Source organism: Pinus tabuliformis, chromosome 1_2, assembly GCF_031772625.1.
Source record: "Pinus tabuliformis cultivar Carrire ecotype Pingquan chromosome 1_2, CPIR1, whole genome shotgun sequence".
Taxonomy (NCBI): domain Eukaryota; kingdom Viridiplantae; phylum Streptophyta; class Pinopsida; order Pinales; family Pinaceae; genus Pinus; species Pinus tabuliformis.
In genome coordinates this window covers 991,183,831-991,255,919 of record NC_142298.1, presented here as the reverse complement: position 1 = coordinate 991,255,919, position 72,089 = coordinate 991,183,831, and positions in this window count along the sequence as shown.

The window sequence follows — 72,089 nt, the reverse complement described above, 5'->3', positions numbered from 1 at the left end:
AGAAAGATTCCAAAGTAAAGTGGACAGTAGAAGCCAAGCAAGCCTTTGAAGAAATCAAAATAGCTTTAACCAAGACACCAATCCTTACAAGCCCAAAATTTGACAGAAACTTCATAATCTTTTCCTTTGCATCTGAACATACTATTGTTGTTATTTTGCTATAGAAAGATGACCAAGGATGTGAAAAACCCATAGCTTTTTTCAACAAAGCACTTAGAGATGCACCACTTAAATATCAAATCATGGAAAAATAGGCTTATGCCCTGGTAAAAGCTATTAAGGACTTCAGAGTTTACATAATATACTCTCATGTGATAGCTTATGTACCAAATACTGTGGTCAAGGATATTCTAACTCAGGAAGGAATTGAAGGCAAAAGAGGCAAATGGATAGCTAGAATTTTGGAATATGACATTGAAATTAAACCGACAAAGCTGATAAAAGGACAAGGATTAGCTAAACTTATGACTGAAACCAACTTTCAAGCCCTTGATATCAATGAACTGGATAACGAACAGGAGATGGCGACTCCACAGATCAATCAAGCCTTCTTACAATCACCTTGGTATGTTGATATAATTTATGTATTGTTAAACCTGCAGGCTCCTCCAGGGTTATCCAGAACTAAAAAGAGATTTCTGAAAATGAAAGCTTCAAAATTCTGTATTATAGATAATGTTTTATTTTCGAAAAATCATGAAGTCATTTTACTGAATTGCTTAACAAAGGATGACACTGACAAAGTGTTGAAAGAATTTCATGCAGGAGACTGTGGTGGACATTTGTACTGGAAATCAACTGCTGATAAAATCCTAAGGGCTGGATTTTATTGGCCTACCCTGTTTGCTGATGTAAAGAAATTTGTAATTTCTTTCCATAAATGTCAAATCTTTGAAGGCAAGAGAAAGCTTTTATCTCTACCCCTCAAGCCAATTTCCACTGAAAGACCATTTCAACAATGGGGTTTAGATTTCATTGGGGTAATTCACCCTCCCTCTTCTGGCTAGCATAAATGGATTTTGACTGCCATAGACTACTTCACCAAGTGGATAGAAGCCATTCCTTGTAGACAAGCTAATGATTCAGTAATCATGCAATTCCTAGAGACCAATATCCTGTCCAGGTTTGGTTGTCCTGAAAAGATTATAACTGACAATGCCGCTGCTTTTAAGTCCAAAAGAATGATCAATTTTTCTCACAAATACCATATTACCTTAGGCCACTCCACAGCCTATTACCCTGAAGGTAATGGTCTAGCTGAATCATCCAATAAAAACCTGATCAATATCATTAAGAAAGTATTGGAGGGAAACAAGAAAAACTGGCATAAAAAGCTTATCAATGCACTTTGGGCAGAAAGATTGACTACAAAGAGATCCATTGGAACAAGCCCCTATGAATTGGTTTATGGCATGGAGGCTATATTCCCTTCATCTTTGGGAGTCCCTGTGATAAAGTTGCCGCAAGAAGTACAGGCAGAACCCAATGACATTCAGAGAAGGATAAATCAGACTATTCATTTACAACAGACTAGAGAAGAGGTGTATGAAAGATCTCAAGTTCTACATGAAAAACTTAAGAAGATATTTGACAAGAGGACAAAGGGAGAGGATTTTTTCATAGGAGACAAAGTACTGAAATGGGATTCCAAAAGGGAAGATAGAGGAAAACATGGGAAGTTTGACTTCCTGTGGAAGGGACCTTTTATTATTTAGGCTTCACAAGGAAACAACACCTACTTTTTGAAAATATTGAATGGCACAGAAGCAGAAGATTGGCCAGTCAATGATCGGATGCTGAAGCATTATTTTGATCCACTTTGTTGATATGTCAGGACTATAACTTGTACATAAAAATGTTTATTTTCTGCAGTTTACTACATCAATAGGATATGAAAGAAAGATGTAGAAAATTTTGAGAAAAAGTCAAGGAACTGTGCCACCTTTTTGTATTACCTTTTAGTTCATCAGAAGAATTGAAGAAGAAGACTTGGGAGCTGTAAATATGATGGAAAACACTCAGACAAACTATCAAAAACAAGGCTGCTATTGTTTGAATGAGCTTATGAGAAATGTATATGTGTTGCAGAGGTACAGTTTTGTTTACTTACAACAAAGGAGAGATTTCAGAATACAGCAAGAATTGAATATAAGGAAATCTGACCTGCTGTTCTTGGCTTTTCAACAGGAAAGGCCATCCCCAAGTGGAGCCAATGTTATGCTCCTATACCAATAGGTATCATATTTCATGATTGACTGGTAAAATGCCAAATATGTTCATCCTTTCCACGCTGCGAAGGTTACATATTTTGGAAAAACCAAAAAATTAAAAAATGAAAAGAGGGTATGCCCTGAAAAAAAAAAAATGGCGAAAATAATGAAATGGTCAAAAAGAAAGAAAATGAACCCCAAATGAAGAAGACCAGGAAAGTGTGCTAGTCCAAAATGCCACTACTATTCTATTTTTGCAACAACAAAAAAAATGTTTATTGTGTGCAATCGATTGGCTCTTGCCACACTGGTTGGATGGCCAAACAGCTTAATCTTGGCCAGTCCATGTTTAAATTTCCTTCTTTAGAGGTAGAGAATAAAATTTGTCGAAACAGTTCAAGCTTGGCAGATAAGTAATTAGGTAGAGAAGCAAAGGTGCTCAACAGTTAAATCTGAGCCCCTGGAGGAAATAAGCACAGACTTAGATAGGATGGCAGTTAAAAGAAAAAAGAGAGTAAGGGTTTGCTAGTTTAAATGCACCCAAGGAAAAAAGAAGAAAAAATGTTAGGTGTAATAGGCTAGGTAGGCAGTTTTGATGTTGCAGAAGCAGGTTTATGAGCAGTTTCGTCTATTGAAGATAATTCATCTCATGGATATCATAAGTATCATGGCAACTATGTGGTCACAAAACGGATGAATCATGACTAACTTCCCTCCACATTTCTCCAAAAAACACTTACTAACCTCCCTCCAAGGATATTGGGATCTGCTCAATACTCCTAGTTCACTTCATTTCATGAAAAGGACTAAGTGAAACTCTGTTTTTACTTAGGATAATAAAGCCACATTTCTTGTGTAAAAATGCTTTTCTTCCATTATGCTAAGTTTTCCAAATTCATAGCTTGGATCCCTTTCATTTCCCTAAGCCTAAGTTTTTCACTTTTCAACTTAGTGCTTTTGTTTGAATATATCTCTCATTTTAACATATTAACTTTATTTTATAATTCCTATATAATATTTCCCCCCGTATTATATAACTATATGAAAACTCCAAAAAAGATTTTAAATATCCCGACCCCCGGCTAGTTATAGCCATATATCAATGTTTTAAGGGATTAATGGTTCATCTGGGGCCATTAACAACCCTGCGCACACAACCATGGGATTTGTTTAAACTCTGGTTAAACAAATAGCCAAACCCACAAACTTAACCAATGAATAAACCCGAAACCATTGAAAAAACATTAAAATAATGGTGGACCCCGCGTCGTAGCCCTCCGCCGTTTCCTATTGACCGCCAATCGTCCAATCATGGCCCACAGATCAGACGACCCACAGCAATATTGCTAGCCCTCCGTTGCGTGTACTTTAGCACCCGGGGAATGGTGGTATTGCCGCCGTATCTTGGGACAGGTGGCGACCTCCCGCATTGCTCGCTGCCCTCCCCTCCGATACCACCTTTGCCCAAAAGCGGTGCGGGGCCCAAAACCACCTACCACCCCCCGCTGCCTCCCTGCTGACATCATCCTCGCATCATCAGTTGACGTCACAACCACGTCAGTGCTGCGTCACACCACATCATCCGGCTACATGACAAATTACTCCACCATGCTGACGTCATCCGACAGAAATGCACCAAAAGCCTGCCAAAGTGAACTTTTTGTTAAAAAGGATGTGAAAACGTCATTTTCACTCATTTTCGCTTATTTTCTCTGCGCGACCTATGCATGCCGTTTACGTCCAAAGCAACGTTCAACCATACAGTCCGCCACCAAGTTGAAAAGAGACCACAGTCTGGTCTTCCAGCTCGTCCCGCAACTTGCAATTCACACAGTGCACTGACAAAAACAGGTATTTACCTCAATTTTATCTCCAAACCCTGTTTTTTTTAGCTCTCCTCTGCAAAATTCTGCAAAGCACCCAAAAATTTAGTTAAATTCACCATATTGCCTTCAACAAGCGCACCAGAACCACTGTTTTTGCCTATTTTTGCCAAAAAACCCCACAGACTTCGTTTTCCTCTGCAAATTTCACCCAGTGAGTTAAATTCGAATCGACTTCGGTCTGCAATTCTCGGAGAAAAGCCCCAGAGTTGTCATTTTGCCTATTTTTCTACACAGACCCAAATTTCAATTGAAAAATCATAGAGAATTAAGCAATGGAAGCTCCAGTGGCCCTGAACATTACTCCCCTCAATGCACCTCATAAGGACTTGGAGTGGTTGCCCTTGGCTGATAGGGATTTTCAAATAAAAGACTTAACTAGTTACAAAAACCACCTCCAAGCTTTCTGTGAAATTAGGAACAGTCACCTAAGCAAAATTGATCTCTATGGGATATGTTAATCCAATCTGCCCAGATACTATCTCCCCTCACTAAATGTGTTCCCAGATGTAATCCGCCTGTGCTGTGCCAATTATGAACCTATCAAAAGAGTAGTTATGACTCCAACTGGAACTGTCCTTTTTCATATAACTCCTGAGTCCATAAACGAGATGTTGCACTTCAAACCTACTCAGCCTCTGGCTCCTCTTTCCATGGAATATTTGCTGGAGGAAGGCTCTAAACTATCCACTGCAAAAATAGGTCGGATTACCAAGTTATTTATGAGAACAGATTGCCAGCCCAGAGAGCCACCTCTTTTTCACCATGTGTGGTTCAATGAAGCTGGAGGATTCATTATTGATATGATATCTTATGTCCTGGGATTTAAGACAAGTGAATATGTTGATGAGACCATTTTAGCTTTGATGTCCATGTTTATTCCATGACATCCTTCTGTTGTCAAATTTGACTTTGCTACGTTCATTACCAACAAGATCCATGACCAATTCATAAATCTAGACAGAGAAGGAGTCTTCAAGTACACATCATATATATATATCATCTGTTCTTGTACTATCAAACAGACAGTTTTCAGTTTCCCATCAGAAAATTGGATTCTAAAGGGGAAAGGAGGTTTGTGACCTTTTGGACCTGAGTCTTCCATGAAGTCCATAACTGTCCTTACACTTACTGTGAATTCATTGATTTGTTTATACATCCGGTCTCCTCTCTGCTGATGAGAACTCCTCCTCCTAGACTCTCTGGTGACATGCAGAAAATTTTACAGCTCTCCAAAAGCTACAAAATAGGTGACTGGTATTTCTACCAGAGTCACACTGAGATCAGGATATATGGCTGTGAGCTGTGCCCTTACAAATTGCCAAAATATGTGCCTATGAGATTGTTTGCTCTTGAATATTTCAGGAAATTTATCAATTCAGATTTGACACATTTTTATGGTGCCAAGAAGAAAGCTCAGCTGAAATTAAGAAACCAGTTAGGCCCCTTTATTATTAACAAAAAGGAAGCATGGCAAGATGCTGACAAGATATTGTGTGAACAACTCAAATTAAAAAGGAGCTTTTGGTGGCTACCCTATGACCCAATGGATTCATCTATGAAAGAAAAGTAAAAAATAGGTTATCAGCCTATAATCATTGTAGGATCCCTGAAATAAAGCAGTTTGCTAATAAAGATGAGTGGGTAGAGGGCACATTGATAGAAGAGATTACTGAGGAAGAGAAAATGGAACAAGATATGAAAAATCTTGAAAAGACTCTTGACCTGGACTCTTTTGGACAGGTGTCTTTCAAGCTGCCTCAGCAAATGGAAGTGGGCACATCATCTGCTGGAACTTCACAGCAACCTGCCCAAGAAAGAACTACACCAGCTGCAAGGACATCTAAGGGCAAAGAAGTGTTGGATTCACAGCAGCACATGATGACAGATTAGCCAGCATCATCAAAGAAACAATGCCAAGGGAAAATTCTTCCTATCCATACCAGAGCGCCAGAGGTACCAGCATTACAGACTCCCCTAAATGAGGAAAAGGGAAAGAAAAGGGACAGAGAAGAGACCACACCTGTAAGTGGACGAGAAAAGCAACCAGGGGAAAAAAGCAAAGAATAAATCCTCTACCTGAAAAGGAAATTATTGAAGAAATCATAGAAAGTCCAAGAGGCGAGAGGGCAACCAACCCACAATCATCCCCACTGGTAGAAACATTCACCGGCTCTCATACGCAGGAATTGGAGAAACATCATAGTGTGGAAGTTTCCTCTACAAGGCCACAAAGCAAGCAAGGTTCTGATATCAAAAGAACATTCATAGACTTCAAGGCCCAGAATGAGCCAATAAGACTGCAACTTTATGATCAGTTTCTCAAGATGACCCCCGCCAAATAGCAAAGGTTAGTGTCTACATATGACATTAAAGAAGGAAAAATGATCTTGAGCCACTTTGGGCCTAAAGTGCAGCAGCCACAGTCAGCAGCTGACTACATTAGAACAAATCTGGAGCTCCTTACCAAAGACATTCACCCTATGGACCAGATTGAGCTACATAAACAAACTAAGGAGATGGTCTACTCTACATTGGTAGATAAGGCAATGTTAGCTCAGAAATTGTAGAACTCATTGAACAACACATCTGCCCAGCTAGATTTGGAAAAGGCATCTTCTCTAGCCAAGGACAACAGGATAAAGTCCTTGGAAGAGATTATAATTGAGCTAGGACATGATCCCAAGGATGCCAAGGGAATAAAAGCATTGATGAAGAAAAAGGAAGAGGACATTGCTGCCCTCACGAAACAAGCTGCCTATTACTATGCATCCAAAAACTATAAAGGTTGTGCAGGAAAAAGCAGAGGAGGACATGATGGACATGCTGATGAAAATGAATCAAAGACTAAATGAGACAGAGCAGGAATTGGAGAAAGAATTACAGGAAAAGTAGGGAGTGTCGACCTCCCAGCCATCTGAAGTAACTCCAACAATTACAACTACTCCTCCCACTGTCCCAGCATCAGCAGCAGGTACTTCAGCAACAACAACAGCAGTAGGCAGCAGCACTACCATGACCACAGAGGAGTTAATAAAAGCTATTGAGGATTTAAAACTCCAAGTATCAGAATTAAAAGAAGCCAAAGAGAAGTTGGCAAAATTAGAAGTAATTTATGACAAATCCAAAATGAATGTGGCAGAAAAGACAAGAGAGGTGAAGGCATTAGAGAACAAAGTGAAAGCATTGGAAAAGGACCTCTGTTTAGATAATCCTCTCGGAGAAATCAAGAGCATTTTGTGGGCTAACATCAGTGAATCCGTTAGTAATGTCTGGAGATCTATTCAAATTGTATATGAGCAGATTGACTTGATAGCAGCAGCCCAGGTAGAAATTCAAAGGGCCAGAAATTTATTGGGACATATGCTCGAACAGGCCAACAGGTTAATACAATTTTTGAACACTAACACCAGTGAAGAACTAGCAGCACTGGACATCAAAGACAGGACATGCACCATTGTTATGAAACCAGCTCAAGAAAAGATAGAAAAGATAGATCAATGCCTTAGAATTCAGCCTCTTCGGGGGGGAAACCTCCTTTACATTACATAAATGAACAATTCTTGGATGATACAAATGACAAAACCCCCTTTCTATATATAGGAGTCTAAGGAGTCACAATATAATCCAGCCGACCTAACAATAATAATATAAAGCCACAAAAATAACAATAGAGGGATTCTATGGGGCACAGAAATAACAATATGGGGGTAATAGGGGCACAACAATATAAATAAGGGGTATAACTACAATAGTAATGGGGTAATCACTAGTATTATAGGGACCCAACATGCCCCTCTCCTTCAAAAAAGTGTTGTCCTCAACGCTTGAGTAGTTTTGGATACTTCTGCATAAATTTCACATCCTCCCATGTGGAATCTTCAGCGGATAAGTTCTTCCACTTGATAAGATACTCTGAAATTGATCGATTTCGTAGTTGTCGAGTTCTTGTTTCTATGACTGCTTCCGGTTCCAATATAATTTTTCCTTCCTCGTCAAGTTGTGGCAATATTGTTTGAACTGGGCGGTTGTCACCTATAACCTTCTTTAAACATGAAACATGGAAAACTGGGTGCAATCGAGAAGTTGCAGGAAGCTCCAATTTGTATGCCATAGTACCAATCTTTTGCAACACCTTGTACGGACCATAATACTTTGGTGATAATTTATTATCCTTCTTAGCTTGCTTTAGGGACATTTGCTTATATGGTTGTAGTCGTAGGAATACCCAATCACCTACATCAAAACTTCTTTCACTGCGATGTTGATCTGCCTGTTGTTTCATTCTATTTTGTGCCAACAGGAGGTTATCCTTTAAGAGTTGGAGGACTTGTTGTTGATGTTCGATGTGATGTTCCACTGCCTGAACCTTAGAATTTTCTCTCAAATATGATGTGATGGATGGTGGTTGATACCCATAAAGTGCCATAAATGGGGTCATTTTTGTTGCTGTATGGAAGGAAGTGTTATACCACCATTCAGCCAAAGGCAACCATTTGACCCATTGTGTCTGTTTATCAGATACAAAGCAACAAAGATATCCTCCCAAACATTTGTTTACTATCTCAGTTTTCCCATCAGATTGAGGATGATAAGATGAGCTATGAGCTAATTGAGTACCAAGACAAGAAAATAATTCTGTCCAAAAATTTCTAGTGAAAATGGGATCTCTGTCACTTACAATAATCTTTGGGTTTCCATTTAGCTTTTGAATTGTTTCCATAAATGCAGTAGAAACTGTACTGGCTTTAAATGGATGTGATAATGCACAAAAGTGTGCATACTTGGTAAGTCTGTCAACTACCACCATGATGACACTCTTTCCCTCAGACTTGGGTAAACCTGTGATAAAATCCATTGAAACCTCCTCCCAACGTTGGCTTGGAATGGATAAAGGTTGTAATAGACCCGGTGTCTTAATTGTTTCAACTTTATTTTGCTGGCAAACCAAACATTCTGCCACAAACTTTTGAATATCTGATTTAAGGCCATCCCAAAAAAATTCCTTCTTAACCCTGTGGTAAGTTTTTAAAAATCCTAAGTGCCCTCCTAAGGGAGAAGTGTGCAATTCCATAAGAATCTTTTGTTTTAGCTGGGAATTCTTACAGAGGTATAAGTGATCTTTGTACCATAACGAATCATTTTGCCAGCTAAATGTATCAGAAGTACTGGAATCTTGTTGTAGCTTTCGAATAAGTGCCCACACTTCTTCTTCATTCTTCCATTCCTCCCTTGCTTCGTTTATCCAATCTGGTTGCATAATAGAAATGGCACACAACAATGCTTCCACATCCTCATCCTTTCTTGAGAGTGCATCTGCCACCACATTTTGCTTCCCTTTTTTGTAGGTGATTTCAAAGTCATAACCCAACATCTTTGTGACCCACTTTTGTTGCTCTTCAGAGGATAATCTTTGTTCTAAAAAGTATTTAAGGCTATCATGATCCGTTTTTTCCTTGAAGTGTCTTCCTATTAGGTAGGGTCGCCATTTCTAAAGTGCATGGAGTATTGCCAACATTTCCTTCTCATAAATAGCTTTGCTTAAAAACTTTCCCTTGATTAGACGACTTTCAAAAGCAATGGGTCTTTCATCTTGCATTAGAACAGCACCAATTCCATTTCCTGAAGCATCACATTCCACAATAAAGGTTTTTGTGAAGTCCGGTGTAGCTAAGATCGGTGCTTGGCACATTGCCTCTTTAAGATGTTCAAAGGCCTTTGTTGCTTCCGGAGTCCATGAAAATGAATCTTTCTTCAATAATGTTGTTAGAGGTGCTACTATTCTCCCATAATTCTTAACAAACTTGCGATAATACCCTGTCAACCCAAGAAATCCTCGCAGATGCTTTATGGATGTGGGAATTTTCCATTCCTTAATGGCTTTAATTTTGCTAGGGTCTACCTTAACTCCTTCATGAGATACAATATGACCCAAATATTCCACCTCCTGGACTCCAAAGAAACATTTGGATCTTTTTGCATATAATTGTTTTTGCTCCAATAGTTGTAGCACCCTGTCAACATGTTCAACATGATCCTTCCATGACTTGTTGTAGATTAGTATATCATCAAAAAATACTAACACAAATTTTCTAAGGAATGGTTTGAAAATTGAATTCATCAAACCTTGAAATGTTGAAGGTTCATTGGTAAGACCAAAAGGCATGACCAAAAATTCATAATGACCCTCATGAGTTCTAAATGCCGTTTTCGGAATGTCTTCAATCTTCATTTTGATTTGATGATATCCTGAACGAAGATCCAACTTGGTGAAGTAAATTGATCCATGCAATTCATCCAGTAATTCATCAATAACAGGAATGTGGAACTTATCTTTAATAGTGAGCTTGTTGAGCTCCCTATAATCCGGACACATGCGCCATGATCCATCCTTCTTGTGCACCAATACTACTGGAGCTGAGAAAGAACTTTGACTCAGTTGAATTATACCAGCCTCTAGCATTTCTGCAACCATACGTTCAATTTCACTTTTTTTGACATAGGGATATCTGTACGGCCTGATGTTTGGAGGAACACTTCCTGGAATCAGATGAATAGCATGATCATGATCACGCATAGGTGGGAGACCTTTTGGAGTCTCAAATACCTTGGAATGATTGTCCAGGACTTTTTGGAGATCTGGAGAAATAGATGATTCCAATGTGGAAACATCTAGCGAACATAATTGTGCAATTACACCTCTTTGCTCCTTTTTTAGAAGCTTTGTCATGCCATTAGAGCTAAATATCTTTCCTGGTTTCCCTACAATACCCCTTAATTCAACTTCCTTTCCTTCCGTAGAAAATTTGATGAAAAGTTCTTGAAAATTAAAAGTTATTGTACCCAAGGATTGTAGCCATTGGACTCCTAGTACAACGTCAGCACCTCCCATTGGAATGGAAAGCATTGGGCTAGTCAATACATATTCTCCCATGGATAGCTTGATATTATGGCACTTTCCAGAGCAATTTATTGTTCCTCCACTTGCAATCATCACTTGACACTCTGGTGCTGGATATAGGAAGAAATTCAATTCTTTTGCTACCCTACAATGAATAAAATTGTGGGTGCTTCCTGAATCAATCAACACTATTACCTTTTTCTTCTTGATTTGTCCTTCTATCTTGATGGTTTGAGGAGTGGTAATTCCCGCCAATGCATTACAAGATATGGTCTGATTTATTTGTTCTTCATCTAGGCTTTTTTCCTGGAGTATATCTTCTTCTTTTTACCTTTCTTGCTCCTTTTCTTCTTCCTCTTCACAATCTATGTAGAATAATTTCTTCTTAGCACACTTATGACCTTTAGTGTATTTGCTATCTCAACTGTAACAAAGCCCTTTTGCTCTTTTTTCTTCCAATTGTTGTGGTGTCAACCTTATACGTTGTGGAATACTAGGGGCAACAACACTTTCGTCTTTATAGTTGTGAGTGGTATGCTTCCTGGTTGCCATAATTTTGCTTTCCATTTTTCTTGCTAACCTGAATGCCTTCTCTAATGAATCAGGTTCCCAAAGGTGAACATCATGTTGGATATTATCCTTTAAAGACCCTATGAACACATCAATCCTATGCTCCTCTGGAATATCTTTTACCCTTATGTTCAATTTTTGGAACTCCTCAATGTGCTCCATTACTGAACCCTTTTGTTTGAGACTTATCAATTGGCTAAAAAAAGTGTTTCTTTTTGTATCTTCATATTGTGCTATCAATTCTTCCGTAAAAATTTCCCAAGTGATAAATTGTTTATGAGAGCAAAGCCATTGATACCATACAAACTGATTTGGTTCCAAATATACAGTTGCCATACTTACCTTTTGTGCATTTTGCACATTATTGAGATCGAAGAATTGCTCCATCTATAATATCCATGTGGCGGGATCCTTGCCATCAAACTTCCTCATATCGATTTTTGGAATATGGTGATTCTTCGATCCAACATTAGCATCTATGGAATCATGATTAACATTTCTTTTGTTCTCATCATGAGTTTCCTTTACTACCTTTTCACCATTAGTGACCCTTTCTTGTAGCAACTTCTTCAATTCTTCCATGTCTGTCTTCAAATCTATCTTCAAATCTGCCATGTCTCTCTTCAAATCTATCTTCGAATCATCCATCTTAGCTTCCATGCCCTTTATCTTAGATTCCACGCCACTTATCTTAGCTTCTGTTAGCTTTTGTGAGCGTGACATTTGTTGCACTTGTTCTTGTAATTTTGATATATCATGTAGCATTTCTTCCTCTTCTTCATGACTCATGCTAGAGATTTCAGGTTCCTTACTAGGTGTTTGCATTTTCTTTCCTCGGCGCATCAGTTACCGATAATAATGCTTTAATATGCCATTTGAATTTCGTTAAACCAAGCTTACACAAAAATTAAAAAAAAAAAACTACACACCTTTTTTCACTTTATAGAAGCCTGATATTGAATCTGATTTATCTCTGTAATTTCGGATCATCCAGTTCTAAAATTTCTACCTGTAGTAGCCTTCTGTGTCCTCTTTCCAATGCCACAAGTCTGAGCCAAATTGGATTCTCCAAGGAAGAGTTATGTGAAATCTCCCACAGTGACTTGCTTTTAGACTACTTCAGTAGAGGGAACTTGTACGATGTACCACGAGTCACTGTTTCAACCTTTGAATCTGAAACACACACACATGAAAATACAGTCTGTCCTCTTTCTGTACCTTCTTACAAAATTTGAATCCGATCCCCAGAGAGAAAGTTATGACGATTTTCCCCAAGTCACATGTTTTGAATGTAATTCAGGAGTCTGCAAAAAGACCAACTTCCTTAGATCATATTTCCGCAAATATCACACAAAAAGCTCTGAAATTCAGACCCAAGGTTCAGCGCGATTTCTTCTCAAATGTGTTTTTTTTGCGACTTCTGAAACATCACAGAAAAAAAGTTATAGCGAAAATTCCACGATGACCTGTTTGGAGCAGCGAAACCCTAGAATCCAAAGCTCTGATACCAAATGTTATGAAACCAGCTCAAGAAAAGATAGAAAAGATAGATCAACGCCTTAGAATTCAGCCTCTTCGAGGGGGCAACCTCCTTTACTTTACATAAATGAACAATTCTTGGATGATACAAATGACAAAACCTCCTTTCTATATATAGGAGTCTAAGGAATCACAATATAATCCAGCCGACCTAACAATAATAATATAAAGCCACAAAAATAACAATAGAGGGATTCTATGGGGCACAGAAGTAACAATATGGGGGTAATAGGGGCACAAAAATATAAATAAGGGGTATAACTACAATAGTAATTGGGTAATCACTAGTATTATAGGGACCCAACAACCATTCTAACAATCAAAAGAGTTCTGGCCATGAGAACCCTAATGCATAATTTGGAAAGGAAAAGCCAGGATATGCAGGTGGAGATAGACTCTTTTATGGAAATATTTGCAGTTTTGCAAGAAAGGGGCTTGCCAAGTCTGGTGGGAAACAATGAACCCCTGTTGAGACAAGCTCAGTACCAGCTCAGGTTGAATAAACATGCTGCTGATCAACTAAAAGCATCATCAAGTACTCCAGCAGGGAAGACCCTTCCATCTGGCCAAACTCTTTACAGAAACTTGGAAAATCTATTTTATATAGCGCATGAAGTGAAACATCTTTTTTCGGTCCAGCCTAACTTCTACAGTTACACAGACGCAGATGAGACTTTGTGAAAGCTGCGAAGACATCAGTTACTAGAAGAGAAGTGGTGGAAAAGCATGTTGGAAATCCTGTAGGTGTGTTTCAAACTTTTGTTTTATCCCAGAATACAACAGATATCATAAAGCAGAGAAAAAGAACGGGTGAGGGTCTCGTGGGGCTGCAGTCTATAAAATCAAAATTAAATACGCCCGAGGAAGTTGTGCCAGCAGAACGGAATATCAACAAAAACAACCACCGGCCTGGTCGCTGAGCTTACAGTCAACGCATCTCACCAACTGAGTGGCCAGCACAGCAGCATTTACTTCTGCATTCATTTCTCCCTATTTTCAAGATCATTTATTTTTCCTTTTGAGTAGGTAGAAGAAGTTATTACTAGACATTATCTCTTTGAGATATTTTGTAAACATTTTTCTACAAATACCTCCCCAAGCGAAGTATTAGGGGTTGGTGATACATCTCTTAGACTGCGCTGTAACTCTGAAAATCTTCTGAATAAAAAGCTGTTGGAATGCATTGTTGATGAAATCTTTGGATGTGGAATTGATGGCAAAGGACTATGTTACAGAATTCTCGAATTATTTCATGGATCAATAAGTCTTTTTAACTCATGTTTCATAGTTTCTGCGTTTTTATATATCATATATGTTTCATGATCTGAATAATAAAGAAAAAGAATAACCCAGAACTTGCTTGACTGCACTCTGTGTTCAATCTTTGTTATTGTTTATGTTTTCTTCGGAATCAGCATAAGCAGGAATTCTTAATTGCTCATGTTTCCCCTGGTTCTTACATATTGAATATAGCTAAGGAATTTTTAACTACTCCCTGGCAATATTCATCCACTTTCCCTCTGTCAACATGATGAAGGATTCTTAATTTCCCTTCACCCCCTGACTCCATCCCACCTGATTCCAGCTAACAAATTGTTCCATGGTTGATTACCTTGCTCTGTAGTACCACCCTCTGTCAAACAAACCACATCCAGCAGCTCATCCTCATAGACTCCATTACCACAATGGACTGAATTTCTCAGATTTACACCCCTATTCTATTGAATGCCACCATCCAAAAATCAAAGAAACCCTTGTGCTTCATAAGTAGCCTAATATACCTCAAAAAAAAGCTAAATCATAAAGAGAGAGCCCTCTCTAGATGCAGATTGGCTAGAATCCGCATCTAAAAGATTGGTCTATGGTTATCTCGGCCGTATTCCCTTTTCTTACAACTTTTGGGGAACAACCTGAGCGATAACAGAATCCATGCCTGATTTACATCTCATGATTGCCTTTTTTTATCAGCTAATTTATGCTAGATGAGCCTTGGTTATTTCATTCCATCGCCACCATATCTTTGGCTGATCATCTGCTTTCACTTGGTTTCTTTTCCTTTCCTACGGAACCTCAGTGATGAGTAGTTTTATTAGTGAGCCTCTTAACCATTACATGTTTTTGGCAGTTCCACCATTGCCAGAACTAGTTGCTACCCTTTATACCACTCATTCCTCTAGGACGAGTCACTTTTAAGATGTTTTCTGACTCGTAAAAGGTGAAAATATTTCCGAGTATTTTTCCCTTTTTTGACTCATTAAGGAGGATAAAAATGGGGGGGGGGGGGGGTTTGTTTTCATCTCTTTTTGGACCCTTTAAACATGAAAATATTGCCGAGCTCTTGTCGTTTTGAACTCGATAAAGGCTGTGAAACGTTGTGTGCCCAGTATAAGTTTACCCCTTTTTTGCACTGGGATGTACTATTTAAGAAAAAGGTACTCCTTGACTGAAATGGTCAAGCGGTTCTCTCAAGTATCATTTTCTACCTGTTCGGGCTCGAGAGACACAAATGTAGAAAAAGGGACCATGTGGATTTTTCTTTTCCATGTATTTTTCAAGTTCCCTAAACATGAAAAAGATATTGGGTTACACCTTTGTCAAACTCGTTCAAATATCAAATGACCTTGGATTCGTCACCATGACGAACATGAGCTTCTCCTTCCTAGGTCTCGTTGAACTTACTAGGTCGGATTCATCCGAAGGATGGACTTATAATGCAAGCACATGCTATCCCTTTCAAGCTTGTGATTAAAAAATAATTGGGGTACCTTCCAGGAATGATGGGGGGGATTTCGAAATCTAATCAGTTATGTTGGCAGCTTACTCTTGAACATGACACTTTCTACTTCGTGTCAGGTTGGGACATCCTCCTTTGTATCATTGACCATCCTAGGTTGGGCCATTCATTTTTGCCTTCCATTTTATCTCTGCCACATCCTCATGACCACCGATCCTATGGACCCAAAAGCTACCAAACTTCCAGTAGTGTCGCTGATATGTTCAAGAGTTGTCCTTCTGCAGTTACATTTACCTCTGATTCTCTATATCATCCAAAATCATTCTGTATCTTTTTGTCTCACGTCGATGATGTGGGATACATTATGGCCCTCCTTCAACACGGTCGCTTCCCGTCAACTTCAACTCATTAACTGGAAAGTTGACCGAGAGACTCTCGTCTAGTACCTTAGAGCTTGCATTCCCTAATGGCAAGTTCTTCGCACTCGATGACAAGTTCACATCATTGGCTTTCGATCGAGTGATTTCATGGGTGTTCGACTTTAGTTCCTTTATTCACATTCCATGGATTGTCCTTATAGTACCTTGAAGACCATTGTCATTATTGGTGGTTTCTCTCACGCTTGTTAATAGTTTATGTCATTTATTGGTAATCAAGCGACTTTCTAGCATGTTCGACATCAACACATCTATTCACATTTTAGAATTTGTACTTTGATCGGGTAATGTTGGAGTGCAAGACCCTAGGCTAATATCACAAAAGTTTAGGTTGCAAAGTGATGTGACATGGTTATGTTGATATACATGGCTCTTTTAGATGGATGGCTACGACCATACCTTGGTTTCATTATGATCATGTTTGACGGATGGGTGTGACCATGCTTGGATCCATTCACATGATCATTCTCTAGATGGCTATGTCCATACCACGATTCATGTATCATTTGACATAGTTCTCAATTATGTATATGTATCTCTACTTGCTTCCATGTTTTTCGATAGTAAACTATGGTTCCCCGCACTGATTCATAAAGCATTTCATCCCTCACTCTAGTTTGGCCTTCACGCTTTAGGGGACATCTCTTACACAACACTTTATCACTGTCCGTGTACTCCCCATTCCTTAATCCTGGAGGACCTCTACAGTGAATTCTACATGTTTTTCCTTCATGAGGAAACTCCCACTGTGTCCCTCTTCATGAGCAGAACAATTCCCTTTTGCACCATTTTCCCAAAATATTTTGTTTTTCCCAGTTTACAAGACTGGCGCTAATGGCCCTTGTCCTCCTCGTGCTGATATGTAGGGATTAACATTGTCCCTAGCACCAACTGTAGTGACCTATCATTGTTCCAATCATTCTGCTACTCTTATGGAAAGTTTTTTAAATAAAGAGTTGAAGCTTCTAGCTCTAGAAGTGTCGTAACGGAAGTCTACTAAATGGTTTGGCCGGATGGGGTCGAGCATGTCAATTTGGGCTCCTTTCCCCTATAATGATGGAACTACCTCAAGATATAATACCTTCTCCCATGAGAAGAGGATGTATCTCCCATCCATTCATGCTATATAAACCTCCATTTTTCCCAAGAACAAGCTAGTGTTAGAGTTAGAATGTTAATGTTGGTGTGCTAGTGCTAATTAAGTTTGGAGCAAACAACAAGGTATTCATAGTTGTATCTCTCTAGTTGTGTGAGCAAGAAGTTTGAATTTGGTTTACTGTGAAGCCTAAAGGGAAGAGCCTTAAAACTATCACCATTGAGGCCATCATGGAATGCTAGCAGAAGTGTGTGGGAACCTGGTTTTGTCGGAGGAGAACGGCAATGTGAAGACAATAGTTGCAATCTCTTCTTGATTCAATATGTATGCAACCATCGATTGATTTCCTACATGATATGTCATCTTACATGTTCATGTCTTAATGTTTCCTATCTTGTTAAGTAGGTTGAATTACAATTTGTCTATTATCAGGGTTGTTGTTTGCTGGTGTTTACTTGCTTCAGGTGTTTGAAGAAGGAAACAAGGGATAGTTGGAGTGAGCAAGCAAGGACATCATCAAATGGGATAAGCATACTAAGAGGTAGACCCTCTTAATTGGTTCTAACCTAAGGAAATATTCCATATAATTTATTGGTTGTGGCTAGACCCATTATCGGGCTAGAGGAATTGTTTATGTCTGCACTCATAATTTTACTTCACCACAACTCTCCTCATGTTTTGATTTGTAAGTGAATGAACAATGTATCTATGAGCTAATAAACAATAGTGTAGTTAATGATATAAGGGAACAATGTTGCTTAGCGATTCTCAAATATGTATGAGACCCATAAGCGTGCATCTATTGTTTAAGCCTATACATTACTTATCTGTGACATGTTTGATGAAATTCCAGTCATGGCTAGTAGGGGTCGAGTCAAGTCCTTGTTTAAGAAATTGCATTTGTATCATTATTGTGATATTATATTGAGTTTTGAAAGTGTCATTGAGTTTTGGGTAGTGACCTTGCATCTGGGCATGAAAAAATGGCATAAACCCCAAAGACATAAGCACATGTATGAGGAGAAAATTCCCTAGATTCATGCATACGAATGTTGTGGGAGTGTCCAAAGACTCCTCGATGCATGCATGCTAATATTAAGGGAGAGTCCAGGGTTTTAATGGTCTAAAACTTCAGTTGGTCTTAAGGGATAGTTACTTGAGGGGTTGGGATGTCTCCTGGGACTTCTATTGCTAATGTGGAAGGTTTCTATGGTGTGTTTCCATCAATTCCACTTCCTTAACATCACCTAGGAGGTTGAATCCCATTATATTGGCCTCCCATCACATGTTTACCCTAGTTTTTCATGTTACTTGGGTAGATGTGGGATGAGGGTGTTACAGAGTCATTTACGAGCCTAGGTATTGCAAAAATAATGCTGCAACTCCCAAGGCTACCAGCTTTACTTATTAACACGGGCTTCGTACAAACTTGGAGGTGACAGTGCTATATGCATAAGTAGAAGTGAAGGTCCTGCCTGTTGTCACTGTTTATCTGGCAAGAGACCCTAGGGGTTCCAAGCCAGACTTCTATAGGGTCGGAAGAAGCATAATTATTTGATGGAAGAAGAGCAAACCTATTCTAAGAGAGAGCTACTCTACTGCAATAATGAACAAAGCAACATGAAATGATTAAATCACACCATAACCTAACTAACGAACTAAACAACTATGCTAAGTAGAATTGCTGAAACCATCACTAACCTAAGGCTGTTATCTAAGTTGCAGAGCTAAAGAGCATTAAACTATACTAAGGTGTAAGAAACGAAACATAAACGAAATTGGTTTTCAAGTAGAAGAACGATCGGAGGTCGAAATCAATGAAAGGAGGACGTAAGGATGCAATAGCACATAGGGACCATTGAATTGATCAACGAACAGAAGATGGACAATGGAGATCTTATGGCAGGGATTAAGTGAATAAATGGATGAATGGGATTAATGAACAGGATGAATGGTGGAGATTGTATCGCGAGGAATTAAGTGAATGGATGGATGAACAAGGTAACAAAGCAGATGAATGGTGGAGATTTTATTGCGATGGATTAAGTGAGTGGATGGACGAATGAGGTTTATAGGAGATGAATGGCTGAGATCTAATCGTGGAGATTAAGTCAAGAGATGGATGAATGGGGTTAATAGCAGCGATGAACGGCTGAGATCTTATCGCGTGGATGATGTCAAGAGATATACGGTGGAGATCGTGTCGCAGAAAAGAAATATGCGGAAATGGTGGAGCGGGTTTCTAAGGCAGTAGGTAGTTTCTCGCGTGCCCTCAAGCCAATAAGCGGAATTTTGAAATTTCACATGATTAGCCTTATTTCGTGACATGTAGCATGAAAAAACCACTTTTCTCATGTGCTCTCGGGTGGATAACATTCATGCACTAATCCGCACGAGATTGCGCGATCATTGTTAGATCAGGTGGGGCTAATCAACGGTGGAGATTAGCCAAGCTAGTTGGCAATTGGGTGAAGCAATAGTCATTGGATTAGGTGAGGAAAATCGACGGTGGGGATTTAAAGTGCATAAAGTACTGAGGTGATGTGATAGCCATCGGATCAAGAGACAGATCGATGTTGGAGATTAAAGCTCATAAAGCAAGTGGTGGACATCGCGTGAGGATGTAGTTGACTAAAACTAATGAATTGGATGATGATTGTGAAGTTTTTTTGCGGATTGGATGGCGAGGAAGCAATGCATGAAGAACATGTTGAAGGCGGTTTCTAATGAAAACCATAGAGAAAACCAGTGAGGGTGAAGGAGTAACTGCATCAAATGACAAACTCCATAGCCCATGCAAGAACCAGAAATTTGTGTTTTTGGGGGTTGTTGAAGGGTACCTTCTTCAAGTCATGGTCCCAGAGGGAGGAGATGAGGCCGAGACACCTGCGCACAACCTTATGGTGAAATTTTTCTCCTAACTAACCTGTGAACTGAAAGAAGGCATAAATGGAAGTAAACTACAACAAATGTAGCTACTGAAGCAAATGAATAGGAAAAGCATGAATAATCTATGCTATATTGTTGTATTGAAAGTGAAACTACCTGTTTAGTCAATTTAGTGTCCTAAATTGCTCTACATAAATTATCAATCTGGGAGTCGTAAACTGATTTGCACCATATGTGCTTAGTTAACCCTTTTTCTTACTTCGTTGTTTTATAGTTTATGTTGTTTTTGGGGGTTTTGTTTCTTATGGTAGAATCTAATTTCTAAAGAAAAGAGAAAATGAAATAAATCAAAACTTTAAATAGTTAGATTAATCTAAGCTGGAAAAATATCTATGAAATGAAAGATAAAATGATAACATCTAAATGAAATCCAAGAAAGCAAATTAAACTAGCCAATAATCTCATCCATAATCATAACATTTCACCAATGTCGCCAATTAACCTGCAAATCAGTAATCAACTAAAGGCTCTGGAAACATCATTATATGGTATGAGAAAATGACACTAAACTATCTAATGCTACACTAATGGAAAGCAAGTCATCTCATTCATAATCATAACATTTCACCAATAAACCTTTCAATCAATTATCAACTAAAGGCTCTGGAAACATCATCATATAACATGAGAGAATGAAAAACTAATGGAAAGCAAGTCATCTCATTCATAATCATAACATTTCGCCAATAAACCTTTCAATCAATTATCAACTAAAGGCTCTGGAAACATCATCATATAACATGAGAGAACGAAAAACTATCTAATGTTACACTAATGAAAAGCAAGCCAATAATCCCATCCATAATCATAATATTTCACCAATTTCGCCAACAACTAACTTGCAAATTAGTTACCAACTAAAGGCTCTGGAAACATCATCATATAGCATGAGAGAATGACATTAAACTATCTAACTTTACACTAATGAAAAGCAAGCTAATAATCCCATCCATAATCATAATATTTCACCAATTTCGCCAACAACTAACTTGCAAATTAGTTATTACCTAAGGCTCCGGAAATATCATCATATAGCATGAGAGAATGATCTAATAAGAAAATACAAGAACATGTAAAGAAAATCTAATCTACAATCAACCAGTTGAACACACTTGCATGAATTAAAATTGCATGAATGGAAAATCTAAACTATCAAACTTGAATGCAATAAAATGACATATTTGAATGAAATCAAAGAAAAACTACAAAATAAAATCTACTCTACTTTACATTCTAATATGGTCCATGACATCTACTTCACATCTCCTTCCATGTTGAGAACATCAAAGCTTTATTCAAATTCTTCAAAATTACAAAGTACAACAAATCTCTCCAAAGCTTTCCAAAGCCATCAAGGAAGAACTACAAACTCCAAGCTAAAGAGCCACCAAAAAGCTACAAGATTCAAGCTTTAGAACTAAAAATCTAACAAATGAAGGAGAGAGATCTCCTATTTATACAAAAAGATGAGAAGCCATCTCATTAATGAGAGTCCATGAATCTCTCCCTCTAGCTCTAGAGTCCTAATCAAAATAGGAACTGATAAGACACATGTCTTCTTAGAGTTTCAATACAATTAGGAGATGTCACACATATCCTCATGATCCCATGATTCTCTCCACTGAAATTCGAATTTGGCCTTAGGGTGCCACATAAAGGTCTTCTAGAAGCCTCATTTTGACCTACACATGTCGATAATCTCAACCCACTTGTTAGGTATAAGCATATGCACATTATTTTCTAATTTTTAACCGCAAATTCACTTAGAAAGGCGAAGAATTAACAAAGTTTGGAAAAACATCAGTGTGGCCCAATGATAATGAAAGTGGGATGGATGTAGTGACATAGTAGTGAAATGGAGGTTAAATGGAGGTGAGATAATGGACATAATAGTGAAAGTGTAATGGAAATGAATGACATTTTCAAGACCCAACACTACATAAGCAAATAAACAGAATAGAGCTCTATGCTAACATACATGTATAGTAAAGAGGAGCTTTGGCTGCTTGGGTTGGGCCCTAACCCAAGAGCTTTAGCCCTCAGACTTAACTCAAAGCTCGCTTAAACAAAACTCATTCTTTTTATAAAAAAACCATGGATTACAGAACAAACTGTCACAAGTCTTGCAGCTGAGAAATAAAGTAGAGTTTTTACAATAGAAGTTCAAATCATGCTGAGGTCTGAAGCCTCTCTATTTATACATTTGAAGTCTCTAACGACTTCCTTCAAATTATGGAGGCTTGGGTCCCAATTCAATAAAAAGTGGTTTCTGTTCGTTTCACTTGCTCGGTTGTCTTCTAGTCTTCAAAGTCATGGTTGTTTTCACTCTGAGCTGATGGAGTAATATTCGAATGGTGGGGTAGTAAATGAAGAGGATATACCTCTTATAATTACTCTCATTTGTCCCATTCGAGTTTTGACCAAGGTCTTTGACATAGTTCCTTGCTTTTATCCTTTATGCCTACATTTTTCCTTTCTTGTATCCTTTTTCCCGCATTATATGCAGATTAGACCACAAAGAAAAATATCCAACTCTAACTCATCTCATAAACAAAATATAATCAAAAGTATGCAATAAGGTGTGAGAATAGTTGGTTTGACTAAGCTAGGAGGTAAATTAAGGCTAATTAAGGCCCATATAATCACCAAATGATGAGGCTCATCATCACCCACTACTGAAAGTGTTGCTCATCCTCTGAGAAACTTAGTCAATGTCCATGTCCTTCATGGCTCTGGTAGCCTCTCTGACATCCCATGCTTCTGTTATGGTCTCTTCTTATTTTTTATAGAAGCCTGCTTTCATTTCTACTTCTTCCGACTGCCTCTTTTCCTCTTCTTCTTTTCTCCCTTCTAGCATCCCTAGGAGTAGTGATGGACTGAGTTTTATGCCTATCCAATTGACCTTCAACCTTTGAATTGATTTCTTATACATAGGTGTCATGTTGAGTGCCTCTCTCAACCTTTGAGGGAAGTGATATTCTCTTATCTTCAAGCTGTGTGGTAGTGTGTTCCATCTCCTTTAGTAGGCATGTATATTATCATCTCTTAGTAGCCTAAACAAATGCTCAAAATGTGAAATTACTTGCTCTTGGGTAGCACGATATCTAGGTGCCAGTTGAGGATCATTTGAAATTAGATTATGGGTGTTGATTAGGGCCATGGGATTTGATTATTCAGCTCTGATGAAAAGAGGTTCATTTTTCTCTCTGGCCAATATTCTTTTCATCTATGCATCCCTTGAATCCTCATGGTTCATCCATGATGCCAAAGCTATTAATTGTAGATCTCCTATCTCTGCATTAGGATCCCAAATATTCATGTCTGTGAGGGCCATGTTATGCAAGTAAAACTTAGCCATTTTGACCCTATCCTCTAGTGCACTTTGATCACAAAGATCAAGAAACTGCCTGTAGTTCTGAAATGGCATGGTCACTCTCTGTGCTAGTGTTTAAATCTGAAATTGTAGCCATTATTCTCTGAGGTAAAGAGCATAGGATTTAGCTGGCATCCTACACTGATGGCCTCCTTATTTTCCCTTTTTTGTTTGACTGGTGTGCTGAAAGCAGTGATGGCAGCTACTGCCTCCCCCTCAGGGACATCTAGAGACACCCTAGGTGAATCCTCCTTTTGTTCTTCCCCTTTTATGTCAATGCCTTCTTCCTCCCTGTTTCAACATCATCCTCATTCTCTTTTGCTTCATCACGTTCCTCTGTATTAGTTTCTTCTTCATCCATCTCATCCCCATCTAGCTCTGTATCTTCTTATTTTTGTTTTGCCTTCTCCTCACTAACAGAAGGACTAACATCATAGGTGAGGGTTTTGATGTCATCCTTTGCTGGTAAGTCTCTGAAGACTGGCCATTTTATAGGGATCCTGAGGTTTTGGAGGGCATCCTTAATGAGGATCTTGATCAACCCATGGTGAGCCAACTGTTGGGAATTACCCTGCTTTACTTTGTTGTTGGAGTCTATGAGTGATTGCATCAAGAAATAGGGTATGTTGAGTCTTTGGTGAACTGGTGTTTCTACCCAAGGTCTTAATTCTTCAAGCATCCTAAAATGGTAGCCATAAACAACACTGTATCTACCCTCATATGAGATATATTTGATGAGTTGTTTGCCTACCTCACTCCATGGGTATGGCAGATTGTCCCTCCTTACTCCATTTTTATCCTCTATGCATTCTTCACCTTCTAAAAAGATTTTTTTTTCCACCTTTTCACTTATAAACCAAATACTTCTTAACCTTTACAAATTTTGATCAAATGATGCATATGAGTGAGTGAGTGGGATACTTACATGTGGTCTTGATGCCATGCTACAACTGTCGAAGATCAGAGGTGCTACTGATGGTCATTCTTCTTCCTCCTCTACTGTCTTTTGATGGTTTATTATCTTTTGCAAGTTTCTGTGACTGAAGATCTAATGCTACTGCTGCTGATGTGGAGCTCCTGGATCTAATGTTGTTGCTACTGCTGTGGAGCTCCTGGATTACCACTTGGCAATGTTTGGTGTCTCCGTTAGAATTTCTTGATCATGTTGTTGGCTGGTGCTGTGAGGATGTTGTAATGAATGGATAGAGGGAGTAGGAGTGTGTGTGGATGCAAGAATGATAGTAATGGATGAGGCGATTGGTTAGATAATGTCTAGTATGAATTTTAGGGACCTAACCAATCTACCATTCAGGGGATCCTGTAGAAAACACAATATTTACCTGAATTGAAGAAATGAAGTGAAAAACAAGGGAATTGATGGAGGGATGCATGGTAAGGAATGGAGGAGATGAATATATGTCAGGTAGGGTACCCTTTGGATCTTCTCTTTACTCCTTGATTGTCTTTCCCACCCACCTGCAAATAACAATTATGTTTTTATTATTATTATTGTTACTACTATTATTACTACTACTATATATATATATATATATATATATATATATATATATATATATATATATATATATATATATATATAGATATATATATATTAAAAACACCTACGTTGGCTCAGAGAGGTTTTCACCCTAGATATCTACCTTGGGTGCCTCAAGGAAGGTTTTGACCCAGGGATCTTCTTACTATTTTTCGTTTTTTCTGATCCTTAGGCTGCCTCATGAGGTTTTCAACCCAAACATGGGACTCAGGCACCTCATGGAGGATTTCACCCGAATCCTTATTCTTTTTTTTTCCTTTTTCAGTGACCTGATGAGGGAGGAGCTAGAAATTGCTCCACCATCATTACTGTCTTATTGATATTGTCAATGAACTCTTGTTTTGATAAAGGCCTCTTGTACATTTTCAATCGGTGTTCATTAACTAGCAACGGAATGGCTTCTTCATATATAGTTCTGATTTGCACTCAACCATTGTCATGGCATCTTTCCACCACATAAGATCTGAGCCATCTTGTACTTAGCTTTCCCTTGAAGTCTTTAGACCTAGAATCATATAACAATGCCTAGTCTTCCTCTTGAAATTGCTTCTCCTTAATATGTTTGTCATGCCAAATCTTCCTATGAAGCTGAACTATCTCTGTATGTAGGAGGGCCTGCATTTTGAATTCATCCAAGCCACTCAAATGTAAAAATATTTCTTTCTGTGCATGACTGAGATCCAAATATATTTGGGCCACCATCCTCAATGTGTTATATTCAAACTCAATGGACAACAAAGCCTTTTTCCCATATACCAGCTCATAGCATGTAAATCTAGTGGTGGTATTCCATGTTGTATTATAGGCCCAGGTGGCCTCAAGTAGTCTCTCTACCCAATCCTTCCTGCTGCTGCTCACTAACTTGGTTAATATGTTCTCCAGTGCCCTATTGGTCACCTCCACTTGCCCATTAGCTTGTGGATGATAAGGAGTGGAGGTCCTATGCTTGATTTTGTGATGACTGAGAAGTTCTTCAATCATGCTGGAGGTAAACTGGCTACCTTGGTCTGTGACTAGTTCTCTAGGGTACCCAAATTTGTAGAATACATTCTCCCTTAGGAACTCAACCACCTTCTCTTATGTTGTTTCCTTAATTTCCTTGGTTTCAGCCCACTTAGTCAAATAATCAGTGCACACAATGATGTGTTGTTTTTTCCTTGAAGGAGGGTTGATAGGCCCACGTGTCAAATGGCTCAAAAGTCACTTGATGTTGTAGGGGCATTTCATCTCTTGGAGTAGGCTTTCCCATCCTCTCGCACCGATCAAACTGATTAATGTACTTTTTCACATCTTGATGAAGAGTGGGCCAATAATATCCTGCTTACACCACTTTGAATGTTGTCCTCTTTGTTGCAAAGTGACCTCGACAAGGCCCATCATGACATGTCAGAAGGATGTCAAAGACTTCCTCTTCCCTTACACAACTTCTCAAGATTTGATCTGGGCCAAGTTTGAATAGATTGCCCCCAATCCAGGTGAACGGGGTGCTTTTCCTAACGATCATTCTCTTTTCCTTGGAGGGAAAGTTTGGTGCGAACTGGGTTGATACCAAATAGTTTGCTATATCAACAAACCATAGGGAGAGAACTGAAATAGCAAACAAATGCTCATCTGGTAACTAGTCATCCACCATTCCTTCTTCACTTGCAAGTAGATTCATCCTAGATAGAAAGTCAGAAACAACATTTTCCTTACCAAGGTTATCAACAATAGTTAGATCAAACTGTTGTAATAAAAGCAACCATCTTATAATTCTAGCATTCACATCTGGTTTGTTCATTAAATATTTGATTGCAACATGATCAGTATGCACAAATGTTTGATAGCCTATAATGTAATGCCTAAATTTTTTTAATGAATGCACAATGCCCAGAAGTTATTTTTCGGTCACAGTATAGTTTAATTCATCCTTTGACAGGTTCTTACAAATAAGATAGATGGAATAGGGAAATTTCTCCTCTTCTTTACCTAAGGTTTCTCCGATGGCTTTGTGTGAGGCATCAGCATGAATATGAAAAGGGAGGGCCTAGTTTGGGCCTCTAGAGATTGGTGTAATGGTTAAATTACCCTTTAGAATGTCTAAAGCCTCTTGATAGCTCTTTGACCATATAAACTTAGAATCTTTGGCCAACAACCCAAACAAAGGAGAGGCCAACTTGTTCAAGTCTTTTATGAACCTTCGGTAATATCTAGCTAACCCTAAGAAACTCTTGACATCTCTCTGCTTTTGTGGAGGTGGGACCCCTTGGATGATTGCTATTTTGTTTCGATCCACCTGCAGTCCTTGTTGAGATATTGAATGACCTAGCACAATCCCTTCAGTCATTAAGAATTCAATTTTTTCTAGACTGAGAGACAGATTCATTTCAATGCATTTGTGTAATACTTTGCCTAGGTTAGTCAAGGCTTCTTGGAAATCACAGACATAAGGTGTAAAATCATCCATATAGATTTCCACAGCATCATGTACTAATTCAGCAAAAATACTTAAGACTGCTCTCTTGAAAGTGGCAGGAGCATTGCATAGGCGAAAAGGAAGGACCCTATAGGGAAAAGTACCCCAAGGATAGGCGATTGTTGTCTTATCCTAGTCTTCAGGGCAAACTTGGATTTGGTTGTACCCACTGAATCCATCTAGGAAAGAAAAGAACTTCTTCCCTGCCAGGCCATCTAGCAATTGGTCAATGAAGGGTAGAGGAAATTGATCCTTCTTTGTGGCTTTGTTCAACTCCCTATAATCAACACAAATCCTCCACTTACCATTTTTCTAGGGAACTAACACTAAAAGAGAGACCCATTCACTGTCTCAGATAGGGTAAATGAATCTTGCATCTAGTAGTTTTTGCAGTTCTTCTCTGACTATGTCTTTAAGTGTTGGATTCATCCTCCTTTGTGGTTGCCTAAATAGCTTGCAACCTTCTTTGACGTATATGTGGTGAGTACACACTGAGGGGTGTACTCCCTTCATTTCCTTATAGCTCCAAGCGAAGGCTTCTAGGCGTTCTCTCGACATGTTGCATTGCTTTTCCTCTTCTAAAGCAAAAGGAGATGGGTTAATTTTCAAAGTTCTCTCTGGGCCAAATTCTATGGTTTTGACACTGAGTGGGTTGGAATTGGCCAAGCATAAATCAATTGTATGGTTTCTCTGGGTTTCCCTTACTTCTTCTTCTAATGGTAATGGACTAGGAGTTGGACTTTGGAGTAGGTGTTCAATTAATTCATCCTCATCTTTTTGTTTTCCGCCTATGGTTGCTTCCAAAACATAAAGTTAGGCAGAATAAACCTCATATTCTTCCTCCTCCTCCAACCATAAAGGTAAATCATGCTCTAGAGAAGGTTGAGCAGGAGGGTATAGGACTAATTGTTTGGACATATCCCCATTCTTGATGGTCATATTCCTAGCTCTGTAGCTAATGTAAGCATCATCTGTGGCCAACCATGGCTTCCCAAGGATGAGAGGGTAACCAATAAGCTTAGCCTTAGCTTGGAGAACTAGGAAATCTGCAGGGTACTCCCAAGAGTCAATGGAGACCATCAAATCCTTCACAATTCCCTCAGGGGTGACTGTGGAATGGTCTGCAAGTTGCAAAACTGTTGTGGTCTTCCTCAATGACCCTTGGAGGTTGAGCTTGAGCATGGTGTCCTTGATAATCACATTAATGGCAGCCCCAAGGTCAATCAAAGTGTGTGGGAAAATGGTGCCACTGATGTGCACATTTATTAGAGGGCTTCCAGGGTACAAATATTTTGGACATATTACCTACCCCAGCGTTAAGTCAGACAACTACCCAATGGCATTAATAGCAGGAGCATCCCTTTCTCTTCTTCCTGTATGCTTGAAGAACTTCTCCTTAATCAATTTGTTGTAAATGGGAACATCTTTGATTGCCTGGAGAAGGGGGATGTTTACACGTAGATTTTTCAATTCTCCCAGAAGTTCAATTTCTTCGGGGGTAAGCTAGAGTGGTTGGGCTAATCTCTCAAGAAAGGGTGGATTTACATTAAGGTTTCTTTCCTCTCTTTCTTCCTCAACCTCCCTACGCGGAGAGGGAGGTTGGTTGTCTGGGAGAATTGTCCCAGATCTTAGGTTGATCTCCTAGATTTCTACAACATAAGCTGGGTATGATGTCTCTCCACTATATGCTTGTTGAGCCTGCCTATTTTTTGGGTTTGGATTTGGCTGGGCAAGCATCTGAGGTTGCTTGGGTGGAGCAAAGTGCAGGAGTTGTGGTTAGGTAGGTGGTGGAGGAAATAGGGTTGGAACATTGTTGAATTGGGGCCTCCACCCCTGGTGTGGGGTATTCACTGATGCTGTGGTTGAACATGAGTTTGAAATGATTTGTTGGCTAGCTGGGATTGATACTGAGATGCATAGGACCAAGGAGGGGGTGTATACCAGGAAGGATGAGCAGGGGGTCCCCAAGAAGGTATATCTGTAGTGTGGTTCGGGTCGTAATATGGATGGGATGACCCTTGCATACCCTATTGGTATGGTCTAGGCCCAGGAGATCTCCTTTGGTTGATGTAGAAAAGCTACTCGGTGACACCTTCAGCTCCTTGATATACAACTTTAAGTCTAGGTAAATAAGGGCGCTTGTCTATGGAGTGGCTTTCTTCACAGACTGAGCAAATCTTAATACATTTCAATGGACATTCATTCCTAGGATGCCTCATGGTGCATATAGGACAAAAGATGGCCAAGGCTCTCTCTGTGTTGTTTTGCTTCCTTTTTATGTTCATGCTATCTAATTGCATCGCAAGGGTTTGTATCATATCCTTTTTAAATCTTCCAGCATATTTCCAATTTCACCCTTGATGGATAAGTTGGAGGATGATGTACTGGCCATAGGTTGACTACCCCTACCCTTTTTCTTGGCTGCCCTAGAATGGTTTCTAAAGACAGTCTTAATATCCTCATAGGGTAATTGTTAGACATCTCCTCCTGCTATCAAGGTATCGAGAAGATCCTCCCTTACTCCTCTAAGCAGGACCAGCTTTAGTGACTCAGGGTCAAGTGTGCACCTGGCCCTTTTGTAATTGAGCTGGAATATTTCTTAATAGTATTCTAAGGATTCATCCTGGCCTATGGTCATCCTGAAAATATCTTCTTTAGTATCCTTTGACCTACAATAGTCACTATATTTGTTGTTGAAAGTTTGTTGCATCTGATCCCAGTTGTGATGCTATCTCCAGGTAAATCCATGAGCCAGCGCAATGCTACATCCTTGAGGGTAGATGGAAACATTTTTAACTCTTGCTCATCTTTTGTATAGTCATAGGTTCAGCATATAACAATAAACACAAATAGGAATGTCTTAAGGTCCTCTGTGGTCGGGCCATGGAAATGAGGTAGAACAGAGGGGCTTATATTCTTCATCTTAGTGTCCCCATTGGTTTCCCTGATGGGGAAGGCACTCCCAATTCTCTCTCTATCTCCCCTGTCGTTTTGGTTTCCAGCCATTAGTTCAGTAGGAATGGGTTCTTCCTCTTCTTCTTCCCTTGTATGTTCTTAAAATATGTAAAGTTGCTGACCTAAAGGTTCTTCCACTTCACAGTCACTGAAGAAGAGAGAAGGTTGACTGTTGGATGCAATGGGGGTATTTGTGAAGAATTTCCCTATTAAATTGTCCCTATTCCTATGAGGCATGAAAGGAAATGTTTTTGGGTTGGTTTTTGTAAGATTTTCTTTAAAACTAGAAAGTACTTGTAGAATGGAAAGGAAAGAAGCTAAAGAAAAATGAAAGAAAGGAAGCTACTAGATTATTTTTGCAGAAATAAACTAATGGAAGAAAACTGAAGACTAGAAGTAGAAGAAAGGAAAGTTGGAGACTAGAAACTAAAAGAAAGCAGTAATTACTTCTACTTAGACACCTCCTCGGCAACAACACCAAAAAGTGATGAGCCTAGGTATTGCAACAATAATGCTGCAACTCCTAGGGCTACCATCTTTACTTATCAACCCGGGGTGCGTACAAACTTGGAGGTGACAATGCTATATGCACATGTAGAAGTGAAGGTCCTGCCTGCTATCACTATTTATCTGGCAAAGAGAGCCCAAGGCTTCCAAGCCAGACTTCTATAGGGTCAGAAGAAGTTTGATTCTTTGTTGGAAGAAGAGCATTAAACTATACTAAATGTAAGCAAAGAGCATTAAACTATACTAAATTTAAGCAAAGAGCATTAAACTATACTAAATGTAAGCAAAGAAACTTTAGCGAAATTGGTTTTCAAGTGAAAGAGCGATCGAAGGTCGAAATCAATGAAAGGAGGATGTAAGGATGTAGTAGCGCACAGGGACCATTAGATTGATCAACGAATAGAAGATGGACAATGGAGATCTTATCACGGGGCTTAAGCAAATAAATGGATGAACAGGGTTAATGACAAAGATGAATGGTAGAGATCGTATCATGAGGAATTAAGTGAATGGATGGACCAACAAGGTAACAAAACATATGAACGAAAGAGATCATATCACGTGGGATTAAGTGAATGGATGGATAAACGAGGTTAACAGGAGATGAATGGCCAAGATCTAATCACGAAGATTTAGTCAAGAGATGGATAGACAAGGTTAATAGGAGCAATGAAGGACTGAGATCTTATCGCGTGGATGAAGACAAGAGATGGACGACAGAGATCGTATCGCAGGAAAAAGATACGTGCATAAATGATCGAGCAGGTTTCTAAGGTGCTAGGTAGTTTCTCACGCGCCCTCAGCACAGTAAGAGGAATTCTGAAATTTCATGTGATCAGCCTTACTGTGCGACACGTAGCATGACAAAACCAATTTTCTTGCATGCTCTCGAGTGGATAATGTTTGTGCAGTAATCCACCCGAGATTACGCGATAACTGTTGGATCATGCGGGGCTGATCAACGGTGGAGATCGGCTAAGCTAGTTGGCGATTGCGTGAAGCGATAACCATTGGATAGGGCGAGGCATATCAATGGTGGGGATTTAAAGCACACAAAGTGTGTAGGTGATGCGATATCCATCGGGTCAAGAGATAGATCGACAATGGAGATTAAAGCTCATAAAGCAAGTGGTGGACTTTGCGCGAGGATGGAGATGAATAAAACTAATGAATCAGATGGTGATTGTGAAGGTTTGTTGTGGATTGAACGACGAGGAAGCAATGCATAAAGAATGTGCTGAAGGTCGTTTGTAATGAAAATGACAGAGAAAACCAGTGAGGGTGAACGCGTAACTGCATCAAACGACAAACTCCATAACCCATGCGAGAACCAGAAACCTGTGTTTTTGGGGGTTGTTGAAGGGTCTCTTCCTCTTGTCATAGTCCCTAAGGGAGGAGATGAGGCTAAGACACCTACGCAGAACCTTCTAGTGATAGTTTTCTCCTAACTAACCTGTGAACTGAAAGAAGGCATAAATGGAAGTAAACTACAACAAATGCAGCTACTGAAGCAAGTGAACAAGAAAACCATGAATAATCTATGCTATATTGTTCTAATGAAAGTGCAACTACTTAAGAAAATAAACAGAATAGAGATATATGCTATCATACATGTATAGTAAAGAGGATCTTTGGTTGCTTGGGTTGAGCCCTAGACCAAGAGCTTCAGCCCTCAGAGTTAACTCAGAGCTGGCTTAAACAGAACTCATTCTTATTTAAAAAAAACATGGATTACAGAACAAACTGTCACAAGTCTTGCAGCTTAGAAATAAAGTAGATTTTTTACAATAGAGGTCTAAATCCTACTAAGGTCATAAGCCTCTCTATTTACACATCTGAAGTCTCTAACGACTCCCTTCAAATTAGGGAGCCTTGGCTCCCAACTGAAGGAAAACTGGTTTCTATCCCTTTCACTTGCTCAGCTGTCTTCTAGTCTTCAAAGTGATGGTTGTTTGCACTTCGAGCTGATGGTGGAAAATTCGAATGGAGGGGTAGTAAATGATGAGTATTTCCCCCCTATAATTACTCTCCCTTGTCCCATTCGAGTTTTTACTAAGGTCTTTTCCATAGTTCCTTGCTTTTATCCTTTATGCCTACATTTTTCCTTGCTTATATCCTTTATTGCTGCATTATATGCACATTAGACCACAAAGCAAAATATCCAACTCTCACTCATGTCATAAACAAAATATAATCAAAAGTATGCAATAAGGTGTGAAAATAGTTGGTTTGACTAAGCTAGGAGGTGAATTAAGGCTAATTAAGGCCTATATAATTACCCAACGATGAGGCTCATCAGTCGTATCAGAGCATGATTCATCACTTGGACTGGATGGGAGGTGTGTGATAGTCATTCCTTGTTGTTGATTCTATGTGTGTTAATCATCCTTATGGTATATATTCTTTTTGCATATGCATGGTGTGAGTCATGGTTGTAGTGATGTCACCATGTGAAAGAGGATGTTGTTGTTGTGAACTATGTCATCATGAGTGTATTATTGGTTACATTTTCTTTATTCTTTTGTGTTTTCAGTGTACATTGGTATGGTTGTTGTTGCATGAGGTCATGGTATGTGTAGGTTATATGGTCATGCATTGATGATTGGACTCTAGCTAGATTGATGGTTACATGGTTATATGCTTATTTATTATATGTATATATGTTGTGATGATTATGTTATACATGTATTATGTTGATTGGTTGATATTTCAAATGAGATGTCCACCCCAAAATTTTCTAAGGTATGTTGGTTAGTGTGATCTGGTTTACCTGACATAGTATCCCTTATGGGAAAGACATCAAAATGACTAGCAAGATGGTAGAATATAGATATTCTCCCTATGAATCAAATGAACAACATGGTGTTTGGAACTCCTCTGATTTAGCAGACACATTGAGAACTTTTTAGGAAGAAATAAGCATTTGTAAGGAAGATAACTACAAAATCATGCAGGCACAAGAGAAACAAGCAAAGGTTACTGTAATACTCCTATAGAGTTTGTCAGAATTACAGGGACAAGGGTCACTCTAGATCAGCCATGGATAGGAAGACAGAACTAATGGAGCATATGGAAGTAGGTCTCATGGTGGTCACAAGTCAGATAAAGATGACATGATTAGAGATGGAATATTCTTGGATACTCCATATAGGAGAGTTAATGGGCACAGGTACTACTCTAGTTCTAGTTCTACCAAGCATCATAATCATCATCAATATCACCATTTTCGGAGGAGGGGGATACGTTACATATGAGTTTAAGAAAGCAAATCCACCTACTTTTAATGTACACTTGAAGAAACTAGAAGATGTAGAGGCTTCGATACTTGGGATGAACAAGTTATTAGAGGTGCATGAGTACACAGAAAACATGAAGGCCAAAATGGCTATGTTCATCCTAAAAGGTAAAGCAGATATCTAATGGGAAGATGTGAAGTGGGTCAAACACATAATGATGGAGGAATTGAGTTGGCATGAGTTCAAGAGTATTTTCACGAAGAAGTACTTCTCAGAAAGGTACTACGACAATAAGGCCAAATAATTCTATTAGATAAATATGGGAACGATGATAGATGAAGAGTACACAATTAAATTCCTTGAGCTATTGAGTTATGTATCGTATCTTAAAGATGGGAAGGCTAAGGTTTAGGGATTTTTCAGTGGTTTTCCATTAGATTTTAGAGATTGTATTTAGTATGATGAGCCTCGATCACTTGAGGAAGTTATTGGGAAATTGAAATATTTTCTATGAATAGTCAAAGTGTAAGAATGAATCTCAGTAAGGATGGAAAGGAAAGGATAATGATAAATGTAAGTGTCAATGGCAACAGAAAATAGAAAGGCATCAGAATGTAGAAGAAAAAGAAAATGTCGCACAAAAAAATAAGTTCAATGCAGCTAGATATGGATATGGATCACAACAAGAGCATAGAGGTGATGGTACTAGATGGTTGGAGTGTTGGACAGGAGGTAAGGAACACATTAAGAGAGTTTGTCCATAGAATCAGGGTCATAGGCCTCAGATATATAGTTCACAGGAGGCGTAAACTATTGGGGATGTTGGTCAAAGTGTTCCCCATATCTATGCAGCACTGGACAATATGCAGACAGATCATTAGGAATCTATCTTGCTTCCTTTTTATGTTCATGGTGTCTAATTGTATTGTAAGGGTTTGCAGCATATCACTTTTGAAATCTTCCAGCATATTTTCAATTTCACCCTTGATGGATAAGTTGGAGGATGATATATTGGCCATCGGTTGACTACCCCTACCCTTTTTCCTGGCTGCCCTAGAATGGTTTCAAAAGAGAGTCTTAATATCCTCATAGGGTAATTGGTAGACATCTCCTCCTACTATCATATGTAAGGTATCCAGAAGATCCTTCCTTACTACTCTAAGCAGGACCGGCTTTAGTGACTCAGGGTCAAGTGTGCACCTGGCCCTTTTGTAACTGAGCAGGAATATTTCTTCATAGTCTTCTAAGGATTCATCGTGGCCTATGGTCATCTTGAAAATCTCTTCTTTAGTATCCTTTGACCTACAGTAGTCCCTATATTTTTTGTTGAATGTCTGTTGTGCATCTGAGTCTAAGTTGTGATGCTATCTCTAGGTAAACCCATGAACCAACTCAATGCTACATCCTTGAGGATAGATGGAAACATTTTTAACTCTTGCTCATCATCTATATAGTCATAGGTTTAGTATAAAACAACAAACTCAAATAGGAAAGTGTTAGGGTCCTCTCTGGTCAGGCCATGGAAATGAGGTAGAGCAGAGGGGCTTATATTCTCCATCTTAGTGTCCCCATTGGTTTCCTTGATGGGGAAAGCACTCTCAATTCTCTCTCTATCTCCCCTGTCATTTTGGTTTCCAGCCATTGGTTCAGAAGGAATCAGTTCTTCCTCTTCTTCTTCCCTTGTAGGTTCTTCAAATATGTAAGGTTTCTCACCTAAAGGTTCTTGCACTTCACAGTCACTGAAGAAGAGAGAAGGTTGACTGTTGGATGCAGTGGGGGTGTTTGTCAAGAATTTCCTTAAATTGTCCCTATTCGTACGAGACATGAAAGGAAATGTTTTTGGGTTGGTTTTTGTAAGATTTTCTTTAAAGCTAGAAAGTACTTGTAGAATGGAAAGGAAAGAAGCTAATGAAAAATGAAAGAAAGGAAGCTACTAGATTACTTTTGCAGAAATAAACTAATGGAAGAAAATTGAAGACTAGAAGTAGAAGAAAAGAAAGTTGGAGAATAGAAAATAAAAAAAAGAAGTAATTGCTTCTACTTAGACACCTCCTCAAAAAAGGTGCCAAAAAGTGATGAGCCTAGGTATTGGAACAATAATGTTGCAACTCCCTGGGCTACTAGCTTTACTTATCAACCTAGGGTTCATACAAACTTGGAGGTGACAGTGTTATATACACAAGTAGAAGTGAATGTCCTACCTATTGTTACTGTTTATCTGGCAAGAGAACCCAAGGGTTTCAAGCCAGACTTATATAGGGTCAAAAGAAGCTTGATTTTTTGATGGAAGAAGAGCAAACATATTCGAGAGAGCTACTCTACTGTAGTAATGAAGAAAACATCATGAAATGCTTAAATCACACCATAACCTAACTAACCAACTAAAGTGCTATGCTCAGCAGAATTGCTAAAACAATCACCAACCTAAGGCTGTTATCTAAGTTGCAGAGCTAAAGAGCATTAAACTATACTAAGTTGTAAGCAAAGAAGCTTTAGCGAAATTGGTTTTCAAGCAAAAGAGCGATTGGAGGTTGAAATCAATGAAAGGAGGACGTAAGGATGTAGTAGCGCATAGGGACCGTTGGATTGGTCAATGAATAGAAAATGGACGATGGAGATCTTATCAGAGGGATTAATCGAATAAATGGATGAACAGGATGAATGGCGGAGATCATATCGTGAGGAATTAAGTGAATGGATGGCTGAACAAGGTAACAAAGCAGATGAACAGTGGAGATCGTATCGTGATGGATTAAGTGAGTGGATGGATGAACGCGTTTAACAGGAGATGAATGGCCAAGATCTAATCGTGAAGATTAAGTCAAGAGATGTATAGACGAGGTTAACAGGAGTGATGAACAGCTAAGATATTATCGCCTGGATGAAGTCAAGAGATGGATGGCAGAGATCATGTCACGGGAAAAGGAAACGTGCGGAAATGATGGAGCGGATTTCTAAGGTAGTAGGTAGTTTCTCACGCGCCCTTAAGATAGTAAGTGGAATTCTGAAATTTCATACGATTAGCCTTACTACGTGACACGTAGCATGAGAAAACCAATTTTCTCATGTGCTCTCGAGTAGATAATGTTCATGCAGTAATCCGTTCAAGATTGCGTGATAACCGTTGGATCAGGCAAGGCTGATCAATAGTGGAGATCGGCCAAGCTAGTTGGAAATTGGGTGAAGTGATAGTCGTCGAATCAGGCGAGGCAGGTTGATGGTGGGGACTTAAAGTACACAGAGTGTGTAGGTGATGTGATAGCCATCAAATCAAGAGATAGATCGACAGTGGAGATTAAAGCTCATAAAGCAAGTGGTGGACTTCGCGCGAGGCTCGAGTTGAATAAAAATAATGAATCAAACAATGATTGTGAAGTTTTGTTGTGGATCGGATGGTGAGGAAGCGATGCATGAAGAATGTGTGAAGGTGGCTTGTAATGAAAATGATAGAGAAAATTAGTGAGGGTGAACGAGTAACTACAACAAATAACAAACTCCATAGCCCATGCGAGAACCAGAAACCTTTGTTTTTTGGGGTTGCTAAAGGGTCTCTTCCTCAAGTCATGGTCCCTGAGGGAGGAAATGAGGCTGAGACACCTGCGCACAACCTTATGGTGATATTTTTCTCCTAACTAACCTATGAACTGAAAGAAGGCATAAATGGAAGTAAACTACTTCAAATGGAGCTACTGAAGCAAATGAACACGAAAACCACGAATAATCTACGCTATATTCTTGTAATGAAAGTGCAAATTACTTAAGAAAATAATTAGAACAAAGCTCTATGCTAGCATACATGTACAGTAAAGAGGAGCTTTGGCTGCTTGGGTCAGGCCCTAACCCAAGAGCTTCAGCCCTCGGAGTTAACTCAGAGATGGCTTAAACATAACTCATTCTTATTATAAAAAAACCGTGGATTACAGAACAAACTGTCACAAGTCTTGCAGCTCAAAAATAAAGTAGAATTTTTACAATAGAAGTCCGAATCCTACTGATGTCATAAGCCTCTCTATTTATACATCTGATGTCTCTAACGACATCCTTCAAATTAGGGAGGCTTGGCTCCCAACTCAAGAAAAACTGGTTTCTGTCCCTTTCACTTGCTCAGTTGTCTTCTAGTCTTCAAAGTGATGGCTATTTGCACTCCGAGTTGATGGAGGAATACTCGAATGGAGGGGTAGTAAATGATGAGGATTTACCTCCTATAATTACTCTTCCTTGTCCCATTTGATTTTTGACTAAGGTCTTTGCCATAGTTCCTTGCTTTTATCCTTGATGCCTGCATTTTTCCTTGCTTGTATCCTTTATTCCTGCATTATACGCACATTAGACCACAAAGCAAAATATCCAACTCTAACTCATCTCATAAACAAAATATAATAAAAAGTATGCAATAACATGTGAGAGTAGCTGGTTTGACTAAGCTAGGAGGTGAATTAAGGTTAGTTAAGGCCCATATAATTACCGAATGATGAGGCTCATCAGTCGTATCAGAGCATGATTCCTCACTTGGACTGGATGGGAGGTGTGTGATAGTCATGCCTTCATGTTGGTTCTATGTGTGTTAATAATCGTTATGGTATATATTCTTGTTGCATATGCATGGTGTTGGTCATGGTTGTAGCGATGTCACCATGTGAAAGAGGATGTTTTTATTGTGAAGTGTGTCATAATGAGTGTATTATTGATTACTTTTTTTTTATTCTTTCGTGTTTTCAGTGTACATTGGTATGGTTGTTGTTGTCATGCATGAGGTCATGGTATGTGTAGGTTATATGGTCATGCATTGATGACTGGACTCTAGCTAGAATCATGGTTACATGGTTATATGCTTATTTATTATATGTATATATGTTGTGATGATTATGTTATACATGTACTAGGTTGATTGGTTGATATTGCAAATGAGATGTCCTCCCCGAAATTTTCTAAGGTACATTGGTTAGTGTGATCTGGTTTACCTAACATAGTATGCCTTGTGGGAAAGAGATCAAAATGTCTAGCAAGATGGTAGAATATAGATATTCTCCCTATGAATCAAATGAACAACATCGTGTTGGGAACTCTTATGATTTAGCAGACACATTGAGAACTTTTTAGGAAGAAATAAGGAGTTGTAGGGAAGACAACTACAAAATCAAAGAGGCACAAGAGAAACATGCAAAGGTTACTCTAATACTCCTAAAGAGTTTGTCAGAATTGCAGGGACAAGGGTCACTCTGGATCAGCCATGGATAGGAAGACAGAACTAATGGAGCATATGGAAGTAGGTCTCATGGCGGTGACAAGTCGAATAAAGATGACATGGTTAGAGATGGAATATTGTTGGATACTCCATCTAGGAGAATCGATGGGCACGGGTACTACTCTAGTTCTAGTTCCTCCAGCCATCATAATCATCATCGATATCATTGTTACAGGAGGAGGGATAGGTGATACTTTACATATGAGTTTAAGAAAGCAAATCCGCCTACTTTTAATGGAAACTTGAAGAAACCAGAAGATGCAAAGGCTTCAATACTTGGGATGAACAAGTTATTTGAGGTGCATGAGTGCATAGAAAACATGAAGGCCATAATGGCTATGTTCATCCTGAAAGGTAAAGCGAATATCTGATGGGAATATGTGAAGTGGGTTAGAGACATAACGATGGAGGAATTTAGTTGGCATGAGTTCAAGGGGACTTTCACGAAGAAGTACTTCTGAGAAAGGTATTATGACAATAAGGCCAAATAATTCTATTAGATAAATATGGGAAAGATGACAGATGAAGAGTACATGATTAAGTTCCTAGATCTATTGAGTTATGTATCGTATCTTAAAGATGAGAAGGCTAAAGTTTAGGGATTTGTCAGTGGTTTTCCATTAGAATTTAGATATTGGATTCAGTATGATGAGCCTCAGTCACTTGAGGAAGTTATTGGGAAACTGAAACATTTTCTATGAATAGTCAAAGTCTAAGAATGAATCTCAGCAAGGATGGAAAGGCAAGGATAATGATAAAGGAAAGGGTCAATGGAAACAGGAAAGAGAAAGGCCTCAGAATGTAGAAGACAAAGAAGATGTCACACCACAAAAGAAGTTCAATGCATCTAGATAGGGATATGGATCACAACAACAACATATAGTTGATGGTACTTGACGGCTAGAGTGTTGGAAATGAGGTAAGGAACACCTTAAGAGATATTGTCCACAGAATCAGGGTGGTTGGCCTCAGATATATAGTTCACAGCAGGCGTAAACTATTGGGGATGTTGGTCAAAGTGTTCCCCATATCTATGCAGCACTAGATAATATGCAAGCAGATCATTAGGAATCTATCATTGAGATGGACGATAAGCCTTGTGATCAATTTGTGTCTATTTTGATTGACCCCGGATCTATTTATAGTTATGTTTGTCCTGATTTTGTGAATAAGTGTGGTTTAAATGAAAAATTATATGAAGAATCTTGGTTATTCCATTTGTCTACATGTACAAAGAAGTGTTTTCACCATCGGTTACGAGCTTGTGCATTTGATTTGAATGGTATGCCTACCACAACACATTTGAATGTGTTACCATTGGAATCATACAATATGTTGTTGGGCATGGATTGGTTGTACCTCCATATGACCAAGGTGGATTGTTATGAAAAATCCATTGAGTGCTTTGATGACAAAGGGGAACTAGGAGTCTTACATGGAAAGAAGAAATCCACATCAGTTAGGATGGCGATAGCTATGAAGGCAAAGCACAGTCGCATAAAAGGGTGTGTGTTATTTGCAGTACATATTTCTAGGAAAAGGGTAAGGAATTTGAGGATGCATATGTTTTGAGAAAGTACCTAGTTCTACGATAGTTTTAAGATGTGTTTCCCAGATATATTTCAAAGTTGCCACCTCATAGGGAAGTAGACCTTTCTATTGGGTTGGTGTTAGAGGCAGCTACAACATTAAAAGCTTCTTACAATATGAACACTTTAGAGTTGGTAGAGTTGAAGTTGCAGTTGAAAGAGATGCTTGGAAAGGGATACACTAGGCCAAGTGTATCACCTTGGGGCACACTAATATTGTTTGTAAAGAAGAAGGATGGTACTCTAAGATTGTACATTGACTACACGTAATTGAACAATGTGACCATTAAGAACAGGTATCCATTTTCAAGGATTGATGACCTGTTTGATCATCTGAAGGGAGAAATAGTGTTCTCGAAGATTGATCTAAGGTTCATATATCATCAGGTACGCATTAAAGATGAGGACATTTACAAGACAAATTTCTGGATGAGGTATGCGCATTATGAGTTTTCTATAGTTCTATTCCGTTTGACTAAAGATCCAGCTATCATTTTGTGTTTGATTATTAGTGTGTTGCGTCCCTATTTGGATAAGTTTGTTATTGTGTTCATTGATGACATATTGGTATATTCTAAAAATGAGGAAGAACATACTGATCATTTGGCTGCAGTGTTGAGGTTGTTGAGAGAGCATCAATTGTATGCTAAGCTCAGCAAGTGCAGCTTATTTTAAACTAATGTACATTACTTGGGGCATGTTGTCTTCAAGGTGGGCATAATAGTGGATCAAGAGAAGATAAGAGCTATCATGGAGTGGGTAGCTCCTAGGAATGTGAATGAGGTGAGATCCTTCATGGGGTTGGCAGGCTATCATAGGTGGTTCATCAGGAACTTCTTAGAGATTTCTTATACTATTACATCATTAAAGAGGAAAGGTAAGAAGTTGGTATGGAGAGAGGAGTGTGAGGCTAGTTTTATGTAGCATAATCAGTTGCTGACACATGCACCAGTGTTAAAGATTGCAGATCTGGAGAAAGAGTTTGTAGTATGCACAGATTCTTGCGATAGAGGACTTGATGGAGTCCTTATGCAGGAAGGACACGTAGTGTGCTATCAATCATAGAAAGTAAATGAGCACGGGAATAAGTATCTGACACACGATCTTGAGATAGCAGTGATCAAAAGTGTATTGAAGATGTGGAGGCACTATCTTCTTGGCAGGAGGTTTTTGTTAATGAGTGATCATAGAGGATTGAGATACTTGTTTGACTAGCCCAATCTGAAGGCCAAGCAATCTATATGGTTGGCAATGATCAGTGACTTATATTTTAAGATAAGATACATCAAGGTAAATGGCAACAAGGTCACAAATGCTCTTAGGAGGTGGGTACATGTAAATCATATAACAACTATGAGTTCCTATGGGACAAACCTACAGGGTGGCATCTTGCAAGAAGGTCAACAGGGTGTGAGGTATATGTAGATTGTACAAAAATTGCAGTAGAGTATAGCTAGAGGTACAGGTAGTGGTGCAAGTACAAGTACATGCATAGGTCATGGTACAAGTACAGGTGCACATGACGTAGACTACTGTCTTACAACAAATGGATTGGTGAGGTTTAGAAATAAGATATATGTACCAGATAGTAGTGACCTCAATAAGGTGATATTGAGGTATTTTAATGCAAAATGATATTTAGGTCACCCCATCTATCACACGGACTGCAGTGAACAAGTTTTATCATTGGCCAAATCCGAAGAAGGATGTAACAAAGCTTATGGCTAGATGTTTGGATTGTTAGTTGGTGAAGGCATAGTGTAAACATCCAAGTGGATTGCTACAACCTATTGCGATTCCAAAGTGGAAATGGGAGGTCACTTCCATGGACTTTATCACAATTTTTCAGAGGATAGTGAGATAATATGATTCTGTCATGGTCATTGTGGACAGGTTGAGAAAGGTTGTGCACTTTTGTAACAACCCTGGTGAAAATTCTATGTAATAATTTAAATAAAGGCAAAAATAAGACCATGGGTAAGGGACACATATTCCGAGTTGAATGTTGGGAAAAGATATCCTAGTGGGCATCACTGGATGTGTATTTTGGCTTAGGAAAATTGGAAAAGGCTAAGGAGAACGTATTAGAAGGAAAAAATGCATTTTTGGCACATTTATTTATGAAAATAAAGGAAATTAGGAGAAAAGTAAGGTGAAAGGTCACAGGTTGTATGTGAGGAGGAAATTAAAGGAAAATAATGGAAAATGAAGAAATTAGAGGCCTCATTCATAAAAAGGATTCTAAGGATCAGTTGGCAAGTTCCTTAGTCATTGTTAGGCTTGGTCAGTTCATGTTTGGAGCTCTCTCATTATTCTCTCTCTCTCACTCTTGGTCACCTAGATTTTTCTTGTAGCACTCTAGCTTCGGATCAAGGAAGGAAAATCAAGAAAGGGGAAAGGAAGGAAAGCAAGGATCAAGGAAGAAGAGAAGGATCAAGCAGCTTCACCGGGAATACTTGCAGGTAACCTTTTGCATGTGTGATTTCCTAGCTGGTTTGGACATGCATGACTTTGCATGTTGGTGTATGGTTCTCTTGTTGTTATTGACATTATTTTGTTAGGTTATGATAGTGGATTTCAACCTAGCCTAGACTTTTTCTGGATGCCATTGTATTTTGTGATGTTGTTTCGGTTTTTTAGCTTTGGTTTACAAGATGGATTTTAGAATCTAGGGCAGAGCGGGTCTCAAGTTCCATTCCCAAAGGCCTAGGAATCCCTTGACTAGTTTTTTCGGGGTAGATGGTAAATCCTGAGCTAGAAGTCTGTATTTAGGTCCTAGTGATTTAACTTTGGATTGCGGTAAAGCCCGAGACATAAAGAGACAAAAAATTCATCAAGGATAGTGATGGATTCTGTATGGCATTCCATTTTCTGTTTAGTCATGATCGAAGCACTGGTTTTGGTGTGATCACGGTTTGATGAAGGTGGGGGTGGTTTAATCTTTGGATTCCCTTGGTTGTTCTGTTAGATCCCACATTCTTGCTTGGAATATGGCACAGGGGTGACTGGCTGAAAGAGATATTTGGTTCAACCATGTCTATGGTTAGGTGGTACGTGGAAGTTGCGAACTTGGTCAGATTTTCCTATGATTAATAAAATCTAAGTTCTCTTACATTTTCATTGATTTATACGTGGATTTATTGGTTTTCATATCTCTGATATTGATATGGTGTTATGCTGGTTATAAGAATGATTGAATGGTCCTTTTATGTCATGGTTATTTGATATATTTACTTGTAACTGTTAAATGGATGGATACAAGACCTAATTGATGATGTAGTAGTTCAATGGAGAATGAGGTGATCCTTCTAGTTATGTTGCATAAGTTGTTTCAGTCATTTAGGCTCTAGCTTGTATCTTAGAGCTGTAGGTTGCATTGATGCAAACTGTTTGAAAAAATGTTAGTCCCAGTTGGGGATGGACAGGCCTATTCCTAAGGGTGATTTTTTATTGATCATTGTCATCATGTCTTTAAGGAATTCTAGAAGTTACAACAAGTTCTACGCAGATGCCAATATTCTAGGCTACAAATGTGTCTTAAATCCCGAGATCCCTGGCACAGAACTAGAAATTTTGGTCCATAGTCGCTGGCAGTGAGGCCTATGAGAGTGACTTTGGGTTTTTGGTCGCTCCCTTGCCCATAGCATTAGAGAGATTATGGCCTAAGAGCTACATAATAGAAATGGGACCCTAGGACAGGTTGTCTGAGTGGCTGACTTGTCTCATGAGGGTTTTGTTGATGAGGTTGGATGATTGTATGTGGTGTTTCGTTGATTCCACTTTCTTAAGTTGACATAGGAGGTTGAATTTGATCATAGTAGCATCGCTCCTCATGTTTACCCTAGCTGGACTACTTACTTTGGGTAGACCTGGGAGGGGGTCTTACAGATTAGTATCAGTTCGTGGTTGTGCTCACCTTGGGTAAAGGTTCTTGGACATGCATGCATGTCAGTTGCACGTATGTCTCTTACACTTGCATTCCATGTGCTTGTTGCATTGCATAATGATTGTAGTAAGGTTGTTATGAGGAACTTGATGCTGATTTTGTGGAATGCATTGTCAGAAGTATACGACTGATTACAAGTTTGTATGCAACTTGATTACATCCTTGTATGCAACTTGATTTCATTCTTGTATGTTTCATTACATGTATGAATCTTGTAGGTTTCTTACAACAATTGATCGCTTATTCTTGACTACATGTGTTCATGTGTATGTGTAGTTTATTAGGAATGATGGTTACATATGGAAATGTGTACAATGGAGCAACGGTTGCTGTCATGCATGAGGTCATGGTTTGTGAAGTTGATATGGTTATGCATTGATGTCTGGACTCTAGCTAGAAGGATGCGTATATTGTTTTGTACTCATATGTTATATGTTTATATGCAGTTATTAAGCATGTGTGGTATTGGTTATAGTTATGAATGAATAGGTCAAAATGCCTTGTGAATTCATGGTATGCAATTTAGGTCATCAGGGTGATATTGGTATGTTATGATGCTAATGTGTTGGTTGAGATAGAGTAGGAGATGCAAATCATCATAATGAGGTTGCAACATTGGACCTTGAAGCAAGAGCATGTCATCATACATGTTTGTATGTTGGGCATGCAGGAATGTAGGTTAAGGATTGTTATATGCATTAGGTTTATATACATCATGTTTATGTACATGTCTTTTGATGTTATGGTTTCATTGATGATAGACATTAGTTGATTAGTGTAGTTATATGCAGTTATGTCAGATAGTCATGAATGATAGTAACTTGTAGTTGTATGCATTTCTATTGTCGTTTTACATTAGATAACTTGATGATTAGGTTATATGTTGTTGATGATCATGATATATAGCTTATTGTTGGCATATGCTATTAACTTGATGATCAGGGTTATCTCATTGAGATATTGATGTTGTAATTTGGAATGGCCATATGTGTGATGGTTATATTCATTGCATTAAATATCTTGATGTTATATGTATTGTGTTAACCTGACTTGGCCTATGCATATGGTTAGGGTTACCAAATTCAGGTATGAGTCAACTCATTATGTTGCACTGTGTGGTACTAATCTAGACCGATCATACATGTGTGATTTCTATGAATAAATGATATTTTTTTATGAGCTTATGATGCGAACATGTTAGTCAGTGATTGTTATGGATAGCATGATCTTATTTATGTCTAGGTTGATTTGTTGAGAAGTTATATCATGCTAACTATCTTGATTGTTCAGACAAGATTGCCTCCCCTGAGATACGGTAAGGTATGAGCTCACTTATGTTGTATATTTGGTTCTTGATGGTTTGATTATGTTGTCTAGTTGATTTATTTAGCATGGTATGTTTGAAAATCGGTTAAATGTTTGATGAATTGAATAATATGAGTATGTGTTCAAATGGTCTTTTTTTGAGATGATTGTACTAACACATATATGTTGAGATAGTTGATATGTACTTTAGTATAGTAGGTGATAGTTCTAGAATTGTGTCTAAGGACTATGAGTTGACTATGGATTATGATATGATTGTTAGTATTTGTAAAGGTTGATTTCAAATTGTTAGATATGATTTTTTTGATCTTTAGGACATGATACTGACATGTGTGAGAAAGTTGCAGGGAAACATGCTTTGTTATTAGTGTGACAAGGTAACAATTCATGTGCATATATGACTAACAGTTCGGTGATGTGATACTACTAGTAACCCTCGATTGCAACAAAGTAAAAGGGTAAATGGAAGGAATTGGACACAAATTCCTTTGGCTAGGTTTGGAAACCCTAATTCCAAACGAATGAGTGCTTTGCATACAAGAAGTCTTCTTAATCTTGGTTTTGTTTGAAATTATGTGGATATGTGCTAGATTCATGAACATGTACTTGACAAATATGTTAGCTAGTCTTTAGTTATAGGTGGACCTATCAAGGAATTAGAGTTCCATGAGAGATGGCCTGGAAATGTTCAGCTACAAGGCCATATGCTTGGCACAACAAGATAAGGTAACTGGTGTGTTTGTATGTTTATTTACGCACTGACAATTATGTGTTTAGGACAGTGTGATGTTGGGAGTTGCATGGCAAAAGAAATTGCCATGAAATTTTGAAGAAGGCTTTGGTTGAGATTTCCTTGGGAACCATGGGGATTGAGTCATGGTGTTTGTTGTTAGTCTGGTGCTTTTGGTAATTTGTGATTATTTTACTTGATTTGTGATTTTAGGTGTTTCTAGTGCATAGCTATGCCACTTTGTTCCAGTGTCGTATCGTTATTGGTTTTCATGGTTTTGCTTCTTGTTTATTTCTTGGTATTGCCTTTATGTTTTGAGTCTTGGGAATTTTTTAGGAAAGAGGAAGAGTTGATGGAGCTCGCGGAGAGTTGTATGGTACCAAAAAGGTAATGTAAGACTTGGATAAAGTTCTGTGCATGTTAGGCCCCTATACTACTATTGTAACCCCTTATTGTTATTAGTATAACCCACTTATTATATTGATGTACCCATGTAGTGCCCATATTGTTACTATTGTGCCCCATAGAAGCCCTTTGTGTCCTCTTTCCAATGCCACCAGTCTGATCCAAATTGGATTCTCTAAGAAAAAGTTATGCACAATCTCCCAAGATGACCTGATTATAGACCTTTCCAGAAGAGCGAAATTGTATGAAGTGCCACGTGTCACTGTTTCAACCTTTGGATCTGAAAAAGGCATACAATAAACTATAGTCCGTCCTCTTTCTGTACCTTCTTACGAAATTTCAATCCGATCCTCAGAGAGAAAGTTATGACGATTTTCCCAGGTCACCTGTTTTGAATGTAATTCAGGAGTCTGCAAAAAGACCAACTTCCTCAGATCATATCTCAGCAAATATCGCGCGAAAAGCTCTGAAATTCGGACCCAAGGTTCAGCGCCAATTCTTCTCAAATGGGTTTTTTTTTGCGACTTCTGAAACGTCACAGAAAAAAAGTTATAGCGAAAATTCCACGATGACCAGTTTGGAGTAGCGAAACCCTATGACAGCTAATTAGACTAGTTGGGTTCATTGTGGTAAATGAACGGTGATAGTACGAACATGATAAGGGTAACAAGAAAAGTTAAAGTAAATAGATCTATGGTGTTTGATTCCTTGGCTATGCTAGGAATGATTTTCATAATGTTGTGCATGTTGTGCATAAATAAGGAAGTTATGTTAACCTAGACCCTATGTTATCTGGTAATTATGTCATGATTATGATTATGTGATGTTTATATATGTATGCACGTATATATGTATCTCGTTGTCCCACAAGATGATGCTTTTTTTATGTAACGATTATATACATATGTATGCACGTTTTCACTGTTTAACAGGGTTGTCAAAGATCATTCTTGTGTAGGAATGATTTCTTATGTGGGTGAATGGCATGAAGAGATTCCTGGTTCATGAGGAATCAAGTGGGAAGAGTAGTCACGAAAAATATACGAGGTCAGTATCATGTGGATATGAATTGATATTGTATACTTGTTTTATGCCTATGTTTATGACAGGTAATGTGGAAGGATACATCAAAAAAATGAAAGCAATGTGGTCTATCACATGCTGGGACAAGCATAGATAAGACACTAGGAGCAAGGTTTCTTGGTAGAGATAGTGTACTTTTAGATGTGAGGTATTATTGTTGTGCATATGTTGTATATGTCGTACATGATTCATCTATGATGTTGTGCACATGCAGTGTTGTGTATACATAGCATGTGTACATGTTTTTTATGCAATGTTATGTATAGGATGGTGTAGATAGTGGTGTACGGATATTGCATATCAGTGCTAGGTATAGATGATGTTATGTACATGATGGATATGCGATGTTGTTGGCATATGGTGTTGTTGAGATGTTTGATATGTAGTGTTGTGTATAGATGCGTTGTGTAGATATGATGTTATGTACATGTTGGATATGCAATGTTATGTACATATGGTGTTGTGTGCATGATTGTATAAGTGGTTTTGTGAGCATGTGGTGTCGTGTACATGTTGTACATGTGGTAGTGTGTGCATGTGGTGTTATGTACATGTGGTTTCGTGCACATGATGTTGTGTACATTTGTTATTGTGTACAAGTTTTACAATGGTGTAGTGTACATGTGGCATTGTGTACATGTTGTGTAGCTGGTGCCATGTACATGTGATGTTGTGCACACCTTTTGCAGGTCGTTGCATTGTACAGGTGGTATTATGTACATGTGGTACATATGGCACTTGTGTAGATGCATGTATTGCATGGTGTAGTATGACGTGTGTAGTTGTATGTGTGTGATGGACACTACATGTATGTGCACATGGCTAAGGAGAAGGCACTAGGATTTTTTATGGTATGGAAACCGATCCAGAGTGCATACAAAATAAAGAAAAAGGTGGAAACTAAGGACTGATTAAAGGAAAAGTATCAGTATTTTATTTCAGTTTTAGTATGCATCTGATTTATAATTCTTGTCTATGATGATCACATGTGATCTATGATTGGGTTTATGATGGTTACATGTGACTTATGATTTTGATGGTTATGTTTTGAGCTAACCTAATGTAATATTTTTATACATGTTGATTTGGTCAAATATGCTAGTTTGACTTGTTGTGATAGGAAGCGAACAGGATTGCAAATATACCTTATTGATGAACTACCAGTGAGGTATGATTTGAGGTTATTTCAATTTATTTGAACCTGATAGAAATTATCTTCATGAAAGAGGAATTCATGAACATGCCCGATTGGGTGGTTGAAATCGACTGTAGGAATCAGTAGGAGCAGCGAAAGAAATTGGAAAATTGAGTAATATGTTGGCAGAGCACTTCACGAGCAGGGCCATTGTGTCACATTGGTATCCAATAGTGTCCATTGATTTCCATGAGCATGCTATGATAGGTATGATTATTTTGAGGCAGGTATATGCCTTCATTCTATATCTTCTGATGCGAGGAAGCCTTTCCAATGGATGGATCGTCCGGGTTAGGGGATTCTGGGAAACCTGGAAGGTGACTAACTTCACGGAAGGGGGTGACCATCTTTCCTGAGGGACTGTGTAGCAGAGAAGGGAAATTCATGGATATATTGGTTTGATCATTAGCACTGCAGATGGAATTAGATGCACATTGGGCATGCACCCTGGAACAATGAGTTGGTAGCTATTCAGTTAGAGGACAAGTGGCACAGGATTGTAGCGTTGGACATTTGATGTAGCTTTGATTGTGGTAATGGATTCTGGACATCTTGGGAAGGAGGTGAATTATGTTATTACTTTGAGGGTGGAGATGTGATCCTATGGATTCCCTTGTTGATTGATATGGACATTGCATCCTTTTATTTATTGGTTTAGAAAATGTGCATGTGTATATATGGTTATTGTAAATATTCTAATGTGTCATGTTGTAAAGCTCCAATATAAGGTGTGTTTTCATGTTGTCATGATGTCTTGTGTTTAACGAGGTTATTCATTGTAAATACTACAACGAGCTAAGTTATAAAGCTGTATGGGTAGTATATTTTTTTTTCAGTGGCTTTTCTAAGGTCTTGGTGTTGTTTAACACCAATGACGGTGTTCCTCAAGGGGGAGGGTTCTGTAATAGCCCTTGTGAAAATTCTATGTAATAATGTAAATAAAGAAAAAAATAAGACCATGGGTAAGGGACATGTATTCCAGGTTGAATGTTGGGAGAGGATATCCTAATGGGCATCACTGGATGTGTGTTCTGGCTAAAGAAAATTGGCAAAGGCTAAGTCAAATGCATTCAAAGGCAAAAAGGAATTTTTGGCACATTTCTTTATGAAAATAAAAAAATTAAGAGAAAAGTAAGGTGAAAGGTCAGAGGTTGCATCTGAGGAGGAAATTGAAGGAAAATAATGGAAAATGAAGAAATTAGAGGCCTTGCTCATAAAAGGGCTTCTAAGGATTGTTTGGATAGTTTCTTAGTCATTTTTAGGCTTGGTCAGTTCAAGTTTGGAGCTCTCTCATTATTCTCTCTCTCACACTCTTGGTCATTTAGAGTTTTCTTGGAGCACTCTAGCTTTGGATCAAGGAATGAAAAGCAAGAAAAGGGAAGGAAGGAAAGTAAGGATCAAGGAAAAAGAGCAACATCAAGTAGTTTCAAAAGGAATACTTGTAGGTAAACTTTTCCATGTGTGATTTCCTAGCTGGTTTGGACATGCATGGGTTTGCATGTTGGTGTATGGTTGTCTTACTGTCGGTGGCATGGTTTTTATGGGTTATCATAGTTGATTTCAGCCTAGCCTAGCCTTTTTCTAGATGCCATGGTTGGGATGTTATTTTGATTTTTGAGCTTTGGTTTGTTGGATGGATTTCAAAATCTAGGGCAGTGGTGGTCTCAAGTTCCATTCCCAAAGGCCTAGGAATCACTTTACTATTTTTTATGAGACACACGGTAAAGCCTAATGGAAAAGTCTCAATTTAGGGCCTAGTGATCTAGGTTTGGATTACGGTAGAGCGTGAGAGACAAGGAGAAGGAAAATTCCTCAAGGATAGTGATGGATTCTTGATGGGATTCCAAGTTCTATTCAGTTTTGATCGGAGCACTGGTTTTGGTGTGATCAGAGTTTAATGAGGGTGGAGGTGGCTTAACTCTAGATTCCCTTTGTTGTTATTGGATTGGCTGTTCTATGACCTCCCACATTCATGCTTTGAATATGGCACGAGGGTGACTGGCTGAATGAGAGATTTGGTTTAGCCATGTCTATGGTAGGGTGGTATGAGGAAGTCCCAAACCTAGTCGGATAAAAGCTAAGTTCTCTTAGTTTTGCACTAATTTATATGTGGATTTATTGGCTGTAATATATCTTATATCTACATGGTTTTATGTTGGTTATAAGCATGGTTTCATGACTGCTTTATGTCATGTTTATTCCATATATTTACTTGTAATTGTTAAGTGGACGGATGTAAGAGTTAGTTGATGATGTAGTAGTTCAATGGAGGAGGTGATCCTTCTTGTTATGTTTCATAAGTTGTTTCAGTTGTTTAGGCTCTGTCTTGTATCTTAGACCTGTAGGTTGCATTGATGCCAAGTGTTTGATAGAATGTCAGTCCTAGTTGGGGATGCTCAGGCCTAGTCTTAAGGGTGATTTTTTATTGATCACCATTGTTATCATGTTTTTAATGAATTATGGAATTTACAACAAGTTCTAGGCAGAGGTCAGTATTCTGGGCTAGAAAAGTGGCTTAAATCCCGGGGTTGCTGGCACAGAACTAGCAATTTTGGACCAAGGTTGCCGGTAGGTAGGCTTGTGAGAGTGAATTTGGGTTTCTGGTCACTCCCTTGCCCATAACATGAGAGAGAACATGGCGAAAGAGCTATAGAATAACAGCGCAACCCAGCAATAGGTTGTGTGAGTGTTTGACCTGTCTCCTGACGGTTTTGTTGATGAGGTTAGATGATTGTATGTGGTGTTCCGCGATTCGACTTCCTTAAGTTGACATAGGAAGTCGAATATGATCATTGTAGAATCTCTCCTCATGTTTACCCTAGTTGGCATGGTTACTTTGGGTAGACCTAGGAGGGGGTGGCACAAGTTTGGCGAGGATAGTGAGAGAACAAGATTCCATCATGGTCATTGTGGAGAAGTAGACAAAGGTTGTGCTTTTCAGTCCAGTGATGTCTACATTCTTAGTGAGTGATGTAGAACATGTCTTCATCAAGGACGTGGTCACATTGCATGGAGTCTTGAAGAAGATTGTGTCAGACAAGGATGCAAAAGTTCATTTTCATGTTTTGGAAGGAGTTATTTTTAGTTGTTTCCACCCTCGTTTTGTGGACCTATCAGGATTATTGAGAGATTCGGACCAGTATCCTATTGACTTGCACTGCCTCCAACAGTGAAATTACATGATTTTTTCCATGTGTCATTGCTTAAGAAGTATGTTAAAGATGTTGATCATGTTATTGACTGTTCTGTATTACGATTCGATCCAGATGTATAATTCCTACTGGAGCCTCGGTGTAGATTGCAGAGAAAGGTGCTCATGCTCCGAAAACAAGAAATCGAGTAGGTTAAAGTGAAATGGAAGCACTTTGCGCTTGATGAATCTACATGGGAGATGGCGGGTCAAATGTAGGCTATGTATCCTTCCTTATTTGTTGGTTGAATGAATGTTTTGGTATATGTCTTTGCTACATGTTTTTGGTACATGTTTTGGTGATGTTTGGTATATGTACATATGTATATGGATGTAAATACAACCATGAGCTATGTTATGAAGCTCCAATAAGAGGTATGGGTGTCATGTCATTCTGATGTTATACTTTATGTTTTCATGTTGGCTTTCTTCTCAGTAGGATGATCATTGGAAAATTTGGCACATTTAATTTTTAAAATAATGGAAATTAGAAGAAAAGGAAGGTGAAAGGTCACAGGTTGCATGTAAGGAGGAAATTGAAGGAAAATATTGGAAAGTGTAAAAAATAGAGGCCTAGTTGACAAAAAGGCTTCTGAAGATTAGTTGGTACCTTTTGTCAGTTTAGTTTTGGAGATTTCTCATTATTCTCTCTCTCTCACTCTTGGGAACTTAGAGTTTTCTTGCAGCACTTTGGCATTGGATGAAGAAAGGCATAGAAGGTAAGAGGAAGGAAGGATAAAGCAAGGAAGAGTGGGATCAACCTGCTACAACAACATTCTTTGTAGGTAACAATTTGTATGTGTGTTTTCCTTTCTATATTTAGCATGCATGGTATTGCATGTGGTTCTCTGTTGTTCTGGCATGGGTTTTGCTAGGTGTGACTGTATTTTTAACATACCCTTTGCATTTCCAAATAGCCATGGTGTGATGGGTTTATCATGGTTTGGTTGAGTTGAATTTGCAGATGGATTCAAAGTTGAGTGATTTGAATCTGTGAATAATAGAACACATAGCCTAGTAACGTTGAATTGGACTATGGGTTGTGGTACAACCATATTTTGTGTTACCTCCATGGGCATAAGAATCCTTGACTGGTTAATGGTGGGATATACAGTAAATACTAGATGTGGTTGCCCTTGATTAGGCCTAGGAATCCTTGTGGTGAATGGAGAGATATATGGTAAAGCCTATAGGGTGGAGCCTCAGTTTCGGAGCTAGTGATCCCTAGATTGGACTCTAGATTGCAGTAAAGAATGAGGGACAATGAGACAAGAAAATTACTCATGGTGTAGGTGGAGAAATATGGTGGCATCCATGCTTGTTTTTTGCTAGTGATCTAGTGGATATCATTGTAAGTCCCGTTATTAAATCTTTATTATTTTTTCCTAGTGTTTTAGTGTGGATTGTGGTAAAGCATGGTTTCTATTGATGAGGGTGAGGTGGTTTAGCCCCGAGATGCCCTAGTTGCTTCTTTGGGTTTGAGTCCCAAACTCATGCTTGTAATATGTCACGAGGATGAATAAATGAAGAGAGAATTGGCTCATCCATTCTATGGTCGAGTGGAATGTGGCGATCCCATCCTATGTTGGATTTTGCATTCATTAATAAGAGGTTATTTATTTTAAATCTTAAGTGTAAATGTATTGGTTTATATGCGCATTCTGTTGTTTATGTATCCTTGATATTTCTGTTGTTATTATGTTGGTTATAAACATGTATTATGATAATGACGATGTATATCTCTCCTCATGTTTTGATTTGTAAATGAATGAACAATGTATCTATGATGTAATAGATGATAATGCAACTAATGATATAAGGCAACGATGCTTCTTAGCGATTCTCATATAAGTATGAGACCCCTATGCTCAGATATGTTGTTTAAACCTGTAGATTACATATTTGTGACATGTTTGACGAAATTCCCGTCATGGCTAGTAGGGGTCTAGTCAAGTCCATGTTCAAGAAATTACATTTGTATCATTATTATGTTATTATCTTTTAGTTTTGAAAGTGTCATTGACTTATGGGCAGTGATCTGGGCTCAGGTCCTGAAAAAGTGGCACAAATCCCGGAGATGCGGGCACAGGTCTAAGGAGAAAACTCCTTGGATGCATGCATACCCATGTTGTGGGAGCATCCAAGGCCTCCTGGAGGAATTCATACTCCTATCAAGGGAGCGTCTAGGGGTTTACTAGCCTAAAACTTCAATTTGTCTCAGGGGTTGGTTGCTTGAGTGGTTGGGATGGATCCTAGGAGTTTTCTTACTGATGTAGAAGGCATGTATGATGTGTTTCCATCAATTCCAATTCCTTAAGGTCACCTAGGATGTTGGTCCCCATTATAGTGACCTCTCACTGCATATTTACCCAAGCTAGTTGATTACTTGGGTAGATGTGGGATGAGGGTGTTACAAGGAATTACGAAACATTAGCCTACAAATCCGGTGTAGCATAATACAATAAGTACGAAAAAAGTAATTTTCTTGAGCATATTTAATATTCATATTGGTACAACCGAAACACTACTATTAAGAAAACATATGCTAATACTGTAATTGAAGAACAAATATTCTAAATATTATACCTTTATGGTGGAGAATCAAACTACCAAGTATGTTTTTAACATTCTTGTTCTATACAAGTGATAGTATTTGGGGAGGAACTGATAATTTATTACCAAGGACACTCAAGTTATCAATGTTCCATTATTTACAGGCATCAATCAAAAATTTGTGGGACTAAGGAAACTTTCCTTTACTGCTCAAATTAGGGGCAAAATATTGGGAGTATTGGCCAGGTAGTGGTTCATAGACTGACAAAAGATGAGAATCATATGTGGATTCTAGTTTTCCTATTTTTTCTTTTAGAAAAAAACTGTGAAATTTATCTACAGTCTTTCGGATAGAATGTATTGGCATGGGATTGCTAAATAATAGTGAAGAAGGGATTGATTTGTCTTTATTTGTTAAATAGAATTTTTCAAACTGTGACGAAAGGTCTTCAATCTTTTCATGGGTTAAAATAAATCCCTTGTGAACTTCACTTTCTATTTCTTCAAACTGACTATCTATTTTTTTTGACAATGTATTTTCTTCATTATAACTTTCTCAAACAAATCCTTCTATAGTAGAAACAAAAAACTAAAACTCATTCATGTTTTTATTTACACTATTTACAAAAAATTGTAAAGAGTCTAATTTTCCCTTTTGTGCACTGGTTGTTGATCAATGTATTGCTAATCCTTTAAGGGCAGTATTATTCCAATTTATTTTCTCACTAACTTTTTATACTCTTGCATCAATCCCGAAAGTGGTCATTTATTAGGACTAAATGTACTACTCTAGAAACTTTGCATGTGTCTTCAAGGATGATTCCTTTAGATGGAGTAAAAGTAGAAGATGATTCAATACTTTTGCCATCATTGTTTGTCCACTAATGTTTTCAAGAGGAGGAGGATTTCATAGATATCATCTGTACATCCATATTTTCTTCTTGCTTACTCCATTCATAGAAAGAAATCCATGAAATTCTTTAATCCATATATTTCCAGTTTAATGAGAGATTTGTATTCTCTTCTGGGCATGTGGTCATACTAAATACTTTGCATCTAGTTGAGTGAATAAATACCAATTTAACATTTTTTTCATCCATTCTGTGTCCACTTTGTGCTTTGGACAACCTTCCGTAATAGTAAAGAATTTATACATCCCTGGCTTGGATGCCTTTTTTTAGTCATTTGGTCCAGGTTTTTGAAACCGACAGGATGGAATGATATCATCCATTTTTTCTAGGTATCCAAGTCCATTATTTGGAATACCAGGTGGTCTCATTTTGCTAAAAATTTATGTCAACCTTGTGTCCTTATTTTCCAGGGATTGGAGTTCAAGGATTACTAAGAGAGTATGATGAGGGAATGAGATGTCATTGCATTTGGGATTTGGATAGGAATTTCTCAACATGGTTGATGGTGCTTCACTAGTTCTTGGTTTGTGGTTCTCATGAATGCCAATATGTACAAGAGACTGTAATTCGAACAGTGATTGATGGGAAGGGAATTTCAATACTAACTTAGAAAAAAATAAAACTTGAGAAAGATCAAACAACTCAATATGGAAACAATTTGTACAAGCAGATGATAAATCTATTGTGGATCCTTTAGAGGAAATGTTTTGTGAGTTTTTCTATTCTTCTACCTCTATATCTAGCCTTTTTCTGGAAATATTAGAACATCTTAGAAAGGATAAGATAGCAGAGGAATAATTTTCTTTTATTTGAGAAGAAGTTGTATTTTGGATTGTGGGAATTTTGGGTATATCAAGTAGCCAATTCTTAGGGAAATGCAACTCTTCCCACTTTATAATTTGATGTTGTATTTAGTTCTAGCATCCGTAATAACTACAACACTTGATTTGGAGTCCTGGATTGGGGCATGTAGGACTGCAAGATAAATTTTATTTGTGTGGAAAAAGAAGCCCTTGGTATGGATAGAAATATTTTTCCTCCTCTTCTTCATATCAAATCGGGAGGTTTTGATTTGTAATTATAAAATATCTTTGATGTGCTCATCAGAGACTGTCGTGGCGGAAAAAGTCGTTTGTGCGGACACAACTGACCTCCCTAGGAGTCTAAACTCTCTAGCGACAAACAAGACAAAATTGAGTGATCTTTCTCTAAATACACCTTTTAAAACACGAAAACTACAAGTGTTTAGGCTTACCTTATTCCAAAACGCTGTTGTTGTAGTCCGTCCTTGCCGATCCGGATGAGCTCCTCCTTCACATCAATTCCTGCAACCACAAACAATCAAACAATTACCAAGCACTTGCATCTCATATAATAAAACATATATTGAACATGCAGACCAAGGAACACATGAAATAACTCATTAACACAAGCTGTTGAGAAAAATGAACCAGTTTGTATTAATAACGAAACAAGGAAACTCTTACAACCTGGCCTTGGTGTTGTGCAAGTTCCTCCCAGGGTCCATCAAGGGTTTTCCTCTACTTTGACAAAGCTCACCCACTTCCAAGTAGAATCAAGCAAAGACAATCTCTCCTCACAAGGTTCTAAATGGGAGTCCTAATTCCTGCAGCATTTACCCAAAGAAAATGTATAGCTTCAACCTCTCCTCCCTCTGGCTCAATGTCTTTATTTATAGTGCTGTAAAGAGGTTATTCAGGTCCACCATCAATGGGATAATCCCCCTCTTTGGGTGGGATAGCTCCCTTATTGATGGGATAAGTTCTCCCTTAATAGAGATACATGAACCAACTGGAGGCGCATCCAAATCATCAAACCGACCTCTAGAAAGTTCTAGAAGTAACCACAAGTAACTTTTTTAAGATGAAACTCACGCATTTTGCCTTTTACAGAAGGACGCACCTGTCCCTTAACATACAGAGCGTCCAAGGACGCACCTTTTGTGAACATTGTGAGCATCCCCACAGGTAAAGCTAGAGAGAACCTGCGACCCCAGAGATAAACATATTTTTGACAAGACTTTCTCTCTTTTTTGAGTTTGAGATGGATAGCAGAGGCATAAGACTTGCCTAAGAGGGTAGCATGACTGTTGATTTGAGCCATACTAACTGTAAGTGGTCATGGTGACATTTTTTAGTGTAACAGAGACATATACATAAATATTTGAGCAATGGTCAAACCAAACTGGACCATTTGAGAGGGGAGAAACCATCCAACCAAGTAGAGATTCAATGTATATATTATGTGTCAAATCTCTGATTGTAGCCAAAATTGAAGGTATTCAATCCTCTCTAGGTTAAGGCAGAGATTCCTATTATTATACACCCAAGATGAACATAAGAAGTGTTATGATTTTGGGCTTCTTTCTGTACTTCCTTGGGATCTAGTAGAGGAATCGTCTAGATGGATTCAACATTCTCTTATATTTGACTGACACATTCTTTGACAGACACTCTAGTAATGGATTTTAAATGGAACATAGATAGATCAGAATAGACTTCAGAAGGACTAATTGAAGGTAGTTTCCAGTAAGAAGAGGGTTGATTTTCAATAATATCTAATTCAACAACATTTATCATAGAAGAAGAAGCTTTATCAAAGAGAGTTTGTATATCAAGGCTATCAGTCTTTTGTTATTTTTCTTGAACTTCACGGAAAGATACAAATTTCCTTCCATCTTCAATTTTTAATGAGATTTTTTTTTAGAATTACATAAGGAACCATACATTACTGGCTTGGATACCAATTTCAACTGCATCGGTCATAGAGGCTTCCTCCGACGGAGAATGAAGCTTGCAAATAAGTATGATTCTTGATTGTGTTACATGAACTCTTACAAAAACTTGTACACAAACCTGTAGACAGTTGCAATGTAAAAAAAGCTCTGTAAATGACCTCCTACCTATAGGAGAAAAACTACACTTGATGATCTTAAGAAAACCTCCAACGAATCTCAGACGAACTTTGCAAAGTGAAAATATAACATAGAGATAAAACACTGCCATAAATGAGACGGAATAATTCTTTAATTAATTTGCAGAGAAACTATACATTACAATCATAAATTCTTGGTTTTTATCAGAGATTGATTGCGAAGACATTTATCTATTATACAAGCTCAAAAGAAGCTAGAAATTGAAGGCTTCCTATCCCATTGCATACTCTATCTATGAACCAAAGTACTCAAACCGAGAGACTCTTCCCTAAGAAATTCTAGCCACTTTAGGTTCTCACCAAGCTCACGGGTCCTGATGCTTAGGCTTCTTAGACATTAGACTCTCGATGAATCAGATAAGAATTTCTCCATGATGCAAGAAAATCACCTTCAAGACATAGATGCAGAGTAAGGATAATTATTGAGTCTTAGACCCTAGATTTCTCTAACTCCCAATGCCCCAGATGGTTATCCTCCCCCTTATTTATTAAAATTTGATGGAGACAAAATGCATCCTATGGCACTACTGATACTGACTAATGTCTTATTTGTAGATACTTTGAGATGTGGGTCAAAATGCACCGATCATCAGAGAAGTGCTCCGAGTCTTAGAGTATCATCTGATAATTTTTTATAATAATGAATTTTGGGATAAAGAATCATCCTAAAGGTATACAAAGTGGAGATGTAAGGAATCCCACAATACCTTATTTACATGGTGGAGATATTATCGAAATCCCATGATATCGGTCACACTCATCCTCAAGTGACTATAAGTTTACATTATTTCACACAGTGGGTGCTTTTATCGTGAAAATCCCATGAGAAATGAATATTTGTACAATAGTTATGTTCCCAACATATTTGTGCAAGGGAATCTTCGTTTGGCACATCTTCCACTGGTGTTCCATGCTTTAGAAAAGATGTTTCAAACTATCATGGGCTTCCCTAGTACCATTTGATGCTTTATTTTTGTCATGAATAAAAATTGTTGATGTCTAGCCATAAAATCCAAAAGAATTCCATCATTTGTGAATCTATTCAAATATGCTACATTTTTAAAAGGTTGGTGAAAGCAGTCCATACATTCTTCGCATGACTTTCTCTAATCTGATTGGAAATAAATGGGGACTATATGATGCGGGAGAATCCAAGACCCTTAGTCAAAGGGAGGAATTCAAAGCAGAGCAAAGAGGAAGACGTGGACCAGGGGAGAAAAATAGGGAAAGATCTATTTTAAAACAGATTTAAAGATGAAAAAATATTGATAAAAGTTTGGAGGAGACTTATTTGCCATGCATGCATTATCGAGCTTTAAGGGCTTTAGTTAAAGGATTTATTGGATCCTTCCATGATCCGATCCAACAATGTGATATATATATGTGTTGAAACTGCATGTTCAAAGTAGTAGGAGATATAGAGAGCGAATAGGTAGAAATTGTGTCAACAGATTGTGGAAATGTAGTCGAGAGGAGAACTGTGCTAAGGCTGAAATGCCTTAGTTTGTAATCGCTCTGTATATAATAGTAAAATGCGCATTTAGTGTTGAACCATCCCTGTGTATTATATTTTTTGAATAGTCTGAATGTTCCGTGTGCAGGTTTGGGTCAACCATCGATCACTATAGGATCGATGGAAACCCTATGATATCAAACTACCGTTATATATATTCATGTCGCGTGTGAACATAGGTGGGCAAAGAACTATGTTTAAAGTGCAGAGATTCCATCAAAATGACGAGAATACATAGGAGATGTTTGATCTTATGGACCAACAGTCCAGATCCTTTATCGCATCGGTGGCAGAACCTTTATCGCATCGACAGAACTATTTATAAGTTATCGGAACAGACCAAAGTGTGATTACGAGTGCGATGTTGTGATTAAGCAACAACCATCAGATCTGGAGTCAGATCGATGGCCCAAAAGAAATCGATGATCATAATCGGCAAAGTAATGGGACAGTGTGATAACGCCGATGTGGTGGAACGTCGATACACCAATGAGAGATATGGAAATATCGTCGATATACGTCGATCAGCGATCGGTGGTGTCGGTAGTCAGAGGTCGGTGTCGGAACAGCACTATGGGAAAATGATAAAGAATGGACCCGACGAGATTTATAAATGCGGGTTCAATGAGTTTTGAAATCCGAACAAAGGTTTCGGAGCAGGGTTTCTTGTTATCCTGTGTATTCTCGATATATGGGCTGGCTGGGGTTTTAAGGCTCAAACTTATCTTTGAAAGCTTCCGATAGTGTGTGGACCGCGACAACTTAAGTGTTCCCAGTTATTAAGGAAATATTCGAAAATGTGTAGTAAGTCCACGGTTAAAGGCTAAGAGCCTCAAAAGCGCTTCCGATAGGCTTTGTGGGCCATAACCCACAGGCCTCAGGATTGATTTGTTAGGGAAAAGGGATTTTGATTAACCCCCAAAATCTCATTCCCATCATTTGGTATCAGAGCAGACGAAGATTCTGCGTGCAAAGGAAGATTAAAGAAGGATTCCATAGAGAAAGAAGAAGGAGTAGGAGGTACAGTTGATAATGGTGGAGTTATGGTCTTACTGTCACACAAAAAACGATAGCTGAAGGTGAGAAGATTTGCAGCAACCTAGAGCAAGGTGTGCTCATATGGTTCTAGAGGAGAGAACCTAAAGGATGCCAAAAGAGCGAGTGAGGAGGGCTTGGTGAGGTATCGTGTAGCAAAGGGAGATTGTTACTATAGAGGTTTGGTTATAGCTCATAGAAGACCATGAAGGCAGTTCCACTAAAGAAATGTAGTGGGTAGAATTGCTAAGAACAAGGAGAAGCATATGACTGGGTGGTCATAAATTTTTGTGCCTTGGGAGTCTGATGCAGGAGCATGTAGCACCCTTAGTCAAAGGGATGAATCTAAAGCATAGCGAAGAGGAAGACGTGGACCAGGGGAGAAAAACAGGGAAACGTCTATTTTAAAATAGATTTAAAGATGGAAAAATATGGATAAAAGTCTCCAGCAGACTTATCTGCCATGCATGCATTATCGAGGTTTAAGGGCTTTTATTAGACGATTGATCAGATCCTTTGTGATATATATATGTGTTCAACCTGCCTGTTCAAAGTAGTAGGAGATATTGAGAGCGAATAGGTAGAAATTGTGTCAACAGACTGTGGAAATGTAGTCGAGAGGAGAACTATGCTAAGCCTGAAATGATTTAGTTTGTAATCTCTCTGTATATAATAGTAAAATGTGCATTTAGTGTTGAATCATTCCTGTGTATTGTATTTCTTGAATAGTCTGAATGTTTCGTGTGTGTGTTTGGGTCAACCATCGATCACTGTAGGATCGATGGCGACCCTATGATATCAAATTACCGTTATATATATGCATGTCATGTGTGAAAGAAGGTGGATAGAGAACTGTGTTTAAAGCACAGAGATTCCATCAAAACGACAAGGATACATAGGAGTCGTTTGATCTTATGGACCAATGGTCCAGATTCTTTATCGCATCGGCGACAGAACCTTTATCGCATCGACACAACTCTTTATGAGTTAACGGAACTGGCTGAAGTGCGATTGCGAGTGCGATGTTGTGATTAAGCAATAGCTATCGGATCTGGAGTCAAATCGATGGCCCAAAAGAAATCGGTGATCGCAATCAAGAAAGTAATGGGACAGTTCGATAGTGCCAATGTGGTGGAACGTTGATACACCGATGAGCGGTATGGCAATATCGCCGATATACATCAATTGACGATCAGTGGTATCCGTAGTCAGAGGTCGGCATTGGAACAACATTGTGCGAAAAGGAAAAAGAACGGACCCGGCGAGATTTATAAATGTGGGTTCAATGAGTTTTGAAATCTAAACAAAGGTTTCGGAGCGAGGTTTCTTGTTATCCCGTGTATTCCCGATATATGAGCTGGCCGAGGTTTTAAGGCTCAAACTCATGTTTGAAAGCTTCCAATAGTTTGTGGACCCAAACAGCTTAAGTGTTTCCGGTTATTTAGGAAATATTCAAAATGTGTAGTAAGTCCACGGTTAAAGGCTGAGAGCCTCAAAAGCGCTTCCGATAGGCTTTGTGGGCCATAACCCACAGGGCTCATGATTGATTTTTTAAATAAAAGGGATTTTGATTAACCCCCAAAATCTCATTCCCATCACTATAGCAATCTTGTTAACGTCAAACCATGTCCACCATTCTTTTAACTAGTCTAGCCGATATAGTAGCCAAGTGAAAAATAGTGATCCAAATTTTAAGAGAGTGTAATAGGTACAATCTAGTGTGTCTGTTGAAAGTAAGTTCCACCATAACTTTTTATATCCAGGGAAATCGTAAACAAAAATGGGAAAAATAAGTTATGGATTTTTTTGAGGCCACAGGAGTCCATGGAATTTTGGATCTTTGGCTCTATTTATCACATAATATTTGTGGAAAATATTAAATCTTTTATCTTACTCTCCCCAAATTATGTTTAGGTATTTGAAATGAACGTTCAATGCACCTTCTTCTAGGTTTTCCAGATGTCTAGAATGGTCAAAAACCATATCATGGATCCATTTGCTAGATTTTGGATAAACTTTATGTCTGGGACCAAATGCTATAGATCTCCATGAGGTTGGAGATCTACGTCTAAGACCTGAGTGTTTTGAAGCTACCAAGTCAATTTTGAAGAATTCATATAATGTTCCTAATTCATGGAGTCTAGGATTTCTCTGAGAGTTTCACGACTAAGAGAGGAACCACATTCAGTTACTATAACCATTAGATGGGATTGAAGATTTTATCTGCTGAGAAAATGAGGAATACAATTATTACTTCCCTTGATGTGTTCAATTTCAAAATAAATATTTGTGAAGAGGGTTTTCCATCGCGCAAACTTTGAATCTCCTGGTATCTTAATGTCTTTGGTTAACACCTTCTTCATGGGTGAAGCATTAGTTTTGAGACGAAATCTTTTGTTTATTAGGTGTATATCAAATTTATCAATACAATTCCAAGCAACTTTCACTTCCTTTTCAATGGTTGAATAGTTTCTCTGCGGCATTTCACACACCTGAGGAAAATTGGATAATTTTCTCTTGATCTTCATTGAGTTGTTTGAGAATCCATCCCAGCCTATATCACTGGTGTCTGTTTCAAGAAATTTATAAAAATTTTATCCAAAACATACAATAGGGGAGTATTCTTACCTTTTCTTTAATATTTTTTATAGCAGTTTTATGTGATGTGCTCCAAGGCTCTAGATTCTTCTGTAATGTTTGGTTCAAAAAAAAAATTTCCTTGTGCACAATCCTTATAAAAATTACAAACATAGTTCAAACAACCCAGGATCCTTTCTAGCCGAGCCTTCTTTTATTTAATCTAGGAATTTGTCTGCAAATGCAACTGCATGTTGTGGGAGAGCAATATGGTTATTTTCTATGATATGTCCGAGGAGTTTGATGTTGGTCTGAAAAATCTCGATCTTTTTCTTTCTTAGGACTAATCCAGTGTTCTTGACTATATGCATGAATTTATATATATGCTTAAAATGTTCATCTATGGACTTGGAAAGGATTAAAACACCATCAATATATACAATTAACCAATCGAAATATGGCGTGAAAATTTGATCCATGACTTTTTCGAATTTAGAAAGACCATGCTTAAGTCCAAAAGACATAACATTCCATTCATAATGTCCGGATGGGACACTGAATGTTGTTTTGAACCGATCTTCTTCCTTGAAGTTACAGATGTTTCAATTTTTATGGTAAAGCATAAACAATTTTCAGAAGAATGAAGATTATAGTTACAGGATATGAACATGATAAAGGTAAATTTTATAAGAATTTAAATAATTTTCTTCAATTTGACAAAAACTATGGTTATTAATCTCAAATTCAAGAATGTGTCATTTTCCTTCCCACTACTTCAAAGATGACAAAGTGTCCAATTGCCTATAAGACAAGAATATAGAGCTATCTAAAGCAACAACTTTTTCTCTCTCCTCCTCTCTAAAATAAAAGGTTAAGATTAATGTTTAAATAAAATGTTAAGACTAATGTTGTTAAACATTCCTTGAGAATATCCATCCTCGACCTCGAAGTCCACACTCTAGGGTTTTATGAACAATGTGTTTCACCTTAAAATATTAGAATGAAATTCTTTTGAGAATTTTTCTCTTTAAAACCCTAAAAATAAACAAATCCTAAATTAAATCTGGAAAATAACCAAATTGCAATTAGAACCATGTTCATAAACTCGCTCTCAATAAAATCCTAGTTGAACAAATTCTAATTAAATTCCTACAAATAAACAAATTCTATAACCCGATTACTTAGTCAAAGAAAAGAATAATGAAAATATGTGCGGATCTATAGCGGCAATATGCTTTAGAAATTACTATATATTTAGCAGATATTGTGTAGTGGCGTGGCCCTAAACCAGTGAATGCAAAAGTCCTCTCTCCAAAAAAATGGGAGGAGGGGGGAATTTACTTGGACAATCGCCATTGGAAAAAGATTTCCTTGTAAAGACCTGAGCGTAGAGGAATCAACCATGGCATAATTAATTTAACAATAAATTATAGATATCCTACGTAGGGTTAGAGTGGGATTTTTTCCCTTGAACAAGTGGAAGAGTCGGGCTTAGCAAAAAATCCATTGTAAGTGGTGTCAAGTTAAAGGGGCAGAAATTTTGGAATACTGTAATGAAATTCCTCATTTTTGTAACCTGGACAAGAAATACGATAGCCGGTTAGACCACATAAACCAAGAATGCTACAACGAAAAAAGAGATGTGGCATTGAGAGAAGAACTTGGAACGTAATCACTGCTCCTTAACAGAATTAAGTCGTGGGGTACCAAATGTCCTCGGGGATGATAACAACAGCATGCAAAGAAAATAAAATCACACTTGGATTAACATAAGAGCCAGGGAGGGCATTTCGAATGGCCATAACCGTCACAATAGAGCAGGATGGAATCCAAAATAGAAAACCATGTGAAATGAAAATGAGCCAGAGAAAAGACTCTTTTTCCCAAAGGAAATCCTAACAGCATAAGTGTCGTTTGATTGTTCGAAGCGATCACAACCATTCGCGATTGTACCCACATGCTCGACCACATGAAAGCCATGTGTCCACGGTTGTCTAAACGAGTATGATTCAGCTGTGTGGTATATTCATGTGCCAGCAAGCATTACTATAATAGACCCACAAGAGTCATCAACATATAGGGATAATACGTAGAATCACCAAAGTTCAAAGCCTGGGGAGGTGCGATACCTTAACCAAGTGAACATTCATAAGAAGGACATTGTTAGGGCCTAGGTTAAAGTGTATGCCAACGAGGTGGAGCACCATTGTATACTAAGGCTATACATGAATAGAAGATGATAGTATAATAAACCCACAATTATATACATATGATAGTATAATAGACCCATAATTATTTCCATGTAACTCATGTGCCACGGTAGGGCCTAATTGCAGCCATGATCATTGAATAGATATGTAAATAGGCTGGGCTCCCTCTACTAGACAGATGGCAGCGAGAAAATTATTTTGTGTTACATACTATAGACCCATGGATATATACAATTAAGTGGAATACCAATATTTATGGCCTGCTTATATAAAATATGGTAACCCATTAAACAGTAAGAAGCCATATCGAAACGTCTTTTTTTCCGGCTAATGGGAGATGTATAGTTTGTAGTGTGAACGAACACATTCGTGTAAGAAGCCACACGAGGTAAACCTTGTAATCACCGAGTAAGTATCGGTTATCTTATTACCAAAACTATAACACACGAGGACTTCCTATAGAAACTATATACCTTCGTACATGGAGCCAAGCTAAATCATATTATTAAGCTTGATCAAATTCCACCTTTAATTTTATTTTTGTTTAATTTGGATAATGGGTTGATTTCATAGGTGAAATTATTTAATAAGGTATCTATATATATATATAATCTTTTAATTGTAAATAGTGGGAAGGTTAAAATGATTAAACATTAACTTAGTTTGGTTAATCTGCGAAGATATCAACTCACTCATAAGATTAGTAAAACATGAATTTTAGTTCAATAACACTTATTTGTAGGTAATAATAGTAGAAACAATATACCTGCATATGAACTTGCATTTACGATTTAATATTTTCATAACTCAGTTGGCACGTCAGGTACTCATAATCATTTTGTCTAATCATAAAAAAGCTATGATGGTCAAGACACATTGAATTTGAGGCTGAATGGAAGCAACGTTGCCGCCACCAGCGCTGCTGACAACACCAATTGCTTTGACACCTAAGCTAGCCCTTACAATGCTCTCACTAGAAGCAATCATGAAAACACTAAGAGGGTTGTTGATAACCAATGGTGAGGAAGAACGACCTCATTCTAAGTAGAGAAACCTAGAAGGATCTAAAGGATTAGATCATAGACAACCTCATGAGGATATCTGTAGGGAGTTACAAAAGATTAAGCTCCCAAAATTTTTTGAAGGGTGAGCTCGAGGAGGTGATGAAGCATGGTTGCAAGGTATCAAAAGGTGTTTTGTCCTAAAGGAATATGCCTCTAAATTAAGGACGAAGACCACTATATTCCAAATAAGAGGAAGTGCTTTAATTTGGTGGGGAAATCTAGAAAAAACTACATCTTACATTGGATAATGTTCCCTAAGAGTTGTTAGATGAAAGATTTTGTGCAAAGTAATTGCCACCCTATTTTATATAGCAACTAGAAAGATATTTTTATGCATTATTCCAAGTAAACACAACAATGGAGGAATATGAGATGCAATTTATGGAACTTTTAAATATGTTCCCTATCTGGATACCGATGAACACCAAGTTGAGCATTTTTTGTATGGACTAAACCCATGAATCAAGGCCATCGTCAAAATGTGGAGGTAATCACTAGTTGTAGTGGTAGTTGAATGTGCGTATTATGCAAAGGATCATCTCAAGATCAAAGGGGGCATTAGGCAAACTACACCCCCACATCTAGGATTTCTAGGAAACACCCCCAAAACTTCTTTAGGGAAGGAAGCTTGAGGCCATCTCCTCATGGTGGTATGCTTACTCCAAGGGGAGTGGGAGAAAGGAATACAATGGCAATTAATATCATATATACAGCCTCATCAAAATCCAATGAGATTTAGTGGAACACTTGACTAGCTTTCAAGAAAGAAAGTGTGAGAGGGAAGAGCTCATTCTCAAGAAACTCTCATAATAGTGCAAGGGGTGCATGAGAGCTTAATTTTTGAATATGTGGAGGACATAATTTCTAGCGACATCTTCTAGAGGCTTCATTGAGTATTGGGCATAGGGAAGGAAAAGTGGAATCATGAAATACCAAAGGAAATCATAGAATCTACGCAACAATCAATAATATCCAAGCAAAACATCAGTCCACTCTAATGGAGTCAACACATACAATTATCAACATAAAATTCAAAATATTATTTGATTCTAGTGCAACTCATAGTTTCATTTCTTCACATGCATTAGGTAAATGTGGGTTGGTAGCACTCATGAAAAATGATTTTAGAGAAGTCAAGATGGCTTAGGGGAACAACGATTAGTAGAGTCAAGTGTGGAGGAATGTGTGGTTCACTTAGGTTTTATTTGAATAAGTTAAAAGTATGTGCCATTACCCCAAGAATTTATGGTCTCATCATTAGGATGGATTGGTTGGAAACTCATAAATCTTGTGTGGATTGTTATGGAAAAAGAATTATTTACATAAATGATATATGAAAGTCCATCCAAATCCAAGGTATTCAGTGGAAGGTGTCTTTACACTTTATTTCAACCCTACAAATCAAGCACTGTCAAAGGAAAGGTTTTCAAATATATATACAGTGGAGGAAGTAAGTAAGGAGAAGGGACCATCCTTAGAACAATATGAAATGTTGTTATCTGAGATGGTTAGCGCAATTGGTCGAGCACCCATTGTTAAAACAACTTGGTATTGGGAGGTTGTAGGTACAATTATCCTCAATGCTCTTGAGATTAGTCTTTATGGTTGAGAAAGAAGGAAGTGTTCCCTTTGGGTGGATATCCTTGGAATATGTGTTTCCATGGATGTAACATTCAACAATATTTGGATTCCGTGAACCACACTTAAAAAGGAAAAGAGAAGCACTAGCGTTTCTTGAATTCCTAGATGTTTTTCCCAACGAATTGTTGGGATTGCCTCCTGAAAGGGAGCTTGATTTCACAATAAGTTTAAAACTTGGTACAAAATCATTCTCTGGAACACCCTATGGAATGTGGGTTGGGACCACACAAGAAAAATGATTTTAGAGAGGTTGAGATGACTTCAGGGGAACAACAATCAGTAGAGTTAAGTGTTGAGGAATGCATGTTTGACTCAGGGGTTTGTTTGAATAAGTTAAAAATATATGTCACTTCCTTAGGAAATTATGACCTCATCATTAGGATGGTGTATCTACCCTTCATTTCAACCTTCCAAATGAAGCATTTTGTAAGTTATTTTTTTCAATTATATGTAGTGAAGTAAGCAAGGAAAATGCACCATCCTTAGATGAATATCTAGGGTTTCCGACATTCCTAGATGATTTTCCTAAGGAATTTCCAAGACTACCTTCTGAAAGGGAGCTTGATTTTACAATAGGATTGAAGTTTGGTACAAAACCATTCTATAAAACACCCCATAAAATTACGACTCTAGAACTTGAAGTGTTACAAATGCAACTAAAGGAATTATTGGAATTAGGACTCACAAATCCTAGTATTTCACCTTCAGTTGAACCTATAATTTTTGTCTAGAAGAAGGATGGCTCCTTGTAGCAATGTATATAATATTGAAACATAAATTGAGCTATAGTAAACAATAGGTATCCATTTCCTTAACTTGATGATCTCCTTGATCAAATTAAAGGGGATTATGTATTTTCAAAAATAGATCTATGGCTTGGTTATCATGAATTAAGATTAAAAATTACAATATTCATTACAGCATATTTAGAATATGCTTTGGGCATTATGAGTTCATAGTGGTGCCATTTGAGTTGACAAATTCACCAACAATATTCATGAATTTTATGAATAGTGTTTTCTGTAATTGCCTCGACTACTTTTGCAAGTATTCTTAGATGATATTTTCATCTACTCCAAAAATGAAAAAACAAAGGAGAACACTTACATATAATGTTAGCTTGTGTAAAAATGCACTAGTTATATGGAAAGTTATCAAAGTGTTTTCTCTTTGAGAAAGAGATTCATTGCTTGGGTCCTATTATATCTAGTGAAGGGATCTTAGTGGATCTTGAGAACATAAAAGAAATTATGGATTGGTTGATGCCAAAAAATTCACATAATTGTGTAGTTTCATGGGTTTAGCAGGTTATTATGAAAGGTCTGTAGATGATTCTCAAAACTTCCAAACCTATTAGGACCATCCATAAAAAAGGAGTAAGATATGAGTGGGTCAAGGAATGCAACACGACATTAACTAAGCTTAAAGATTTTTTGACAAGTGCACAAATCTTGTGAATAGTGACATGGAGAAAGAATTTATTGTATGTACTTATGCATTCAAGCAATGATTAGGTGCAATATTAAAGTAGGAAAAAGGAGAGATAACGTATGCATCAAGGAAGTTAAAATGTCATGAGAAACTCTATGCCACACATGATTTAGAGTTGGTCATTGCAGTGTTAGCTTTAAAAATATGGAGACATCAGCTTGTAGGAAGAAGCTTTGTGCTAAAAACCGATCACCAAAATATGAAATAATTTTTTACTAAGAGGGACTTAAGTTTCAGGAAACAACATTGGAGTGAATTCTTAAGCAAGTATGACTCTGGAATTTCATATATCAAAGGGAAATAGGATGTAGTGGTAGATTCTCTATGCAGAAGGGTAAGGATACTTTCCCTTATACCCTTTAAAGTAGATTTTAGGGAGCATGGGTTGGAAAATTTGATGGGAGATAACCTGTATTTAAAATTAAGACTCGTGCTTTAAAATACGACCCAATAGGGCCCAAGTATGAGAGGTATGAACTAAGGAAAGATGTACCATCATGAATCCAATGAGGGATGTATATCCATGATGATGGAGATATTTAAAAAAAAATCCGTAAAGAAGCCCACAAAGAACTTTATTTTACACACACAGGTGTAAATAAGACATAAGGAAACCCTTGTTTTGGGTAGTCATGAAGTGCGATACTGTCCATTTCGTTACAAAATGTCTTCACTGTCAGTAGGTAAAAGTCCACCAACGTCACCAAACACGTCCCCTATACCCACACAACATCCTTATGACCATGTAGGAGATTATTTCTATGGATTTTTTGTAGGAATACCTCTTACCCACAAAGAAACAATGCCATTTTGGTCGTGGTGGATATGATAAATAAATGTGCTCAATTTATTTCCATAAAAGATACTTATGAGGTTGTTGACATGGCTTCAGTATTTATAAATGAAATTATTGATTCCATGGAGTTCATGAGAAGCTCATATCATATAGGGATTTATGATTCACTTCAAGGTTTTGGCCTTGTATGTAGTGTGCTTTAGGAACTCAACTAAATTTAAGTATGGCTTA